The following is a 72089-nucleotide window of genomic DNA, read 5'->3' as shown; positions in this document are numbered from 1 at the left end:
CTAGAACTTTGTAGGTACGTTCTAAGCAAACCTTCACGAGACTTCACTCGTCCACTAGGGACACTTAGTGGTTTAAAAGGCTTAGTGCATACGCTAAATGCATTCGAGAGACCAGCGACAGTGGTATAGGTAGGATTTCCTTAGTTTTGTTTTACTTGAGGAGAAGTAAAATTCAGGTTTGGGGGTATTTGATGAGTGCCAAATATTGTATATATTTATCCCTTTTTGTTGGCATTTAACTCATCTTTTGTGCAGTAATTCTACATTTTATCCCATATTCTGTATTTTCATTGTTTTCAAGAATAAATATTGTTCTTACTTAATTTTGCATTTTTAGGTAATAAATAAAGTCTGGATAACTTGCGGAGCGGAAAAGAGCTGAAGAGTGGTGAAAAGCCGGAAGAAATTACGCAAGGAAGCCGCAAAGAATGGAGCGCACGTCCAAAGGCTAGAAAGTGGGCTTAATAAGGAAGGGATTTGTTCTTAAAGAAGAAGTGGGCTCAACATATCCTAAGCCCAAACTTAATTCCCAAAACTAAACCCATTTTCCAAGCCCAGAACTCCAAAACCCAAACCCATTCTTTTGTAGCCGTCAGATTGGATCCATCTCATCATCCAATGGTCGCTTCATCATCGTGCATCGAAGTCTGAAGATCCTGCTAAACACTACAGCACCTAACTCCATCTGGAGCCTTCAGCTTAGTTGTATATCGCAATCCAACGGTCTCTCCAAGCTTCATCCCATCGCGCCGTTCATTTAAATCCAAATCTGGTCATCCGATGATTTCCCTCTCGCTGTGCATCAAACTCGCTACACTTGACTCACACCCTAGCACGAAGCACCTATACCCAACCAAACACTCCCTACATCCCAAAACACTCGAGTCTTCTCCACCCTATTTGCAGACCTACCACCACCACCATACCTCACCTGCTACCACCTCGCCACTGCCATCGCCACCATACCTCTGCCACAACCACCAAAAGCCATCATGGCTCTCACCAATCGAAACCCATCATCATCCTACCCTTCTACCTACCTATTTCACCATTCTCTCTTCCTTTTCAGAAACCCTAGAGGAGAGATTAGTGAAATATGTCGAGCTAGAAAGAGAAATTGAAGGCATGGGAAGGAGCAGAGAAGGGAGAAGAAGCATGGGTTGAAGACGGGCTCGTCTTATCACATTTGGTGAGTAAAAAAATCAAAACCCTAATTTTACTGTTAATTTGGGGATTTTTGGGATTGAGCTTGCATGTACAAATTGAAGGCATGGGTTGCATCAGGAGAAGAATAAGAGGCATGGGTCGACGTATGAGGGCTGTTATCAGTAGGTTAGGTGAGTCAATTTCACTTTTTGGTGAAACCCTAATTCTCTGATATTTTGGGGATTTTTAGGTTATTGCTTGCTTGTATAAATAGAAGGTGTTGGGTGTGAAATTGGCTCATGCTGGAATAGCCAGTGTCCAGAACTTTGATGTTCTGCATATATTCATGTTCTGTTTTGTGTAATGTTCCCTGTTGTTAATGTGATGTTCCCTGTTTTTGTGTAATGTTCCCTGTTTTAATATCCTGTTGTTGTTGTTGTTAATGTGATGTTTTTGTGTTGTTCCTGTTAATCATGTGTTGTTCCATCTGTTCTCTCATGTTCTCATTAGCTGAGGCTCAGATGAAGCTTTAGTGGACTGTTAGGTAGTGGAATGTTAGGTTAGAAGCCTTAGTGCACTGATTTGATTGAGCAATGGGAGAATTCAGTGCTCACTAGTGCTTGTGATTGATTGTACTGTCAAAAGACAGTCAATACTAGGAGCACATCAGTTGAGCAAGCTGTTTATCTTGCTATTCCCTTTTTGTATGCTTAGGATCTTAAGTTGGCCTTAACTGTCACTTAGTTCCATTAAGGATTCAACCTAGAACTATACTATCTGGCTAGGTCACAGGGTGGATTCATAACCCAGTTGTGTTGTTTCTCTGTTCTGTTATTCTTATTTGCTCACTGCCATTGCCCTTGGCTTAGGCCTTGGTTTATTACACTGTCATTTTATTGTCTTTGCTTCACTGTTTATCTCCATTGTTGTTTACTGTTTTGTGTGAATGTTAGGCTAAAGCCTGTGAAGCATTGGATTGATTGAGCAGTGGGGAGAAACTAGTGCTCACTAGTGACTGTGAGCAAGCTGGTTCTCTTCCCACTCTAGTAGTATGCCTAGGCTCACCTTCACCATTTCACCTTCACCATCTCCCCTGCCCTTGGCTTAGGCCTTGGTTCCATTGTTCTCTGCTTGTAGTTTCATTGTACTGTCACATTTACTTCACTATTACCTTGTGTTTATTGTTTTATCATCCATTGCCTCATTATTTCACTACTATCTTCATCACTTTCACAATCTTTTTTCACTGCTTTGTTTAGTGCATTGTTGTTTAGTTCTTTGTTGTTTAGTCATTGTCTTGTTTAATTTTCTTCATTGTCTTTGCCTTAGGCTAACTGCCTTTGAATTATTGCCTCACTGCCTTCTTCCTCTATCTTTGCTGTTTTGGCCTAGAGCCATTGTTGCTCACTGTTACCTGTCTCTCCTGGTCACTTCTTTTCTTCTTGACCAAAAACTCTCTAAGCCCACTGTCCATTGTTTGTACAAACTGAAGCCCAGTTCACTGAGGCAAAGACCCAGTTCAATCCAAAGATCAAGCCCAGTTCAATTCACATCAGAAACCAACTGAACCCAAGTTCAGCCCATCAAAACCACTGAAAGCCCAACTCATTCCAAGGGTATTCATAACCCATTAGCACTCAAAAGCCCATTGATTATTCATAGCCCAATAGCAATTTAGAGCCCAAAGTAGCTAAATACTCCAAACACACCCAGTCTCTGTGGATCGACCCGTACTTGCACGAGCTACAACCGACGACCGTGCACTTGCGGTATTACTGTAGGCCCGCGTTTCATTTCGCTTAATTTTCACGCATCTCCGGGCCCACCAAACATGCCTTGCGCGCCATACCTCAGCCCGAGCGTCCCACTTTTTGGCTTCGCTCTTAATTTTCTCGACCAGCTCTTTGATACGAGACTTTTGCCGTGCCCTTTCGTTTCGAAGTCATATCATCTCGGGGATGCCACCCACTGGAGATAGGGTGGGGAGGCTCAGACAGAACAACTAAGTAATATAGAGCAATTACGATGCACTGCGAGGGTAAAATAGGAAAAAGAACCAAACCTGTGAAAGCTGAAACTTGGCCGCGAGTTTGCTCTAACTCAGCGCGAACGGCAGCAAGCTCTGAACGAAGACCAGCCTCCGCTTCACCCAGCCTTTCTTTCTCTTTAAGGCTTTTCTCCAGTTCTTCTATTTCCACCTCAGCCGCAGACCATTCCTTTTCTCTGTGACGAAGCTTAGCCTCCAGCTTCAAATATTTCTCTTTAAAGAACTGATACAGCACATGGTTACAATGCTCACTCCTCATCATCTACACATAAAAACGGAAAACATTATTACACCGAAGGATTCAATCGTCACGAAGAGATATGTACGAAGACTTACCTCCAAGACACGCTGCTGAGGAAAACCATATTGGTACCCATCGGCTATGGCCATCATATCCGCGACAGAATTAGGAGGCTCCGATACGAGGGAAGCTTCGGGAACACTCAAGCTTTTCCCCCACATCTCAGATACCCGCGCCTTGGAAGATAGTTCCATCATCCGACGGGTATACTCATCAGAATCCTTTTCACCAGCAACCACCGGGGCAGGATGAGGGACAAACAGCAGACCCTTTTTCTTGAGCCAATCCATTATGGCGTCCTCACCCTCAAACGTTAGCGAATGAGGGAAATCCTCCGAAGGCGAGTCAACCACGGACTTCCCCTTTGCTGATATTGCCCCATCAGCACAAGTTTCGGCATCAACATGCGCATCATGATCATCCGCGCCCCCATCCTGAACAGCAACGTCTTCCTTACCAGAACCCCCGTGCACATCCCAATCATCATTGGGGAAAGCAGAGAGAAGTCTTCAGGAAAATCGAGAGCATCGTCAAAGAGTTCCCCTCCGTAATAAATCCTGTCAAAAGAGAACTCTTGAGAAATGGTTGGGAGAGTTTCCGCAGCTTCACCAGCAGGAACAGACATATCAGTAATAACACTGCCGTCAGCTACCGCGGCATTATTTCTCCCCTCATCACCATCACAACCCACATGAATATCCTCCTCGACATTGAGAGGGGAAGTATCAGTGCGTTCTTCCCCATCAGAAATCTCCTCATCCTCGGCAAACTCTTCGTTTACCGGACTGGTAACTTCTTCATGAACATCAGCCTCACCCGTCACAATGGTAGAAGACTGCTTCGGCCCAATCTTTTTCTTCTTCGTCACCTGCAAACCAACACGTTCCACAAAGAGTTATTTTTTCCTCGAACAGTTTGATTTTTAAAAGGAGGAGAGGCGCGGCCAGAATCTGCATACCTTGGCAGTAGTGGCACTCTTCGGTGGAAGTATAGCACCAGAACCTTCCTCCTCGTCTCCTTCAACGACGTCGAGGGCATAAGGAAAGTTCATGCCTTCGAAATTTAAACGCCAGGGACAGAAATCTCCATAACGAGCAGGAGAAAATTCACGTGGCCTGCTACTCTCAGAAGGACGCCAACCGCGCGGACCGGGTATCCACCGTACGCCCAAGGACCAACAATTTCAATAACAGTAGCGTGCCACTCATAATCATGGTCACGCTTGATCCTCTCACGTTCCGGAAAAATTTTCCGCTGACTAGACCCCTCGGTGCCTGGAACATACTTCAGTTTGGCATCGGTCACCTCACTTAACAGACGAATTTCGCCCCGAGGAGCAGCGAGATTCCGAAGGCTAACACTACACGGTTTACGGTTCCTACTATTGACGTAATCACCGAAGGAGTTGTTGAAGTTTTCAGGAGTATACCATTCCCTCTCCGTGGGATTTGGAATGTAACACGTCATCGTCGTCTCCCCCTTACTCCGCAGATAACACTCCCTCAGTGCACGGTGATAATTCCCCGATAATTGCGACACAGAACGACTGTGATTATTGGTGGAAGAGCCTTCACGACCAGCAAGCACATCGTAATAAAAGGAGTCACCAGACTTGTACAACGGCAGCATAAGACCCGCCTCGAAGGCTCCAACCGTAGTCAACAAGTGAAACTCATCAAACTGATACTTCGAGATGAGCTCATAAGTAATATCATCCTCAGGGGCATAGAAACGAACCTCGAAGGCTTGAAGCTCATGCTTTTCCTTGAAAACTTCAAGGTCAATATGTTTGAACGTAACTTTCTTCTTGTTGACTGAAACGCTGCGTATCACCGGGGCATCCTCATCCTCTTCCGCGGGATCGGATGAACCAATAAAAGCCTCGGAAGCTCTTCTTTTCAAAGAAGGATTCTTGGAAGACTCATCTCTCGGGACACCACCTTGGGTGTTCTTCCCTTTGAAAGAAAGTACTGGAGGTGGCGGCAGAGGGTGCTGCACGGGCACTACTGAATGCAGAGGAGGAACATCAAAGGCAACAGCACGAGGAGGTGTCTGCGTACACCTAACGTCATCACGAGGACGAGAAACCGCACGATCGGAAGCGTTTCGAGACCCGGAAGGATTTTTTGAGGGACCCTCTTTCCTAGAAGGAGAGGCCTTCGCCCCATAATAAAAAAATCTAATACCACGGGGATCCATTTGAGACTCTCTGCGCGGAGGGGATATCGGTAGACTAGAACCCGGAGTTTGATAAGGAAGCCGCGGACGGTCAGATATGGCTGCGAAGAGGTACAACATAAACAAGTTAGAAACAAACACAAGGACATCACCAAAGATCAAAAAACCACAAAATTAGCAGTCCATCTCAACATAGCACAGAAACCCTAAAACTAGCATACATGCTTGAAATTCCCAAAAACCCTAAAACCTTAAACTCAAAAGTCCAATCAATACAAGTAAAACAATGGCCTCCTCGATTTGAGACGAAGAACAGAAGCAAACTAGCATACAAGCATTAAAAGAGGTTCTTCATCACAAACAAGGGACGACAGCAGCAGAAATAGGAGGCTACGATACGATCAACAACAGAAAATTTACAATCAACACATCTTAAAACAACAGGAACAAAGAGAAGAAACCTTACCACCACAAACAGCAGCAGGAAGAGGACAACAATCAGAAACAAAGAAGAAGCGAGTGTGATTAATGTTAAGGCAGAGACAATTTAATGGTTGAAGAACAAAGAATGAAGACTGACAGGGAGAATGAAATTAATTTTCAAGGAGAATGAAATTAATTCTTCTTCTCTCCTTAATATACTCGAAAGAAAGAGAAGAAAATTAATGGAGGAATGGGAAATGATCCCATTAAATGAGCAGTTAATGCACGAATAAGAAACATGCCCAAGTATCTAGGAGAAGTTATTAGGAGAGAGGAAGTTATTATGTGCCCATTAAGTTATTTGGGACGTGACTTTGCCCAAATATGTAACGTCTGTTTTCTTATGCTCCCATTAAATGAGCAGTTTATGCTCCCACTAAACATTCAAGCCCGAAGAAAATGGGCAAATTGTGTGTACATATTTCATCATCAAACACGTGTATATAGGAAAATACGTGGAGAGCATGCAGGCAAAGTCATCAAAACACGATGACACACGCCCATAGCCAAGAAGCCTATCCCGGCGACGTAGGATCTTTTTCCGAACAAATCTAAGGGCAGAAGTTAAAAGATGCACCGAAAACACGATGTACTGCGGAGCACCAAATAACTCCCGAAGAGTTACTTTATCTCATCCCCAAAAGAAGCTAAGATCAACGGTGAAGAGAAATTTAACTGACATGGACGTGACAGGGGCAGAAGACACTTGTCTGACACGAGCAGGCGCCTCAACTACCCGCATTAAACACTCTGAGCAGCATACGTGTCGATCAACCCGTGGAACGGACGAGGATGCCTCTGCGTGATCAAGTAATGAAGGAAGACCTCCGCGTGATGGACACAAAACACAAGAAGATAAGGTTCCAACGGCCCTCAGAGATGGGTCCCACACTCTAACCCTATAAATACCCCCTCTCCACCAAGAGTGAGGGGATCGGAAAAAATCAGGGAGAGAAGGAGAGAGAAAGATTGCGAGTGTAAGGTAATCCTTTACAATATACAGACCTATGTAAACTCCAAAGTCGCTCGACTATCCCTGTAACCATCAAGTATATAGTGAAACAACAACCCCGTGGATGTAGGCCTTAGTGCTGAACCACGTAAATCCCTGTCTTATTTACATTTCAGCACTTTATATTCGCCTAACGCTCCTTGAGTTTTACTTCTATACTTCGTTTTCTTTATCTTCCCCTGCGTAAACGCCCCTCGCAATGTTATTAGATGAGGCTATGATAAACCCGAGGGTTTTGAGCTAAGGAATCAATGCAATCGTATTATCAATATGAGACGGTACCTAGAGTGCGAACATTGTTTGTAAACATATAGATACCTTCGTGATGTACGTGTTCACACATGTCCTTGTTGTTCGTTTATTCAAGGTGTTAAGCAACAACAAGTACAATAGTGCAACACACAGAGTGGTGAGACCAACTGGAGAAAGAAGTCGACACTCTATTGTATCATTCTATTATTTGGGTGGAGATACATGGGTTTAACCGTTACCTCAATTTACATCAGAAATTGGAGAGAAACCAAAATACAGAGGGTTCTACTACAAAGACTACTCTGCGTTAAGAAATTTAAAGGTTTCTAGACCCGAGGACCTTACTCATATTACTCACTATGCTATACCCGAATAATTACTCGGTGAAAGATTTGAGAAGATACCCAAAGAGAAGCAAATAAGAAGAATAAAAACACGACCCATAGGATTCAATTATTGAAGAACCTGGCTAGTTTATATTTATATCTTTTATAATTGGTTAGTGTTTCCATTTTCTTTAATTATCTCTCAGTGTGGGCCTAAGCGTGTCAGGTGAGGATTATTATCAAACGAATTTTAAACAAATACTGTATGTTTAGTGTTTAGCCCATCGGAATTGGCATAATATTGGCTTCGGCAAACATACTATTCTTATGTCTATTTTCTAAAGATCACCAAGGTGGTGAGTAATTAAAGTCATATTCTATTTACTTATTTTGCCAATTTTTTTAAAAAAAATGACATACCTAATCAACCATACGTCTTATTTGTTTGAAAATATTTTTTTCATATATTGTTTCATTTATTTATTTTTAACTCAGAAATGTATTACAAAAGGAAAAAAATAAAATAAAATTAAAGACGGATCAATGAGTATGTCTCTAAACAACAAACATTTTAAAAACCAAGTGAATACTAATGGGAATAATAGTCCCACATAGCTTAAACTCCTAGCATGACTATCTTATATAAGCACGTGATCCTCTCCACTCATTGCCAATTGGTTTTGAGTTGGATGTTCACATGTTAATAAATACAACATGAACGGGTTTTCAGACAAACCAAGACTCTTGAATCATGGGTGGTAAAATGTAGATGATGTGAAGACTTTATTCGGGTCACGATACATATCTTGATCATTAGAGATCCTTTTTTAATCGGAGTTAGTTGAAATCTGGGAATTTTCCATTGATCATCAGGCACTATAACCAACTTAGTCAATGTCAAATCCTTAAACTCCAACTTTCCAATCAACATGAACTTCAATATCTCATGCCCATCATCAACACTATCGTCTGTAAGATGAGTTCCTAATTCACTGGAATCCATTATCTTAGATTCAGGCACAAAGCAACCTGAAGTTTCGAAAATCCCTTTCGTTTTGTACTAACAACAACGTCACACTGGAGATCTTTTTTCTTATCAAAAACAAATTTGGCCAGCGAGAGAAATTTAAGATCAAATCATCGGAAACTAAGTTAGTTGACGGATATTAGGTTTCGAAACAAATGTGGTAACTATAATGCAGTTCTTCTGCTTAGGCGTGATACTGGTTTCCTGATGATAAAATCAAATATGTAACAACTTGTTAAGGAGGTTCTCAAGAAGTCTTCCTCTTCTAGATATGGCGCCTAGACTTGTTAGTCGATCCATGTTAAGAAGGTTGTGGGTAAAAAATACCGCAAACTTGTTTAGTATGTGAAGAAACTCCTTAAGTGTCATGCGAATACGATCGCATACAACATGTTCGAAATGTTCGAAAATCCTTTTCGTTTTGTACTAACAGCAACGTCACACTGGAGATCTTTTTTCTTATCAAAAACAAATTTGGCCATCGAGAGAAATTTAAGATCAAATCATCGGAAACTAAGTTAGTTGACGGATATTAGGTCTCGAAACAAATGTGGTAATTATAATGCAGTTCTTCTGCTTAGGTGTAATACTGGTTTCCTGATGATAAAATCAAATCTGTAACAACTTGTTAAGGAGGTTCTCAAGCAGTCTTTCTCTTCTAGATATGGCGCCTAGACTTGTTAGTCGATCCATGTTAAGAAGGTTGTGGGTAAAAAATACCGCACACTTGTTTAGTATGTGAAGAAACTCCTTAAGTGTCATGTGAATACGATCGCATACAACATGTTCGAAATGATGAACCAGATGACGTCATCTAATCACGAGTAAAGTGTGAAGATATGTGCGACAGTAAAGAAACCGTGCGGCAATGCTAAATCCCTATGCCCCGGTGACGCATGTCAGATCCGAAATAAAGGGCTTTATTAGTTGTCCTCCGCTATGTAAACTCCTATATAAGGAGTCGAGCGCCTTTTGTAAAGGAGAGAGATCTTTTCAGAGAGAGATATTTTCATAGAAAGATCTTTTCAGAGAGCTTAGACAAGAAATTTAGGAGAGAGAAATATTATTTCCTTCCCAAGTTAGGGTTTTCTTATACCTTTGTACTTGTTCTAAGATTTTAATAAAAGTTCTTGAGATTATTATGATGATTTCTTAGATTGTTCTATAGATTTTACTAGGGTGTAGTTGTGAGATTTCTCAGAACTACATTTTGGCGCTAGAAATCAGCTCGGAATGATATACCATGTTGGTGAATTTCTTTACAAACAAGATTAAAAAAAGTTGAGAGTTTTGAAAATTTAGATCTAAAAGTTTCAACCAAAGATTTTATCTCAGAAAAACAATTTTCTTAGTAAAGATTTCAATTCCTTTGAAAGTACCTTTTCCTTCTTCAAGAGAAAACATCACTCACAGATAAACAAATAGTGAGACCAGCATCTACGGAAGAACAAGCGGTAGGAATTAGGAGGAGCAGAAGAATCTATGGAAGAAGAAGAAGCGAAGTTGTTGAATCATCAAGGATGGGAGAAAGAAACAATCGAGGAAATCAAGTCCAAACTCAGCCTCAACGGGAGCCAGTGCAGAATAACACCATCGACTACGATAGAATGGATGAAAGAAGTAACGAACCTAGAAAAGTTCAAGAACAGATCCAACAAAAGAACAATTGCAGAAGAAAGATAAATGTTAAAACACGAAGAGAACAAATGGAAGCAGTAAGAATCATTAAACCAACAGAGGGAAGTAGGAGTTTACAGTGTAACTCAATAACAAAAACGGCTATCAATGATTTTCATGCAGGAATCACAGGAAAAATACACAAGCGTGACTTTGAAGGAAGGAAAATCATGACGGTGGAAAAACTATCTCCCTTGAAGGAATGGAAAAAGCAGAAGATAACATTCGCAACAGATGAGATACCAGAAGAAAATATAAGGCGAACAGATCCCCTTGTGGTTACAGTAGTTGCAGAGCGAAAAAAAAAAAGAAAAGAAAGCGCGAAAACATCAGAAGAATGAGCGATAAATATAACCTTGGTATACACGGGTAGCTCGGTGGATATCTTATTTTATAAAGCAATCAATGGTATGAGATACGAAGATGCATATATGACGCTCTCAATATACAACATTCATGGTTTTAACAAAACGACAACAAAACCAAAAGGCGAGATAACCATGCGAATATTATTGGGAGAAATAAAAACGCAAATAACTCTATGCGTAGTTGATGTAGAATCACCATACAATATTCTATTGGGACGACCATGGGTACATGCGATAAAAGGAGTAGCGTCAACTCTTCATCAATGTGTGCGTTTCTCAATACCAAGTGGAATAGGTGAAATCAAAGGAGATAATAGGAGTGCGAAAGTCTGCAATCAAATAGATGTAAAGAATTACGAAGGACGCAAAAAGAAGCGAAAAAGATAGATGGAGAAAAGCAAGAGAATTAACGAAGGAAGAAGAACTAAGAATATTCATGATAAGAGCACAAGAAGGGAAAGGAATACCAAGCGAAATTCCAAAGAAAGAAGGAGAACCGACGCACAAGATAAAAGAACCAACACCGTTAGGAGAGCCAAAGGAGAATTTCACTGCAGCAGAACCAACAAAAGACATCAACGTGGGGACAGAGGAAGAACCAAAGATATTAAAGATTGCAACAAAGATGGACAAAGAAGAAGAATAAAGAACAATCAATCTCCTGCGGGAATATAAAGACGTCTTCGCATGGAGCATGGACGAAATGTCAGGCATAGATCCTAATGTCGCGTGTTATAAGCTAGACATAAATAAGAGCGCGAGTTCATTCAAACAAAGAATAAGGAAGATATCAACAACATATCATCCTCAAATAGAGAAAGGGTTGCAAAAAATGTTGGATGCAGGAATAATCATACCAGCAAAGTACCCAGAATGGATATCAAATATGGTGGTAGTGCCAAAGAAAAATAAAGGAATACGGATCTGCATTGACTTCAGTGACCTGAATAAAGCGTGCCCAATGGACAGATTTCCACTCCCAGATATACCACAAATGGTAGAGGTTGCATCAGGAAACGGAAGATTATCATTAATGGATGGATATTCAGGGTACAATCAGATACTATTGGCGGAAGAAGATCAAGAACACACGGCTTTCTTCGCGCCAAGAGGATTATATTGTTATACTCGAATTCCTTTTGGTTTAAAAAATGCAGGTCCGACATATCAAAGAATGGTAGAAAAGTTATTCGTGAAATGGGTACATACGACATTAGAAGTTTATGTAGATGACATGCTGGTAAAAAGCAAAAAGGCGAAAGACCATGTTGAAAATCTGAGAGAGATATTTGAACAGATGCGGAAATATAAAATGAAAATAAACCCGGCAAAATGTATCTTTGGAGTAGCATCAGGAAATATTTTAGATTACATTGTATCAAAGCAAGGAATAGAAGTTGATCCAGAAAAGGTGCAAGCGGTTCGTGATATGCCATCTCCGCAACTGTGAAAGACGTATAGAAATTAAATGGTCTACTAGCCTCATTAGGGCGGTTCATTTCGCGCTCATCTGACAAGTGCAAACACTTTTTCAACATCTTAAAGAAGGGGACCAAATTCGAATGGACAGAAGAGTGCGAGAAAGTACTTCAAAGTATTAAGAATTACTTGATGAATTTACCTATTTTGCAGAAAGTAGAACTAGGAGAAGAGCTACTAATATACCTAGCGTCAACACCGCACGCATTAAGTGTTGTATTACTTCGCTCGGATCAAGAGGTTGAAAATCCAATATACTACATAAGCAAAACCTACAATGCCGCTGAGAAGAACTAATCAAAGATTGAGAAGCTTATCCTTGCATTAGTTTACGCAACACAAAAACTCCGAATTTATTTTCAAGCCTACAAGATTAAAGTACTGACAAAAGTGCCGATTGAATCAGTAATGATGAATTCGAAAAGATCCGGAAGGATAAAAAGATGGAATTCTCAAGTAGGCCACTTTGGAATAATGTATGAAATATTATCTTCACCAAAATCACAAGTTATCGCAGATTTCTTGGCAGAATTTCTATTAGAAGAATACGAAAATGTGGAAGAGATGATGAAGATAGATGAAGAACAAGGGAATCCTAAGGACTTACTGACAGATCCTAACTCAAGTGTATGGGAATACTAGTGGATGGATCATCAAATGGAGAAGGAAACAGAATTGGAATAGTGTTCATCTCACCAAAAGGGGCAAGAATGGTTTACTCATTCAGGTTGGAATTCGCATCCACCAATAATGAAACAGAATATGAAGCAGTGGTGCATGCATTTCAACTAACAATTGAAATGAAGCTAGAAGACGTTAGAATAACCAGTGATTCACAATTGGTAATACGTCAAATAGAAGGAGTGTATAGTACAAATGAGCCATCTTTACAGAAGTACAAGAAACTCGTTGAAGAGCTGTCAGCAAAAATTCCAAGCATAAGTTGGAGACACACGGGCAGGATAGATAACCGATTCGCAAATGCAATGGCGTTCATTAGATCCAACCACAAGGTATATAAATATACATACTCTCTCTTCACCACCAATCAAAAAAGAAGAATAAAATGACGCAGACGTAATGATGGTGGATGACGCAGAAGAGGAGCATGCGGATAAAGACGCTAATTGGAGAACCCAACTCTATCTATATTTGGAAAAAGGAGAAGTCCCAAGGAACAGATTGGAGACGCATAAGTTAAAAAGTCGAGCGACAAATTATGAACTAAGAGAAGGTGTACTCTATCGAAGATCCTATCTTGGACCATCACTCAGATGTTTAATGCGAAAATAAGGAATAGAAATCTTAAAAGCAATACACTATGGGACGCGGGGAACCATAGTGGTGGAAGATCCTTAGCCCACGAAACAAAGATGCAAGGGTGTGACTGGCCTTACATGCATGAGGACGCGAAAGAGGTATCAAGACGGTGAGAAGAATGCCAACGTCACGGGAAAAGGATACATGCACCGGGAGCGAAAACTAAACTCATCAACAAGTGTGTGGCCGCTTGCAAAATGGAGGCTAGATATTGTAGGTCCATTAATACCAGGAACGGGGTAGAGGAGATACCTAATAGTTCCAACAGATTACTTTACAAAGTGGGCAGAGGTGAAAATAGTTCAACATATTCGAGACAGATATGTCTTCATTTTCATATTTGAAAACATCATTTGCAGATTTGGAATCCCCGTACAATTAGTCTCTGATAATGGAAAGCAATTTGAGGGGGAAAACATAGAAATGCTTCATATTTGAAAACATCATTTCTCTTTTCTACACGTCCCTGGAACCCATCTCTTTACGCGTCTTAGTTGTTTCTACTCTTCCAAACTCTCTCTAAGATATAGTCGAATCTCTGGGAAGATATTCTTTCCATTTACCAATCAATCCCACGAGTAAACTCGGCTAAAACTCCTCCAAACCAATGTAACAGAGACCCGAGAAACTCATGTCCCTGTTTTGAGTCATCTCGATGATTCAACCAAATTCGATCAAAACAAAATCCATTACCAACCCTGTTTGGTTAACTTGAGTCCATCCCAACACAAATCCGAGATTGACTCTCGTGTAAACCCCTCCAAAATATGAACCTTAATTTTGTTCCCAACTGCCAAATATTTCCCGCCAATTTTCTGTTCAAATAGGGAAGAACAGGGATGCCCCCTAACCAGAGTAGGGGTGCCTTTAGCAGATGCCTTAAGGGGTGTCCTGAGGGAGCCCCTTATGCAAACCGGGAGTCCGAATAGCAAGTGTCCACCGGGTGCTTTCCGACAACTTTTCGAGCCAATTTTTTCCAAAAATGTTTATTGGCCAAAAATACCTACAAATAAATAAAACACCATAATAAGTACAAAAATGAGCCCTAACAATATATATAATCGAGACAAATCGGACACAAAAATGTGTCTATCAAATACCCCCAAACCTATTATTTTCTAGTCCTCGAGCAAAAATAAAATAGAAATAAAATTCTAACTCATTGTCGCAGGCATCGTCGATTGCATTTAGCATATGCAATAATCCTTCAAACCCCTAGGTGTTTCTAGTGGCGGAGTGTTGTCTCCGGAGGGCTTACCAGAGGTATACCAACAAAATATTTATACTCCAGACCCTAGCTATCTACACAGAACCTTGGAAGGCACTAAAGAATCTCCTTGGTTGGCATACTTATTGACTACAGGAGGAAGTACCCTGATGCGAAATTCCAATTATTGTACACGAGTTTGCACTCTAGCATACTAAAATTCATACATAAGTGACAGAGCTCTACTCATATAGTCGCACTATGGACATCAATATCCGGAGTCAAAACTAATCACATGGATAGATCTAGAAGATGGATATAGAGAAAAACATAGATGATTTTGATGTTTACTAGGTGAACGGTGTTTCTCATATCTGTCTGAAGGCCTCCGCCAAAATGAACCTATCATAATGGACTGAGATACTAGTCTGACTAATATCAACACACTGGCATATACAAGGGAACCAGTGATTGATAATCCTAACTCTAGGTCAACACAACTGGCATATACAAGGGTTCCAGTGGTCGACTTTATTGAATTTATTCCAGTTGGTCTGATGGTCTGGTCTCAGTTTCTCTTCTCTTTTTTTTTCTTCTTTTTTTTTGTATCTCAACCACTCTAATTCACCCTAGCATTGGAAACAACTTGAATCGTGAGCCCCACCTAATCACTTAGAGAAACATAGTTTAAAAACAAAACAAAATAAAAACAAAAGTGAAAAGGACGCAACGAGATATGGTGAAACTATCATGTTATTTCTAACACCTGAGCTCTGTGGTTTTATGAATAGACTCTTTAGATGTTGACATCTAGTCAGATTGGTTCCTCAACTCCTACAACCAAAATGCTTCCATCCACTTAGATTGGTTAGTGACATCCTTAATAGGGATAAATTTCTAGGCTCTGGAGTTTATTTATTACAACGAAAAGGTAACAAAAAGTTCTACCCCACCCCCAAACTTAAATCTAACATTGTCCTCAATGTTTCTAATTAAAGAACAGTATCAAAAATATAAGTAACATGAGGAAATAGTAAAGAGAGAAGTCGGAAAGATAGTACTTGGGTGAAGTGTAACCAAAAACCTACAAAAATATTATACAACATACAAAATCGCCTAGATGGTCAATCAAGAATCGTTGAGTCCTTTTCACTTCTGTTTTTATTTTGTTTTGTTTTTAAACTATGTTTCTCTAAGTGATTAGGTGGGGCTCACGATTCAAGTTGTTTCCAATGCTAGGGTGAATTAGAGTGATTGAGATACAAAAAAAAAAGGAAAAAAAAAAAGGTAAACAGGGTCCTCCAGAGGGACCGACTCAACATCACCTGTAGGAAAAGGCTCTAAAAAAGGCTTCAATCGCTGACCGTTAACCTTCGAAGAACTACTACCATCTGGTGTCTCAATCTCAACAGCGCCATGAGGAAAAACAGTACGGACCACAAAAGGACCGGTCCACCGAGAGCGCAACTTCTCGGGGAATAGATGAAAACGAGAGTGATACAAAAGAACTTTTTGACCTGGAGAAAATGACTTTCGTAAAATATTCCTATCATGCACAAGTTTCATTTTATTCTTATACTCCTTAGCACTATTGTATGCATCTCTACGAATCTCGTCCAACTCATTGAGCTAGAGCTTTCTTTGAGCTCCTGCCTTGTCAAGTGAAAAGTTTAATTTCTTAATAGCCCAATTGGCTCGATGCTCTAACTCAACAGGAAGGTGACATGCCTTGCCAAATACTAAACTATAAGGTGACATTCCAATGGGTGTCTTAAATGCAGTACGGTAAGCCCATAAGGCATCAGTAAGCCTCGACGACCAGTCTTTCCTATTTGGATTAACTGTTTTTTCTAGAATACGTTTAATTTCCCTATTGGAAACCTCTACCTGACCACTAGTCTGTGGGTGATATGGGGTAGCTACTTTGTGGGTAATACCATATTGTTTCATTAAAAGTGCAAACGGTCTATTACAAAAGTGTGAACCTCCATCACTAATTATAGCTCGCGGCGTACCAAAACGTGTAAGTATATTCTCTTTCAAAAGCTGGATTACGACCCTGTGGTCATTCGTTTTACACGGAACCGCCTCAACCCACTTAGACACATAGTCTACAACGACAAGTATGTAAAGATAACCAAACGAAAAAGGAAATGGACCCATAAAATCAATGCCTCACACATCAAAGACCTCAATCACTAAAATAGGGTTCAAAGGCATCATATTTCTACGGTAAATGGTTCCTAACTTCTGGAAACGCTCACAAGAAACACAATGACTATGGTAATCTTTAAACAATGAAGGCCAGTAAAATCCACACTGCAAAATCTTAGCAGCAGTCTTCTTAGCACTAAAATGACCCCCACACGCATGTTCATGACAAAAGGAGATAATACTAGACTGGTCACTCTCAGATACACATCTCCTAATAATCTGGTCCGGACAATACTTAAACAGATAAGGATCGTCCCAAAAGAAATGCTTAACCTCGGCTAAAAACCTAGAACGATCTTGCTTACCCCAATATTGAGGCATTCGACCAGTAACAAGATAATTCACTATATTTGCATACCAAGGTGATTGGGAAACAGAGAACAATTGTTCATCAGGAAAACTATCCCTTATAGGAAGGGAATTATTAGGGGAACTAACAACTAGCCTAGACAAGTGGTCTGCTACTACATTCTCTGCACCCTTTTTGTCTCTAATGTCTAGACAAAATTCTTGTAACAAAAGGATCCATCTAATCAATCTAGGTTTGGTATCCTTCTTAGACAAAAGGTATTTCAAAGCAGCATGATCAGTATAGATTACGATCTTAGAACCTAATAAATAGGATCTAAACTTATCCAAGGCAAACATGATAGCTAGCAATTCCTTCTCGGTAGTTGTATACTTCATATGAGCATCATTCAGAGTTTTTCTAGCATAGTAAATCACATGGAGTAATTTGTTTTCTCGATGACCTAGCACAACGCCTATAGCATAATCTGAAGCATCACACATAATTTCAAAGGGTAGGTTCCAGTTAGGTGCCTTGACTATCGGGGCAGTAGTGAGTAAAGTTTTAAGCTTATCAAAAGACTTTAAGCAAGCATCATCAAATACAAACTTAACATCTTTTGCAAGCAAATTGCAAAGAGGTCTAGAAATAAAGCTAAAATCCTTAATGAATCGATGGTAAAAACATGCATGCCCTAAGAATGACCTAATATCTTTTACGGTTTTTGGGACCTGTAAAGTATTAATAAGGTCAACTTTGGCTTTGTCTACCTCTATACGCTTTGAAAAAAACGATGTGCCCTAAGGCGATTCCTGATTCAACCATGAAATGGCATTTTTCCCAATTAAGCACTAAATTCTTTTCCTTACACCAAGTCAACACTAATGTCAAATGATGCAAGAACTCATCAAAAGATGAACCAAACACTGAAAAATCATCCATAAAGACCTCTAAAAACCGTTCTACCATATCAGAAAATATGCTCATCATACAACGCTGAAAAGTCGCAGGGGCATTACAAACCCGAAAGGCATGCGTCTATACGCAAAGGTACCAAAGGGACAGGTAAAAGTGGTTTTCTCTTGGTCTTCTGGGGCAATAACGATCTGATTATAACCGGAGTAGCCATCTAAGAAGCAATAGTGACTATGTCCAGCTAATCGCTCTAGCATTTGGTCGATAAAAGGAAGGGGAAAGTGATCCTTCCTTGTGACCTTGTTCAATTTCCTATAGTCAATACACACACGCCATCCCGTGGTCACTCGGGTTGGGATTAATTCATTATTATCATTCTGGACTACAGTGATACCTGATTTCTTGGGGACAACCTGAACAGGGCTGACCCACTTACTGTCTGAAATTGGGTAAATAATACCCGCATCTAACAACTTAAGCACCTCTTTTCGAACTACCTCTTTCATGTTAGGGTTCAGTCGACGTTGCATCTCCCTAGAAGGTTTGGAGTCTTCCTCTAAATGAATCTGATGCATACACACAGTAGGACTTATACCCTTAATGTCTGCTATAGTCCACCCTAAAGCTTCCTTATTGTCTTGAAGTACATTTACTAGCCTACTTTCCTGATCACTATCCAAATCGGAAGCTACAATCACAGGTAAAGTCTCAGATGGGCCTAAAAACACATACTTTAGAGTATCGGGTAGTGGTTTAAGGTCCAACTTTGGGGGCTCTTCTAAAGAAGGAATTAGGGTAGTCTCAGAAACTGGTAACGGTTCGAACCTAGCTTTCCATCTATCAGTGTCTAACACAGGGGTAGAATCTAATAGAGCATTCACCTGTTCAATAGTTATCGTCGTCAAAATCTAAACCAAAATGGGATAGACAACTTTCTAATGGGTCTTCAGACAAAATGTTTGGTAATGACTCTGAACTAAGGCTTCTATCATGTTCACCTCTTCAACACATGTGTCATCTAGCTCATGAGGTAGCTTACTGACATTAAAAATGTTTCTCCATAGTCATATTACCAAAAGATAAATTCATCACACCATTTCGACAGTTAATGATCGCATTAGACGTAGCTAAAAATGGGCGACCTAAAATCACAGGTATCTGGTTCTCTGGGTCAGGGACAGGTTGGGTATCTAGGACCACGAAATCCACTGGATAGATAAACTTGTCGACCTCAATAAGGACATCCTCAATAACACCTCGAGGAATTTTAACAGACCTATCAGCTAACTGCAGTGTTATCTGAGTAGGTTTCATTTCACCAAGTCCTAGCTGTAAGTACACATGGTACGGAAGTAGGTTCACACTGGCTCCTAAGTCAAGTAAAGCTTTTTCTACCCGGGTTTACCTATTGTACAAGCAATGGTAGGGGAACCTGGGTCTTTGTACTTTGGAGTTGTAGTGTTTTGAATAATTGAACTTACGTGACTAGCTAAAAAGGCTTTCTTATGGACGCTAAGTTTTCGCTTTCGCGTACACATATCCTTAAGGAACTTGGCATAAGCAGGAATTTGCCTAATTGCATCTAATAAAGGAAGGTTTATGGTAACTTGCTTAAAAACCTCCAATATGTCATTAAAGTTCGATTCCTTCTTTGTTGGTACTAATAGCTGAGGAAATGGGGCTCTAGGCAAGAATCAGACCTCTCAGGAACTGAGTTGGCATCATCAGAAATTTTATCAGTTTCCTTAGCTAGTGGTCCTGAGGGGTGAACTACAGTATGTTCACTATCGGGCATGGTTACCTGATTGTCTACTATTCTACCACTCCTAAGGGTTCTAATAGCATTCAATTGATTCGATGGTTTTGTACCTACTTCATGAACTCCTCTAGGATTGGGATTAGTCTGACTAGGGAACCTACCATTATCTCTCTCACTTAAGGTCTTAGCTATTTGGCCGACTTGAAGTTCTAACTTAGCAAGGCTCTGAGCATTAGTTTGAAAATTCTGCTTGGTTTCCTGTTGAAAACTAACATGGCTCTGTGCTAACATTTCCTGAGTTTTTGCTAACATCTTAATAGATTCCTCTAAGCTAGTCGTTTTATTTTCTGGGCCTGATGTATTCCTAGTGTAGCCAAAACCTGGGGGAGCATTAGAATTATTAGACTGACCCTGACTCTGGCCCTTAGACCATGAAAAGTTCGGATGGTTCCTCCAACCAGGATTATAGGTTTCTGAATATGGGTCAAACTTCTGACGATTATCAAACCTAGTGTTATTATATAGAGCATTGGCTTGCTCTTCATTATTCTGGCCTTCCCAAAAGGCTCCAATCTACCACTAGTGTTACCCACTTCTAAAGCTTCTAACCTTTTCGCTATAGCAGCAATTTTGGCATCTGATTCATAGCCTCCTTCTACCCTATTAACGTTTCCTCTGCTAAGAAGAATTGTTTTCTGGGGTCCCCTACTACTTTCCCATTGTTGGGTTTTTCGGCGACTTCATGCAAATATGTCATCGCGTCATCAACTGTTTGGTTCTCAAATCCACCAGTACACATAGATTCTACTGTGGTTGTGGTGGGATAATCTAAACCCTCATAAAGGATCTGAACTAACCTAACCTTCTCTAAACCATGATGAGGACATTGGGCTAATAAATCATTGAACCTTTCCAAATACCTATACAAAGTTTCTCCCTCCTGTTGAGAAAACGTGCAGATTTGCGTCCTAATAGACGATGTTTTGTGCCTAGGGAAAAACTTGTTCAAAAAGGCAGATGTAAGTTGTTCATACGTTTCGATTGACCCGGAAGCCAAACTATATAGCCACGATTTAGCTTTATCTTTCAGGGAAAAGGGGAATAACCTAAGTTTCAAAGCATCATCTAGGTTTCTAATCCTGAGGGTACTACAAATTTCCTCAAAGTCCCTAACATGGAAATAGGGGTTTTCATTTTCTTTCCCTAAAAAGATTGGGAGCAGCTGTAAGGTCCCAGGTTTAAGTTCATAAGTTGCTTCCGTCTCAGCTAACCTGATACATGAGGGACGAGTAGTCCTAGTTGGATTCAACAAAGCTTTCAAAGTTGCCATTTCTGGCGCTATCGGAGCAACATGGATTCTCTCCTCAGTCAAAGGACGTTCAAAAACAGACTCTTCAAAAGTCGGACTCTCTAGATTAAGGTAATCGAGACGCTTCGAACTACTAGGTTTCTCTTTAACAAATCTACCTAGTGCGTCTCTTTTACGTTCAGGCATACAATAGAATTTTCTAAATTGGAAGGGTAAGCAAACACAGATCAAGGCCGACTCAACCAAATCAAACCTATTGATTTCTAGCAAAAAAAGCATGATGGCTCCACTTAGATTGTTTCTAGACCAGCTTCTAATCCTTCGAACGGGAATTCGTTACAATTTAAGCAAACCCCTCTGGAATCAATCCGAGTTAACGTAAGTTGAATAGAGGCGAGGGAAGCTCGGTGGAGCTTTGATACCCAAGGCCTCACCGGTATTACAAGGCGGCGCAGTCACGCATTCAACTTACAGAAACCGTCAAGAACTTCGAAGTATGCTTAAAAGAGTAACCAATATTTTTCGAATGACTTTCCTGTTAAGCTCGTTACCCTATCGGTCTCGTTCTAGTCAAAATTTTAGGCTTAGGTTCGCGTAGGTTACGTGTTCCTAAAGCGGGCAAGAAGAGAACGGTGATGAAATCCGAACCCTTATCTTGTATGGCCAGGCCTTGCCCTTTACTAGAAAAATAAATGTTGTATTCAGTCCTCAACATATATGCATACGAAGGAGTCCAGTAACTCGCTGACAGGGGATTCGCGAGTGTTTAGAATCTTACCTCCCGTTCCAGACGGGGATGAATCGGTTGTAGTCGACTCGGGCCACTGACTCCGATGTCAAGTGTACGAACCCAAGGTGCAGAGACAATATCGTAATTGTCCTCCTTCTCTGCAAACAGTTTATATTTAAAGTACCCTTCCGTAGGGTAATAAAAAAATAATGTCCCAAAGTCCAAAAGTCCAAAAAGAAAAGAAAAATTACAAAAATAATAAACCCTAATACAGTTTTTTTTTCTAAAAGAAAATAAACAAACCCTAAACTAAAATTTCTTGTCTGTCTTCTTTTCTGTTCTTTTTGCTTTAATCTTTAGCTCCAAGTCTTTATGAAATCACCAAACTCTTTGGCTCAATTTTCTTTATGATCCAGAACCTGTAGACACAAGATAAATACCCAAAAACATAAAAAAGAACAAAAATAAAAAAAAAAATAAAATAAATAAATCTAAAACCCTAAAAACAAGTCCGCGTCGGCGGCGCCAAAAATTGATGTGATTTGTAGATAGTGGTAAAAAGTGTCGATTCTCAGACTTGTGAAGGATTTTAGACTTAAATTCAAAACTAAAATAAAACACTAAAATTATAGCAAACTCAAACAAAGATGATATCAATATTAAAAGAAACACTGAGGCTAAGATTCCACTATTTTCCAAGTTCAAAGTGATTAACCAATACTTATATTATGCAATTTTCTCGTTTAATTTGATTCTAAATATTGCAACAATAGATTTTCAAAAGTAATAATTGTAAATACCAAGTATGAAGCATCAAAGTCTTAAAACTAAGCATACTCCATCAAAAAATCACAATCACTCAAATAAAAATCATATTCAATAATAGTTCAAGGCAAATAATCATATAATTATTGTAAATAAAAAGATAAAATAGAATATACCACTTTTTGTTGGAAAAATAGCTTCCTCTATCGCCTCAGCAATGGGGTTTAGCTCCTCGTATTAACCACTTGCTTAAAATATTGGTTTATGGTTCAAAAGTTGATTAAAAGGAAGGAAGACAATAAAACAGACAGTTTGCAACGCTGTATTGGCGCTACAAAGAAGCTGTTACAAACGACGAACTGTTACAGAGACCTGTTGGTTACTGTAGCAGTGTTACAAATTGAGACGCCTAAGTGTTGAGATATTAAGACTGACAAAACGACTGTTTTGAATGGTGTTTGTTCTTCAGCTTCTTCTTCTTCTCCTGCTAGTGTAACTCGCTCTGCAACTCGACTGATTCTTCTCTGTTGGGTTCTAAACTTCTCCTAAGGTTGCGTCACCCTTTTTTTGACTTTTCCCAGCACTTTTATACTTCACATGACGATTAAATCCCGAGAAATCTTCCACTTCCCTCCACCAAAAGTCTCGGACTTTTGTTTCTATTTTCTACACGTCTCTGGAACCCATCCGTTTACGCGTCTCAGTTGTTTCTACTCTTCCAAACTCTCTCTAAGATATAGTCGAATCTCTGGGAAGATATTCTTTCCATTTACCAATCAATCCCACGAGCAAACTCGGCTAAAACTCCTCCAAACCAATGTAACAGAGACCCGAGAAACTCATGTCCCTGTTTTGAGTCATCTCGATGATTAAACCAAATTAGATCAAAATAAAATCCATTACCAACCCTGTTTGGTTAACTTGAGTCCAGCCCGACACAAATCCGAGATTGACTCTCGTGTAAACCCCTCCAAAATATGAACCCTAATTTTGTTCCCAACTTCCAAATATTTCCCGCCAATTTTCTGTTCAAATAGGGAAGAACAGGGATGCCCTCTAACCAGAGTAGGGGTTCCTTTAGCAGCTGCCTTAAGGGGTGTCCTGAGAGTGCCCCTTATCCAAACGTGGGGACCGAATAGCAAGTGTCCTCCGGGTGCTTTCCGACTTCGAGCCAATTTTTTCCAAAAATGTTTATTGGCCAAAAATACCTACTAATAAATAAAGCACCATAATAAGTACAAAAATGAGCCCTAACAATATATAGAATCGAGACAAATCGGACACAAAAATGTGTCTATCAGAGATTGCACTGCAACATATGAAGAATTACCACAAGAGACTAGCTAGAGAATATAACAAGCGCGTCAAAGAAAGATAATTCCAACCAGGAGAACTAATTTTAAGAGAAATACCACCTTATCGGGAAGGAGGAGATGGAAAACTAGAGAAGACATGGGATGGTCCTTATATAATAAAAAGAGTTGTTGGAAATGGGGCATATGAATTAATGGATCCTGAATGGCGTAACACGGGGCGAAGACTTGAGCACCCATGGAATAGAACTTATTTAAATAAGTATTATCCATGACTCATACAAAAAAGACGAGAATATTTAGAGAGCGAAATTAACGATACACAAAGACGGACAGGGTTGAACAAGTCATGCGGTCTTTGACTCTAACTAGTTATTACATCGAAGAATAAAGGAAGAAAGAAGATATCAGAATTGTACCAATCAAACGTATAAATGAAAATAAAAAATTATTCTTCTTTACATATATTACATATAAGAAAAAGGCAAAAATATGACCTTAACAAAAAAGGCATCAGAAGTAAAACCTCCAACAATGGAGGTTAGGCATCCAATTGTGGCGTGCACCCTAGTTCGCACAATAGCAAGAGGAAAAAATAAGACCTAACGCATGTCATAATTGGGGAAAACCTTGAAAAATTAGCATGACTCAGGAGAAAGCTACACCGACCCTAGATCCTGAGTCATGGAGATTTTGGGTGAAATTAAAAGCTCATCCAGTAGAGCTCCTTCGTTGAAAGACTAAGGTAAGAAGCTGTCTACTAAGGAGTGCAGAAACTCGATCAGGGCGCCGAGGTACACGGTTGAGTCAAGGGTGTCTGGGGCGTCTGGAGCGCACCTGGACGCTCTTGACAAGTCCTGACTATGATGCACTCGGTCCTCAAGAAACCCCACTTAGGGTGCGGTCTCGTAAACATAATCCATATCGGCAGAGGGATAAGAGGCCGCGAAAACAACTGATTGTTGCATCACTGGATGGGAAGAGCCCACCCTAACCCGGTAGGGCTAAGCTTCCTTGAAGGAGCAGTCAAGGGGAATATAAGGACGTCATTCTCTATTAGGGAGCTGAATTGTGTCAAAGACGTTAATATCATGAGTCTTTTACTCATGGTAGTAATAAGACTCGTCGTATTAATGCATAAATACATCCTGCAGAGGCAAAAATACAAGAAAAGATAAGGGAAGATCAATGGATCATTACTTGAAAGAGTAATGATGGCCTGTGATTTTGCCGCACAATAATAATTTAAGACAAAAATAAGGGTGAGGATGATAAGAACTCTAACTAGGGAGGCTCGGTAAAACCTCAATACAAAACCCTAAGATTATTTCAAACAATTTCTATTTTGCAGGAAAGGAAATCAAGAAGAAGCAATAAAGGATAGAAAAATACTTAAAGACTCAATAACGCACGGATATAATCGCATAAAAAAAATTAATATCTCTAAAAAAAGGAATAATAGAGGCAAGTATGGAAATTAACATGAGAAGAGTATTATCCTCCTTGTTAGAGACAACCTTACATAAAGATAGCAGAAATAGAAGTGTACTTAAAAAACACATATCCAAAAAAACATAGCCATACTCACAGAAGGTTAAAAGAAAAGAAAATCTAAACATCATTAGAAGGAGAATCTTGATTTGGTGCAGATGCTTCAACATCATCACAACTTGGATCTTTGGAAGGACCACCACTATATCCGTCCTTTTTAGGCTGATCTTCTTGAAGGAGAACTTCTTCGCATTCATCATCATCGCTCACATAATCATAATCACTATCGGGCTCAGGAATCTCTTCATCCTCATCCACATCAAGGGGTTTCACATTCACTGGAGGAAGTGAGTTATCAATGCAAACTTGGTTTACGAGAATTTGAGCCTTAACATGAGCTTCTCGAGCGGCACTATTCTTAGTGTTCTCCATGGAAACTTCCATTAAGTTTCCTAGGTACAAACACCTCCTATTTTCTATGTCTCAAGAAGAAGTAAGTGATATTTAGAGTTTCGTGCAATCTCTATGAGCTTTGGCCAGATCAGATCTCAACTTGGAGATGGTAGACTGATGCGACTTCTCAGACTCTGCAAAAAAGACATTTAATTATTACCAAGGCGATAATTTCGCAGCTACAAGATATGAACCATAAAAAGAGGGGTAAACTGAGGCATCCAGCTGGATGTGACTACCTTCCCTCGGAGAAATGAGGTATTGAGATAAAGCGAGACCACTGCTTTTCCAATTTTCCATATATCAAAATCATCACCAACTAAACCTTGGAGGCGGGATAGAAGCTTTTTTTCATCCTGAGAGTGGAGAAGATTTATCCTTCATAAGCATATCATGATATCCCTTTAGTTGTTTATGCTCTTCTCGAAGTTTATTCATCTTCACAGTCAAATTTATCTTACTTTGGATGATTTTCTCATTCTCCAAAGTTACTTTCTTCATAGACTCATCATGTTGATTTTTTAGCGTGCGAAAGGATTCCTCTTGGTTATCACAAATCTTCTGGAGAATAAGATATTGACGCACAAACATCGCCTCTTTATTTAAGAAAGACCGCTTCTCTGCAGCCAAGATTTGATTCTCATCTGATAAATTTTGATATCTTAAATCAGCACTATACAACATCCCAAAAAGATGGGATACTCGGGAATCTAGAAATTCATTCTGATTTACTAAACATAGATTCTCATGTTTTAGGTTATCTATCTGGTCAAGAGAATATGAATGATTGTCAATTAGTTGATCTATTTAATTCTGCAATTTTTCATTGTCCGCACGAGCATCTTCAGCAGAATATTGATAGTTGAATCTCTCCATAACACGCTTCTGATTTTAGTCTTAACATGCGCATGAAGAAACTCAAGACATGAATACAAGTACAAGTTTTATTTAAATGATTGAAAAAATAAAGATAAACTTACCTTTAAGCTCTTGATTCTTAGAGCGAAGATTTTCGGACGCAAGGGATTCAGCTTGAAGAGCAGCCTTCAACTTAACATTTTGACGGTGAAGCTCTTAGATAGTGTTGCTAGACTCAGAAAACCCCTCATCTTGGACTAAGCGACGACAAGAATTCTAAAAAAGGAAATAATTTAAGTGAAGATACGAAAAGACCAACAATTAGAACAGAGAGAGAGTTACGAACAAAAGGATACTTACCAGAAGATCAAAATCAAGATTAACACTTGAATCCAGTTGTGAGAAGATTTCGCTCCTAGCAGAACTATCTGGAGGAGAATCGCCTAATAGCTTAACAAGAGCATCACAAATGCGAACTTGGGAAGGATCGTTAACATATGAGCGAGCGATGTTAATAATTTTCAGAAGAGGCTTGGCATCAGAAGGAGAAGAAGAGACCACGGAATGAGAAGGAGAGATCATTATAACATCGCAGAGGAGTTGGTAGTAGTACCCTCCGAAATAGGTGTGATTGTATCTTCCACTGATGCGGTAAAATACGCTGAGGAAGGAAGGTTCACAAAAGTGGAAACAATGGAACCCACTACTGGTGCGACCATATTTTCAGAAGGAAAAATAATCGCATGATCAGCCAAAGTCACTTCCTTAGTAGCATAGATTTCCTTTGAGGACGCAGAAGCATCCAAAGAGGCTGAGGCAATGAAGTCTTGATAGGGTGCGTCAGTAGAGACCTCAGAACCCTTCTTCGTATAGCTGAATTTCGGCATGACAATAGAAGTGTTAATCGTGGGGACTTTGCGAACTATCTTAATCTTTTTCTTCTTCTTTCTACCAATCTCGCTCTCAGTATCTACAAAGAACAATGCAGATAAGAACACAACAATATTGTTTATAGGAAAGAGAGTATTTCTTACTGCTTTGTTATGCGAAGGCTTCCTCTTGCGAGACTCATCATCTTTGAAACTCGAAGAAGATTTAGGGTTTTGAACTGCAGTACGAACATTACCAGAAGAAGAATTCTTGCTGCAACAAAACCAGTATGAGAATATGAAGAACAGTAACAACACAGTTGCAAATCAACAATAGCAAATTGAAATTTCAAGGGAAAATACGAGAAATATCGAAAACAAAATATATTAACCTCGAATGAGAATCCATCAAGGTTAGAGAAGAATAGCACTGGGTAAATCTTTATGAAGAAAAAACGAAGACTTCGAGAAGATGAAGATTTGCAGAGAAGATGAAGATCGAACAAAGAAAGGAAAAGATTATCTCTCCCCACTCCAATCATTAAATAGATAACAGAAGCAACCGGTTAACTCAATATGTGCCGGTCAAAAGGGGGGAGAGTCAATACGTGTAGACGGTTAAGCCCAATTTACGGAAACATGTCGGTTGAGAAGAATACGAAAAGATGAATGAGTGCGGCAAAACAAATCAGAATTTCTCATACCGCTCTCTTTACCAAAAGAACGATATGAGAAGAGGAAAAATGTCGGTACAGAATACCGCACACTTGTTTAGTATGTGAAGGAACTCCTTAAGTGTTATGCGATTACGATAGCATACAACATGTTCGAAATGACGAACCAGATGACGTCACCTAATCACGAGTAAAGTGTGAAGATCTGTGCGACAGTAAAGAAACTGTGCGGCAATGCTAAATCTCTATGCCACAGTGACGCACGTCAGATTCGAAATAAGGGGCTTTATTAGCTGTCCTCCACTATGTAAACTCCTATATAATGAGCCGAGCGCCTTTTATAAAGGAGAGAGATCTTTTCAGAGAGCTTAGACAAAAAATTAGGAGAGAGAAAGATTATTTCCTTCCCAAATTAGGGTTTTCTCATACATTTTTACTTGTTCTAAGATTTTAATAAAAGTTCTTGAAATTATTATGATGATTTCTTAGATTGTTCTATAGATTTTACTAGGGGTGTAGTTGTGAGATTTCTCGCAACTACAAAGGTTCTCATGCCAGAATCTGCCTCCAGACGAAGATCTTGTTACAGAGGCCGAGCGTCTTTCTAGAGAAAAGCTGGAAATTCTGGAGAAAAGGCTGGAGCTAATCAACGTACCATGCTCTACTTATCGAAAAGTTTCAATGCTTGATCTTTCTACTATATAGTATATGGTGAAATTCGAATGTTTGGAGAAAAGAAAGCTAGCAGCACCAAAGTGGACAGCAGCTAGTTCAATCTTTTTATTTAATTGGTAATCTTGTTTTGATTGTGCGAGTTTTGATCTCTAATTGCATACCACATAGCAGCAACCGATACTGATATTAGACAGACCGTCCAGAAAAGAATTTACAAACTTCTCCCACTAACTTAAAAGAGTAGAATTTAAACTTTTTTGGTGGGCGAATGATGGACCGTACACAAACGCAGACCCATTGTTTAAGAAAAAAAAAAAAAAATTAAATCTTGTCCGTGAGAGAGCAGTTTTAGAGTAGTTTTTTATAAAGACCCAAGTTCACAATCTCATTCATGCTCAGTGCATGGAGACTGTATTCACACGAATCACACTCACTCGTGAAGGCAATACCGTGGATTTCTTTAAACTAATTAACGACCACTATCCTCTAGCAAACTTGCGGTGCTTAGGTTAAGACATACTAAGAGACGCTGGCATTAAGATGCAAGTTGAAGTGCAAGTGGGTGCACTTGCACCTCCTCTAGGTTTTGATTATAAATAAACTCAATATATGTGCATACGTACATTAATCTTCATATATTTGTCAGAGTGGCTGAAATCAATTGTTTAATTTCATTATCTTGAAACTAATCAATTGATTTAACTTCATATTTGCCAAGTATCAGCTGTCTATGCATAAGAGCAATGAACTTGCCACTAGTTGTTTCACCCACCCCCACCGAAAATAGCACTAATTTTTGAGTAATCGAGTAATTGTCCCATAATAATATAAGTATAAACATCACTGTTTTGGCAGCTTCTATATGTTTGACGAACTTGTGCATCACAACATGTGAATCCTTGTCCTTTTTGGGTAATGTTTAACATAAATTTGTTATCAACTTAGGTATACGCTTGTAATGATATTCTAGCATCTCTGTCAGGAGACAAACCTACTTATTATTTTATTCCATACTGGGAAGTTTTTGTTGTATCGAAGGTTTAAGTGTTAATCAAACAGAAAAGAGAACAACAAACAAATATTAAATAGAATGAATAACAACACACATATCAATGGTATAAAACTAAGCTTGGTGTTAATGGTACGAAGTCCCTTGGGCCTCTTCGGTGTAATCGGCGCTATAAATATTGAATGTACGCACAACCTACTTTACGTGTTGTCAATTGATTTTGAATTGGATGTTCACTGCGATTTACAGATCAGAACCTCAAAATTCAGTAGGAAACTAATCTTCTTTGGATTAAAAGAAATCGCAGTGCATGAACTGTATACAATTGGGTATCATTGTTCAATTTACCAAAAGGGGCTAGACAATTACGAAAATCATATAGATGCTTGCTATAATGAGTAACTAACCACCATGCAGATCAAAGAGCTAATAAGCGAACCAAAAAGATTTCAAAGAAATTCAAACTCAAAGAGCCACAGATCAAGAGGACTACAATGTTCCGAAAACACTGTCCCCATAAGCTAATACATTATCCAAAATTCTGCACATTTCATCTCTAACATCAATAAGATGATCTTTATAATAATTGGTTGCACAATGAAACTAGCTTCTTTAGAAGATCTTAATATGTGACTGGAATGCATGTTGGTTAACACTTAACAGGAAGAAAATCATTTTCTGGCCTGGATGAACTTTAAACCTTTTTGGTGCCAAATTATTGAGTTCGGTACCAAAATAAAAAGAAAAAATTCCACAATAAAATGGAATTCATACGGGTTATAAAAGAAAATAACTTACGCAATTACAATTATCCATTATTACACAAACAATTTATACTTCTAAAGTGGCTCAACACATTTAGCCCTTTAGAATGATAAACTTCTAAATATTCTTTTATTGTGATATCTCTATATAGTGGACGATCATAATCAGTATCATCATCATTTTCACTAGAAATCAGTTCTTTAAGGGACTATAAAGCCTTGTGCATGTCTTGGAACCACTGAAAAATGATGCTACTGAAATTCTTGGTCCAGTAAGATTTGCCACAACTCTATGTTCAGCGCTCTTGAACCTTTCATTGCTGATCACCTAAGTACAGATGCATATATACAGTTGATTGTATTAAGTTTAATGAACTTCCGAGTTTAATGCATATATATACAGTCCAGTGAAATTTGCCACTGTACAGATGCATATATACAGTTTAATGTACATACCTGCAGTAAATCCCCGATATTTACTAATAGAGCTCCAGGCACCGGAGTGACACCAACCCAGCAATTGTGATGAAGGAACTGAAGGCCACCAATGTCGTCTTGGAGAAGGATAGTGAAAAACGTAGGATCAGAGTGCTTACCACCACCTAGAGTTAGTTCTGGCTCTGGGCATGCTGGATAGTAATGGCCAATATTAACCATGTTTTTGGTACAATCTAAGCCTTTAAGGTGTTGAGGATGGAGCCTTAGACCCTCAGATAATAACTCGATAAGAATATCCCCCCAGACAAATAAGGTGTCTCGTGTACACAAGCATAATATCTCTGGATAGTATGCATGAAAAAGAAATAATTATCAACAAAACAATGAAAATTAATTTCGCAAAAACAGATTAATGAAACGAGAAAAAACGATATTGTTTGCATGAAAGACAACGAGATTGGTTACCTGGATGTTTCTGGCAGATCTTCAGGGTCGATAGGATCTGGAGAGAGCATTCGGCAGACCAGGCTGTCCTTCCATTCAGCATATCTTGCTTTATGAAAATGAAAATGAGTGTTAAAATAAACCACTGTTTTGTTTGGATCTCTTGAGTAGAGAGGCTTCTTGGCTTCTACATCTTGTTCATGAAATCTTTTTACACCTTCCATCATTTCGTCCATCACAGTCCTTGGAATCCCATGATTTATCAATTGAAAGAAACCCCATGTCTCTGAAGCATGTCGAATTTCACTGACGATCTCCTTATGTCGTTGTTGATCATAATCATCATTGATTCTGTTCATTGGTAAAACCCCTTTGAGGTCTATCACTGGAGTGTGAATCTTACTATTTTCTTTAATATCACCGTTACTAGGCATGAACAAACTCTCATCCTTGGCAAGCTCATCCTGGGGACGAACAAATATCCTTGGAATTTTCGAGAGTGCTCCAGCATCAACTACTCCTTTAACACCAGCTTTTGCATCATCGAATGCCTTCATTTCTTTCCTATGATCGCAACTGACTGAATCCCTTCCAGCAAGGAACTCTCCGCCATGGTTTATCTCTTCCATGAATGGGAATATTTGGATAGAAAGATTGGGAGAATGGGGAGTTGGATTGTCAGCGATCAGGCTACTTCTGGATAGCAAGTTAGGACATTCTACTATTAATCCTCTACAATTGCAAGAAATGAAAACTATTAATCGATTAAACTATAATATTGGATTATACAATCACCATTCATTATTATTAGTTCTTGTTTTAGCAACTTGTACGTTCGACAAGCTTGTACGTACGTCACTCCATGTGAACCTTTTACCGAAAAATTTAGATTTCACGATTTTTTAGTCCCACTTGCATGTTTTTGTTAAGGTTTTAAATAAACTTTTACTTAACTGGGGGATCAACGATGTTTTTACTTTATTTATTGTTCTTCTTTGGGTCTTGGCTTTTAGTCCCACTTCCATGTTTTTGTTAAGGTTTTAAATAAACTTTTACTTAATTGGGATCCTCCATGTACTTTATTTATTGTTCTTCTTTGGAATTCTCTTGAGTAAGATTGTGAAATCGTAAATCGTAATGTGGATCATTTTCGTATTTTAAGGAATCGAATCGTATAATGAATCGTTCACGGTTACTTTTACATATATCTTGAAAATTGATAATATGATTATATTTCTGTAAATAACACTATTTTTTACAGGATGTATAAGTAATTTTCAAATAAAATTAGTACAAAAAAAAATAGATGCAGTTACGAACAAATAAAAAAAATCTGGGTGCAGTGGCTCAGTACTCAACTACTGCTGAGCTATCCTAGGTGCAGCCGCGTATGCAATTATAAATTTAATTATTTTTATCACACATTTGTATTCGATGGGGTCCATAAACAGAAGATATCTACGTAAACATGGGATCCATAAGCAATAAAATAACACATTAGTTATTGTTCGTCGAAATCTAGCTAGTTGATGGGGTCCATGGGGAAAAGTATGGGGGACGATTATTAGCACCTTGTTTTATGGGTCAACTGATTGAAAAAGTCAAAATCGCATATTTATAATGGAATAAATACGATTCTTATGTGGATACGATTCAAGGTTCCGATGTGAAGCGAATTAGAAATTTTTGGAGCGAATCGTGCGATTTTTAAAACCATGCTCTCAAGAAAAACTAAAAAAAAAAAAGAAACGCCTCTCACAAACCCAGCTCCTGCACGTCTCCTGAGGGCGGGCCCCACTGGGAGTGTGACGGACCGGAAAATTACGCCTTTGGCGCATTGCCCCGCAGGCCGTAACTCCCACGGTGCGTCATGATGAACCTACGATCCGGGCTTCAAAGCTAGGAAAATGCACACCCATCTTCCCTTGCAAGCATGCTCGTGGAGCATGTGCGGCTAACTTAGCTTCCACACCGTTCCAGAACTTACCCTTGTCCGCTAAAGAATCTAGGGTTCAGGGCCATAAGGCCAAGGCTGATGCATATTGCATCCATCACTAGCTCGTCTCTACGTAGGGAATTCATCACTGAATTTCCTATCTAGCTGAGAAACCGTCATACCGCCGAGTCTTGTCCAGGCGTGAGCCTTGGACTTTGGCATAGGCCTCACCAAGCCCTTTTCATTCCCTATCTTATCTCGTTTACCAACTCTACGTAGCCTGATAGGAAGCATGAGCATCCACTTGATGGCATGCAACTAAGCCTCATCAAGTATGACCGCAATCATATCTTGCTTCGAACTACCGAGCCAGATGATATGAGAGGCCAAAATATCGCAATCATCTCACAATTAGATGATATGAGCGACAAAGTGCTGGACCGGTAATGATGCAACTCATTGCGGCTGCCTACGTACCCTTCCCTACTCTAAAGGGATCAAGCACATACCGTAGTTCATATACGAAGGGACGGAAGCTTAACAAACTCGTTTGCAAGGCCCGTAGCCTAGCAAAAATGTTAATAGCCTGGCCCGTAGGCCATTCCGTCAAGAAGCACAATGATTATGCATCATCGAGTCCGCGACATGGCATGGTGATGCCTAAGCATCAAATGCCCTCTTCGCAAGGCTACGCAGCTATAAATGAGCCTTAGGCATCATGTATACTCTTCCTGCTAAGCTATGAAGCTTACTTGGTGCATAGTCCGCATATGCACCTTCAACCAAGTACCCCTCACTATATATGTCTTAATGGAATTTCGACAAGTATGTTTAGGGGACCAAAATGACATGCCCGCTTCATTGTTCATCGCAATGATTTTGTTACTTCGCAATGATTGTGTTAATTCGCAATGATTGTGTTACTTCGCAATGATTGTGTTAATTCGCAATGATTGCGCACAATAATTGAGCAACACTCCTTTCGCCAACCCTCTCTGGCTGATGCACAATGATTGTGCACCACTCGTTCTGCCAGCTGTCTATGTCCTGATGCACAATGATTATGCAATATTGGCTCTAGGCCAATAACTTTCGTAATGCGCAATGATTACGCTGCAAGCTCAAGGCCACCTACCCAACTGGCCTAATGCATCATGATGATGCAACATTGACACGTGGCCAAATGCCAAACATGATGCGCCATTTTGGAGAGACATTTGCCTTAAGCCAATCTACCACGTACCACGCAACAGAAGCTTTAGATGAAGCTTCATCTCAGGACATGGCGCATCTTTTAGCATGCGCCATGCTAAAACCACAGGGTCTTACACTCTTCACCTCTTTAAAGAATTTTGTCCCCGAAATTCAAAACCAAAATCTATTGTGGACAATCTCTTTGGTTTGGATTTCCTGAGCAAAAGTATCATACCAGATGCTCAGAAATCACGGGTTTCTTCAAGTTATCGTGAACAACAATTTAGACCTTATGAGCAACCTTCCCATACCGCCGCCTGCCCAGGAATCCAAAAGTGCCCACAAGAATACCAAGAATCGCAATTGACCAGTGCCAAGAGGATATCTCGACCAGATATCCTAGATGGGATCCCATACTACCACCCAGGAATCCCTGAGGTTTACAAGTTTAAAGATGTCATCGAAATGATAATATTTTAGCACAGTACTGTGTGGAACAATTTCCAGTTGTCCACTGTCCCTGACGGTCATCCAGGTTGCCACTCGTAAGTAGTATGCTAGTCGAGCCTGACAACGCACACCCTTGACCAGTTGCCAACGTGTGGGGATGATCAGTCCCATTGTCTACCCACCGTGCCAGACGGTCTTCCGTATATCCACTCGTAAGTGGTGTGCCACTTAGTCCAGGCAAACTCACAGTAGTTGAACAAGCTCAACTCGATTCCCATAGTAACTGGCTATGCAGTTACAAACTCTTTCTGCGCAAACGTTGACCAACACTCCAACTTCAAGTTTCCATTAAGAAAAATACTCTCCAATGAGTCCACTCTGCACAAGTCCCTAGAGTTTTCTCGGAACTTGCTCCGATATCAACTGTGACGGACCGGAAAATTACGCCTTTGGCGCGTTGCCCCGCAAGCCGTAACTCCCTCTGTGCGCCATGATGAAGCTACGATCCGGGCCTAAAATCTAGGCAAATGCACGCCTATCTGCCCTTGCAAGCATGCTCGTGGAGCATGATGCGGCTAACCTAACTTCCACACCGTTCCAAAACTTACCCTTGTCCGCTAAAGGGTCTAGGACCATAAGGCCAAGGCTGATGCATATTGCATGCCTCACTAGCTCGCCTCTACATAGGGAATTCATCACTGAATTTCCTATCTAGATGAGAAACCGTCATACCGTCGAGTCTTGTCCAGGCGTGATCCTTCGACTTTGGTATAGGCCGCACCAAACCCTATCCAGTCCCTACCTTATCTCGTTTACCAAATCTACGTAGCTTGATATGAAGCATGAGCATCCACTTGCTGGCATGCAACTAAGCCTCATCAAGTATGGCCGCAATCATCTCTTGCGTCAAGATACCGAGCCAGATGATATGAGAGGCCAGAATATCGCAATCATCTCACAATTAGATGATATGAGCGACAAAGTGCTGGACCGGCAATGATGCAACTCATTGCGGCTGCCTACGTACCCTTCCCTACTCTAAAGGGATCAAGCACAGACCTTAATTCATCCACTAGGGGACAGAAGCTTAATCAACTCGTTTGCAAGGTCCCATAGCCTAGCAAAAATGGTAATAGCCTGGTCCATAGGCCATTCCGTCAAGATGCACAATGATTATGCATCATCGGGTCCGCGTCATGGCATGGTGATGCCTAAGCATCAAATTCCTTCTTCAAAAGGCTACGCAGCTAAAATGATCCTTAGGAATCATTTATATTCTTCCGGCTAAGCTATGAAGCTTACTTGGTGCATAGTCCACATATGCACCTTCAACCAAGTACTCCTCCCTATATATGTCTTAATGGAATTTATATAAGTATGTTTAGGGGACCAAAATGACATGCCTGCTTCACTGTTCATCGAAATGATTGAGTTACTTCGCAATGATTGTTCACAATGATTGAGCAACACTCCTTTGGCCAGCCCTCTCTGGCTGATGCACAATGGTTGTGCACCACTCGTTCTGCCAGCCCTCTATGTCTTGATGCACAATGATTGTGCAATATTGGCTCTAGGCCAATAACTTTCGTAATGTGCAATGATTACGCTGCAAGCTCAAGGCCACCTACCCAACTGGCCTAATGCATCATGATGATGCAACATTGACCCTTGAACAAATTCCAAACATAATGCGCCATTTTTGCGCGACATTTTCCTTAAGCCAATATACCGCGTACCACTCAACAGAAGCTTTAGATGAAGCTTCATCTCAGGCAATGGCGCATCTTTTAGCATGCGCCATGCTAAAAACACAGGGTGTTACAGGGACCCACTAATAAAATAAAATAAAAATGTTAGAGGCGGTTTTGTTTTAGTTTTTCTCCCACGGTTCATATAGAACCACTGTTTTTCCCTGGCCTTTGTACAGACGTAGTGGAGTTTGACACTTTGACTCCTTAGTGCAAGCCAACAAGTAGATGCATATCTTCCAAAGACTTTTATTCTAATATTTTCACTAAGCAAATGCCAATCACACCAAGTTTTGAAGACTTACAAATGCCTTCAATTTCTGTGTCTGATGCAATTGCTTTAGAAAAACCTTTTTCTGAGGATGAAGTCAGGCAAGTGATCATGCATTTTGGCACTAACAAGACCCTTGGTCTTGATGGTTTTACAATGGAATTATTCAAGGTCTATTGGGAGATTATAAAACATGATTTAATGTTAGTCATCAAGGAATTTGAATCTCTTCTTTTTTGGACTGGGGACTAAATTGTACCAAGTTAAAGTTGATCCCAAAATGCAATGGAGATGTTTCTCTCATCAACTTTTGACCAATAAGTTTCATTGGAGGGGTTTATAAAATTATTTCTAAACTCCTAGATGAAAGTTTAAAGTTGGTTCTTCCTTCTATTGTTTCTGATTTTCAAGGTGCTTTTGTACATGAGAGACAGATTAATGATGGCATTCTAATAGCTTCAGAGTTAATTGATTCAAGAAAAAGAAAAAAGAAATCTGGCATTGTTTGTAAAGTTGATTTTGAGAAGGCTTTTGACAACATCAGTTGGAATTGCATTGACTTGGTGCTTCAGAGGTTTGGTTTTGGCATCATCTGGAGAAGATGGATAAAATGGTGATATTTCATTTGCAAGATTCTCTATTCTTCTAAACATTGAGGCCACTGACATGTTCAGGAGTCAAAAAGGGATCAGGCAGGGTGATCCTATCTCACTATTTTTGTTTATTATGATTGTTGAGATCCTTTCTCTGATGATTAAAAGGTCCGCTGCTGACAATTTACTTACCGGATTCAAAGTTTCTCCTACTGGCATTGTTATTAATCGTCTACAATTTGCAGAGGTTTTAATAGTCTTTTTAGATGACTCCGAAGAACAAGTAAGTAACCTAAAGAACATTCTTTTTTCTTTTGAACTAATCTCTGGTTTAAGAGTGAATTTCAGAAAGAGTGTTATTGTTGGAATTCTATGTGTTGCTGCTTTTGGTTGTGCTCTAACTACATTTCCATTTAACTATTTGGGAATCCCATTGGGAAGTAAATCAAATTGTAGAGTTGTTTGGGACATCATCATTCAGAGAATACAACAAAAGCTTAGCACTTGGAATAGGAGATACTTTTCAAAGGGTCAAAGATTGATAATGGTAAATAGTGTTACTGCAAGCTTTTTTATCTATTACTTAACCATGTTTCAAATGCCTGTGTCAGTTATGAAATAAATTGAAAGAATTATGCACAACTTTTTGTGGGGTTCTTCTAATAAACTACGAAGAGAAGTCGGGTATCTTGGGCTACAGCTACACTATCAAAGAAAAGAGGTGGCATAGGCATTAAGAATGGATTTGGAGATATGGTAAGGAATCTAAGGCATTGTGGATAAAAATCATTTGGGAGAAATTTGGAGGTAATGTTAATTCTTTTCTTCGAAATACTTATTCGAAGTTAGTAGGATATAGTATTTGGGATGGTATTTTGAATGCAAGAGAATATGTCAGACAAAATACTCTTTTCACTGTCAATAATGGGAACAATTGAGTTTTTGGAAGGATAGATGATTGGGTATCAATTCTATGCAACAATCTTTTCCAGCTATCTATAAGCTTTCTAAGAAGAAAAATGCCTTTGTCAGTGCATTGGTTTCTCCAGATGGTCCATGAGATTTTGGTTTTAAAAGAAATCCTAATGAGATTGAATTGGAAGAGATTGTTTTGCTTCTCATCAACTAGGTGATATTTCTACTAGAATTGATTCTTCAGAACTAGAGGATACAAGGAAATGTGAACTGGATACAGAATTCGCCGTAGCTATTGTGTACTCCTCTTTGGATATTGATGGCTTTCTCTCTTTCCCACATAAACAGCTATGGAATTCAAAAGTGCCTCTGAAGATCTCTTTTCTTGTTTGGAAATTTTGTTATAATGGTGCTCCAACATTATATTTGATGATGAGGGATGGGAAGACCAATTCTAATGTTTGTCTACTATGTGGATCTAAAGTTGAAACAAATAGCCACTTGTTCTTACATTGCAGTGAGACTTAAAAATTGTGGAATTATTTTATTGATAGTTTTGGGTAAGCTTAGGTTTTCTCGGACTTACTTAAATCCAACATATGGGAGTGGTCCAAGAAGAAAAGTAAGAAGATGATCAAAATAATTTGGGATATTTTACCTTTTGGGATATGGTGGTGTTTGAGGGTGAAAACAGTTTCTGCTGATTTCGGTAATTTCGAGTGTGTGGGTGAGAAACGAGTCTAAACCCTAAACAATGTGCTGCAAGGGAGTACTTTGATTCGAGAGATCAATTTTTACAAATCCGGATTAAACCAAGAAATGGTCGTTCCATACTTTCTTCGGTCACAAAGTGAAGGAGAAGGGTTGGTCTAGGGAGTGAAGCGAAGAGAGTGTTGAGACCAGAATATTTGATTCGGGAAAAGTAATTGTTTGACGATTTGTAACAGAAAGTGGAAAGCTAACAGATGGGAAAGCTAACAAGTGATTTGTGAGTGTTGTATTATCCTGACCAAAACTTGTATTTGGTGGAAATAGGTGAGACCTATTTATACAAGTTGCAACGAAACGTACCATGTCCTCGTAAGAATTTGAAACGGTTGAGTAAATGGAAGAAAGCGGTAACGGGTAACGCCTGGAATTGATGTTTCCATAATAAAGGGAACGTTTCACCATTACTTCTTGTATTTACTAACTGCCTCACTCTTATGACACTTTCTTGTAACGGGCGTAGTGTACACCGCACGCTGTAAACCGCCAGACCAATAACCTGATGAGCATCTCCCAGTTTGTGACATGTTTTTATGTCTCGAGTGTTTTCGTGGAAAATGTGTAGCATGTTGATATTGTTTGGAAAGTTAAGATTGAGAGGCTTTTCGGTTCGGTGGTGAATTTTGACGGCCGAGATTTCGCATCTCGAGAGAAATGTTAGTCGTTGATTGTGGTTACCTTCCGTTGGTAGCCAGTGGCGGGGCCACGGTGCTGGCATGGCTTGCGCATGCTCTTGGCGTGGATAATTATGGTTTGGTGCCATGACCAAATAATTGGCATAGCTAAGTATGTGTCGTGGGCAAAGACTTGGCAGCGTAGTCAAAGGTTGCCACAAGTCGTTTGATGGCAATTTTGTACGGCTAAGATCTGCATCTCAGGAGGAAGGATAGTTGTTGATTGTTGCAACCTTTCGTTTGGCAACCAGCGTCATGGCCGGCATGGCTTTGGCGTGGCCAAATTAGGGCTTTGGCATCGTGTCCAAGAGTTAGCACCGTAGCCAAGAGATTTCCACAAGTCGTTTGGTGGCAAGTTTGTACGGCTAAGACCGTTGATTGTTGCAACCTTCCAATTGGCAGCCAGCGGCATGGAGGCATGGCCGGCATGGCTTTGGCGGGGCCAAATTATGGTTTTTGCACCGTGGCCAAGAGTTGGCACTGTAGCCAAGATATTTCCACAAGTCATTTGGTGGTAAGTTTGTACGGCTGAGATCTGCATCTCGGGAGGAAGGACAGCCGTTGATTGTTGCAACCTTCCGTTTGGAAGCCAGCGGCATGGAGGCATGGCCGGCATGGCTTTGGCGTGGCCAAATTAGGATTTTGGCACCGTGGCCAAGAGTTGGCACCATAGCCAAGAGATTGCCACAAGTCGTTTGGTAGCAAGTTTGTACGGCTGAAATCTGCATCTCCGGAGAAGGACAGACGTTGATTGTTGCAACATTCCGTTTGGCATCCAGCGGCATGGAGGCATGGCTGGCATGGCTTTGGCGTGGCCAAATTAGGGCTTTGGCATCGTGGCCATATTAGGCTTTTGGCACCGTATCCAAGAGATTGCCACAAGTCGTTTGGTGGCAAGTTTGTACGGCTGAGATCTGCATCTCAGAAGGAAGGATAGCCGTTGATTGTTGCAACCTTCCGTTTGGCAGCCAGCGGCATGGTTGCATGGCCTGCATGGCTTTGGCGTGAAGTGAAGCCGCTGGCAGTGTGCGGCCTGGAAGGGAGTCGCTTGCGGATTGGAAGTGAATCGCTTGCGGCTTGGATGGGATCCGTTGGCAGCGTGCGGCTTTGTCTAAATTAGGGTTTAACATGCCGAAACCTTAATTAGCGCCCTTTACTAGAATCGTTGTATAATTCTCGTACGGACTCGGATTTTGACGGTCCGCCCCTCCATTCTGATCAGAAAAGAATTATCTATCTCCCTTCGAGGGAATATTTAGGTTTTGGGCTCGTTTAGGGGGTGAAAACATCCCGACAGTAAAACTCAATAAGAATTCAGGAGGAATGACGGCATGGCCAAAGTTAGGTTTTGGTGGCACAAACCAAAGAATTTGGCGTTGTGGCAAAAAAAGTCGTCACATGTATTTTAGTTCGGTGGCGGGCTTGGACGGCTGAGATTTGCATCTCAGGAGGAAGGGTAGCCGTTGATTCTGGCTACCTTCCATTTGGCAGCCAGCGACATGGAGGCGTGGCTGGCATGGCTTTGGCATGTTTTAGACGCATCCAAATTAGGGTTTTGGCATAAACCGTGGAATTTGGCATTGGGCCAGAAGTTGCCATGCGTTTGGTGGCGAACTTGTACGGCCAAGATTTGCATCTTAGAGGGAAGGGTAGACGTTGATTGTTGCAACCCTCTGTTTGGCAGCCAGCGACATGGAGGGATGGCCAGCATGGCTTTGGCATGTTTTAGGCGCGGCCAAATTAGAGTTTTGGCATAGACCGTGGAATTTGGCATTGGGGCAGAAGTTGTCACGCGTTTGGTGGCGAACTTGTACGGCTGAGATTTGCATCTCAGGGGAAGGGTGGTCGTTGATTGTTGCAACCCTCCGTTTTGGCAGCCAGCAGCATGGAGGCATGGCCAGCATAGCTTTGGCATGCCGTTGGCACGACGGTGCGGCTGGCATGATTGGGTCTTTGGCGCGTGAGGTGTGGATGGCATGACGTTGGCACGGTGGTGCGGCTGGCGTAGTTGGCATGCCTTTGGCGCGGGGGTGTGGCTGGCATGGTTGGTATGTCGTTGGTGCGGAGGTGCGGCTGGCATGGTTGGCATGCCTTTGGCGCGGAGGTGTGGCTGGCATGTCGTTGGCACGGTGGTGCGGCTGGCATGGTTGGCATGCATTTGGCGCGATGATACGGCTGGCATGGTTGGCATGCCTTTGGCGCGGAGATGTGGCTGGAATAGCATGCCATTGGCACATGTGGTTCGGCTGGCATGCCTTTGGCGCAGAGATGTGGCTGGCATGGCATGTCATTGGCACGGTGGTGCGGCTGGCATGGTTGGCATGCCATTAGCGCGGAGATGTGGTTGGTCTGGCATGCCATTGCACGGTGGTGCGGCTGGCATGGTTTGCATGCCTTTGGCGCGGAGATATGACTATTAGGATTCAGTGTGTCGAAACACTAGTTTAAAATATGTGGCACGCGTGATTGGCACGTTTGGTTAGATGCCAGTCAGTACCGAGGGCTCTGCCGTGGAGCATGGCATATAAAAAAGGTACCCCGGTAATTTTACGCAGACATGTTGAATGGTTCAATAAATGTGCTAGTGGCGACATTATTACTCAAGTGTGACGTCACTGTCTGACTAAGATTTTACGACTTTAACCCTAAGCTAAAAACAACCATCAACATTAAGTCCACTGCTTAGTTCGGAACAGGGGCATTGTTGGGAGGTAAGCATAAGATGGTGACAGACAAGGACAAAATCGAATGGGTACATTAATTAGATACCCCTAATTTTCATGACCAATAAATATACCCCTGGTACATAATAAATATACCCCTCGCCTTATCACTTAACAATAGATTACATTAATACCCTTTATCATATAATTTTTTTCATATTCTTCTTTCATGTAAAAAATTAATAACTTTCTTTCATTCCACCACCATCATTCTACCACCAGTCTACCATCGCCACCTCCAACTCCACCAGCGCCGCCTCCACCACCACCACCGCCACAAGTCCACCATCGGTCCACCACAACCACCACCATCGCCCCGCCACCAGTCCTCTACAACCACCACTACCATTTTACCACCACCACCACTACCGGCGGCGCCGCCACCACCACCACCGCCTCCGATGGTGTCCACAACCGAAGTTGATCCCAAAAGAAAATAAGAATATGGTGTCAACAACTGAAGTTGATCCCAAAAACAAAAATAAGAAGAAAAACAATATAGTGTCAACAATCAGAGTTAATCTCAAAACAAAAATCAGAAAATAAGGAAAAGAATTAATATGATGTCAACAATCAAATTTGATCCCAAAATAAAAATCTGAAAAAGTAAAAATTAAAAAAAATGGCGTCAATAACCGTAATTGATCCCAAAGATTAAAACTTTAGAAAATGTTCAGATTATGTATGGTGTCAATAACCAAAGTTGATCCCAAAATCTGGTGGCAACAACCAAAGTTGATCCCAAAAAATATTCAGAAGATGTTCAGATTATATATGGTGTCAACAACCAGACTTGATACCTAAATATGGTGTCAACAACCAAAGTTGATCCCAAAATCTGGTGTCAACAACTAAAGTTGATCCCAAAATTAAAAAGTTAGAAGATGTCCCGATTTTATACGGTGCCAACAACCAAAGTTGATCCCCAAATCTAGTGTCAACAACCAAAATTGATCCCAAAATCTAGTGTCAATAACCAAAGTTGATCCCAAAAATTGATGTACTAAAATTAGTGAATCTTACGTGAATTGAACACGCATCTTCTGACGTGGAGTCAAGTGTGTTTCCATTACACTACAAGTTTGTCAAATATAGCTACTTCAATGTTTGTGCAGTTCAATTCACACTATTCAAGCAAATGAAATTGTTAAATCTAGAAATACAACATTATTCACAAACGTAGAAGCTGTAAAACTATCAAATGTGATTATGATGTCAATTTTGTAGAAACAAGTGCATTGTGAGTGATAAATGGAGAGCCCAAAAAATATAGATAAAGGTAGCATGCAGTGTCATTTTCTATTACCGAATTTCAAATCATAAACTATGTTATTACTGTACATGAAATTAAACATTGCTTTGCCGTGAAATCAATTAATTTAATTTTTTTTTCTGCAAGTTCTCACTGACACAAGCTTTCAACCCAGGTTGCGCAAATAATCAAGTACCCAACAGTTGAACCTAAAAGTCAACGAACCTAAAATTCACCAACGCCACCATTTGCAGTCTCTAACATTTTCTTCACCAATTATACTGCATAAACGTTGTAGGCAAGAGTGAGGAGGTGTGACTTTATCTCCTCGAGTACAATCTGTATACTAGATCCTACCATTCATTGTAAAAAGCTAATATAATTCTTTCTCCAATTTATTAAAATCCCAAGCAACTTGTTATTATCATCTAGGATCCTCTAAATTGATAAAAATCTAACAAACTATGGTGGAAACATACCTTAATTAAAAGACGATCTTTCATGAGTTTAAGATCTTGACATCCTCACTCTCTAAAATACCAACGATATCATCTTCCTTCAATACAAGACGACTTGCTCTATTAAGCTAAACTTTAGTTCTCTTCAGTTCTCGCATGTTGGGAGTATAAAATTTGAGCACTAGTCTGCCAACAAATGAGATTATAATTGTCAACGCCCACTCGAGATCATATAAACGCAGAAAAATAATTTTTAATGTCAACTGGAGATTGTATATACTGATAAATTTATGGATGTTGACCCTATAGCCTCATAGTTGTAAAAAGTGACATAGTAAACAAACAGAATCCATTATGTTCTTTCATGAATCCCATAATTAAGTAATGACAATGTTTGCCTTTAAAAAATTGAATACTTACAACTACACAACCACATCAAAATCTACATCCGAATCTCCATTATTTTCCATTCCCTTCCCCATCGCCTGTGATTTTCGCCAGGAAATTGTCATGCAGACATCACAAGCTAAACATTGCCATGTTGAAGAAGATGCACCAATAAATACAAATTTATCAGTAACCAAAAAAATCAACCTCAACAAAAGAACAAACATAACTCAAAAATTTTCAAACCTGTTTTAATTTCAAATCAGATTCAGTAACTTCAACAGTTGACGGAGTAGTAATACACCAATCTATCATTCCAACCTCACCATTACCAACAACAATCAGTCAATCACACCCAATCTCCACCGCCGCCACCACAACAACCGGAACCACCACAATCTCCATCATCAATTTCATTACTTTAACCTCACTGCAAACAACATTTAACCTCTCCATTTCCAATTTCATCATTTCAACAAAACCAACACAATTTCCATTATCAATTTTGTCATTTCAGCTTCTTTCCATCTCCATTATGACCACCAGCAGCAGAAACTTATATAAGAGAAAGACGATAATCAATTTAAATTCGTTTAAAATTCTATTATTGATCACGAATTTCATCGTCTCTTCCCAATCGATGCAGATAATTAAGATCCAACATAGTTATCATCGATTTAAGGTTCTTCAAGCCAAATCCAATTGATATCGAGATGAATTCAATAATTTTGATGCTCAAGATTAGGTTTTGGGATTTAGTTTCTGGTTGATTCACCACTGGATTTAAGTTTTGAAGTTGAAAATCGATCTAAATCGATTCTTTAGGAGGTGGTGGTGCCGCTGGTGGTGGATTTGGTGGAGGTGGTACTGGAACTGGTGGTGGGATTAGTGATGGTGGTGCTGGAGCGGAGGTTGCGACGATGAAGATGGTGGTGATGGGATCTGATTAGTTTTCGTTTTTACGACAATAAGAAACAAAATAGAGTATTTAGATACAGAAGGTTAATTAAGGAATTCTGAAATTTAATAGTTTCGTGGAGGGTATAATTATTGATCAATAAGGACATTTATGTATCGCTTGAGAGTGAGGGGCATTTATAATATTTCCACAAATTGAAACGGCAAGTTATGAAAAAATGGTCAGGAAGATCCGGCTAACCTTTTTCGAGAGGTAAGAAGAATTCGCGATTCTTGTGCTGGTGGCTTTGCGTAGATTCTGCTCGTGGTGCTGCTAGCTAGGGCGCGGAGTGGTAGAGGTGGGAACTGTCTTCGGTCCAGGTGGAAACTGGCTTCAATCCGCGGAATGGTGGAAACTGGTTTCAGTCCCGTGGAAGGATGACGACTGGCTTCAGTTCCGTGGAAGGATGACGACTGGCTTCAGATCCGTGGAAGGATGGGAACTGATTTCGGAACTTCGGCTACCAGACGGTGGTGATGGCGCCTGGAAACTTTGTCCAAATTAGGGTTTGGCATACCGAAACCCTAATTAGCGCTCCTTACTAAAATCGTTATAGAATTCTCGTACGAGCTCGTATTTTTACGGTCTGCCCCTCTATTCTAAACAGAAAAGAATTTCCTATCTCCCATCGCGAGAATATTTAGGCTTTGAGCTCGTTTAGGAGGTGAAAATAGTCCGACAGCAAAACTCAAGAAGAATTCAAGAGGGATGTTGCAGGCCCGAGGTGGCATAGTCGCGCTCAGTCATCTATTCCCGTTCATGGAGCAAGAAGGAATCTTTATTTTGTTCAAATTCTAGAAACTCCGTCCGAGTGAAAAGAGGTATCGACCCTCTTCTGTTTTCTGTTGCTCGTCTGGATCCGTGCTTTCTTCTGCAGTGTCTCTCCAGTGGATTCCTAAATTTGCCGAACTTCATTGCATTCTTGGGATGGACGAATGAAATATATGCTCGGCAACAATCATGCCAGAGTTAATCTTGGGGATTGTGGTTGTGTTTTCGGTCCATTCTTGACTTTAGGTTGTTCAGTGTCTGGACTTTCTGATCGCGATGATGATATGATGTGGATGATTGTATGGTAGAAATCTTCCGAAGCCATATGGTGAAACAGATGAGTTGGGAGACATTATGTTGCCGATGTGATGCTATCAAGTCTTCAAGGACTTTGTTCCAAGAGACATCCTTCGAACCAGCTTCTGAATCTTGGACTATTGCATGGAATGGGATGCGGTGAGCAGTCCCCAGTTATATTTTTGTTAGATCTGATGGCATGGCCGAATATTTGAATGTATCTTTGTGGCGTGCTTTTGGAGTCTTCGATTGACATGTACGGCTTCATGTTGATAAATTCCTGCGGCTCGTAAAACTTCGGCAGTGATGATGTTGAAATCAAAAATAACCAGGTTGAGGGGAGTGAAAGCGTCCCATGATGGTAGTCCCCATGTGTAGCCTATTTTCATTGCATCGCCTTGAATCCATGTCCACGGGATTTGATACAAGCTTATTGTACTCTTCTGGATGTGACGCTGGGATGCTCAGGATATCACATGGACGAAATATTCTGGATAGCGAAGAGGTAGGAATGAGAGAGTTATGTTTTTTTATCGTTGCTCCCTTTGTTTCTTCAAGAAAATGTTTCAGTCGCGCGTCTCTGGAGTTATCTCATGAGTCTTTGATGGTCGTCGGGATGGACTACGATGAGCAGTCCCCAGTCACATTTTTCTTTAATTTCTGAAGTTGTTTTCCTCTGAGCAGGCTTGGGATCCACTGCGGCCACGTAAAGTGTTGAAGACGTCTTCTAGACAGAGAGGTGATGATATGCTTGCGCTACACCCTTGAAGAGTAGATGACCTTGTTGTGGCTATGGCCTTTGGTTGACTGTGTCTTCTGAGCTTTGACAGTGAAGTGATTCCGTATAGATCCTAAGTCCCCAAGTATGGTTTACATGTTTCCATCTTTGTAGTGATTGTTGTTGCGGTGAAGCTCTGGCTGGTATCAACAAATGAGCGGCAACAGTTCTTGGTAGCAGATGTAATTGATAGACGCATTTATGTGTCTAATATAACCCAATTGTATATTGTGTTAGTACCCATTTTTGTACTTATTATGGCTTTTTATGTCCCTGTAGGTATTTCTGGAGAAATAAGCTTTTGCGGCGAAATTGGCTAAAAAAGTGGTTTTTGCGCTCGTGGGAGAAAATTACTATACGGACTCTCACTTTGGATAAGGGGTAACCTAATTACTAATGGGTGACCCATTTCCAAGCAGCTGCTAAAGGGACACCAGAACTGGATAAGGGGAGATCATCTTCATAGTTTCAAACTAAAAAAAATGGCGGGAAAATGCATGCAAGAACTGGCAGATTTTGTGTTCGATCTTGGAGCTGTTTTAGAGCGATTCAATGGGTGTATTTGGTATGTATGGACTCTACAAGACATAAGGGGCCTGTTTAAATCGTCTAGACCCAGCCAATTGGGGTGGATAAGTCGGAAAAATCACACGAAGTCCAAACAGGGACACGTACTTTCTGTTGAAGTTTCAAAGATTTTTTGAGAGAGTTTTGGGCGAGTCTCACGCTGGATAGACTCTCTATAGTATTATTCAAGTCCTGGGAGAGTCTTGGGGAAAGTTTATAGCTAACAACGCGTACAGGGAGATGACAGGAGAGATATTCTCTCAACAGCGCAGAGAAGAGAGAAGAAGAAGAAGTCGGATTCACTCGAGATTTTTGGGGGTTTGATAGCTATATAAGTGTTGTTTCGAGTCATAAGAAGGGTTAGAAAAGTTTAGAGAGAAAGAGGAGAGAGTTCAGAGCCGAAACGAGGAAGATACCATTGATTGTTGCTGCTGCTGCTGCGAGGAGGAAGAACGTGAAGAACAGACTCTCCAAAGCCGTCGTTTATCAACAGTGACATCGACTGTCACTTGTGGGTCGTAGTTCTTCAACGACAACAGCACTTAAGATTTGTCGTTGATTCTGGACGCCTTCTGTGGGTCGCAAAATTCTGTTTTACATCATTTTCTTGTCTTTCTCTTCATTGTAAAACACTTTTGAGCATCAATGAAATATTTTGAGAGGTTTTCCAACATTATGAGCAGCTAAATTCTTGGTGATTGAGGCAATGGAGGATCTATTCACTCATGATTGATTGGTAAATTCTTTTTATAATTTCTTAATTATTTATTTTATTTAATTCACTTGGATCAATAAAAAAAGAGATAAAAATGGTTTTCTTAATTAGTTGTGAATCAGTTTGATGTTTTATGCTTAGAATTAATTCTTTGATAAATCATGCTTAAGGATTACAATTTAATATTTGGACACCTTATAGATTAATAAGTGATTTAATGGAAAAAGAGCTAGATAATAATTATGAAATATTTTTGTAACCAATCAACTTGAAGTAATAGAGAATCCGGAGCCTTAGTCCATTTTAAATCTTGACATCACTCTTTGAAAATTAATTTGCTTTATTTTTATTAAATCAAAAAAAAAAAAGGTTACCTTCACAAGTTCGAAAAGAACCCCTTTTACCACTATCTACAATCACTATTTGAAAACTATCAAATTTTTGGCGCCGCTGCCGGGGAACTGCGCTCTCGGTGGACCGGTCCTTTTGTGGTCCGTACTGTTTTTCCTCATGGAGCTGTTGAAATCGAGACACTGGATGGTAGTAGTTCTTCAAAGGTTAACGGTCAGCGATTGAAGCCCTTTTTAGAGCCTTTTCCTACAAGTGATGTTGAGGAGGTCCCTCTGGAGGACCCTGTTTACCATTGATTGACCATCGAGGTGATTTGTATGTTGTATAATTTCTATATTCAGTTTTTGGTTTCACTTCACTCAGGTACTATCTTTCCGAACTCTCTCTTTACTATTTCCTCATGTTACTTATATTCTTGGTACTGTTCTTTCATGAGAAACATTGAGGACAATGTTAGATTTAAGTTTGGGGGTGGGGGAAACTTTTTGTTAGCTTTTAGTTGCAATAAATAAATAAACTCCAGAGCCTAGAAATTTTTGCCTATTGAGGATTGCACTAACTAATCTAAGTGGATGGAAGCATTTTGATTGTAGGAGTTTGAGGAACCAATCTGATTAGATGGAAACATCTAAAGAGTCTATTCATAAAAGCACAGAGCTCAGGTGTTAGAAATAACATGATAGTTTCACCATATCTCGTTGAGTCCTTTTCACTTCTATTTTTATTTTATTTTGTTTTTAAACTATGTTTCTCTAAGTAATAGGTGGGGCCCGCGATTCAAGTTGTTACCAATGCTAGGGTGAATTAGAGTGATTGAGATACCATAAAAAAAAAAAAAAAAAAAAAAAAAAAAAAAAAAAAAAAAAAAAAAAAAAAAAAAAAAAAAAAAAAAAAAAAAAAAAAAAAAAAAAAAAAAAAAAAAAAAAAAAAAAAAAAAAAAAAAAAAAAAAAAAGAAATTGAGACCAGACCATTTGACCAAAAGGAATAAATTCAATAAAGTCGACCACTGGTACCCTTGTATATGCCAGTTGTGTTGACCTAGAGTTAGGTTATCGACTACTGGTACCCTTGTATATGCCAGTGTGTTGATATTAGTCAGACTAGTATCTCAATCCATTAGGATAGGTTCATTTTGGCGGAGGCCTTCAGACAGATATGGGAAACGCCGTTCACTTAGTAAACATCAAAACCATCTATGTTTTTCTATATCCATCTTCTTGATCTATCCATGTGATTAGTTTTGACTCCGAATAAGATGTCCATAGTGCAACTATCTGAGTAGAGCTCTGTCACTTTATATGAATTTTAGTATGCTTGAGTGAAAACTCGTGTACAGCAATTGGAATTTCGCATCAGGGTACTTCTTCCTGTAGTCAATAAGTATGCCAACCAAGGAGATTCTTTAGTGCCTTCCAAGGTTCTGCGTAGATAGCTAAGGTCTGGAGTAAAGGTTTTGTGGGTATACCTCTTGTAAGCCCACCCGAGACTATAACTCGGCCACTAGCCCAATCGACGATGCCTGCGACAGTGAGTTAGGATTTTATTTTGTAGTTTTGATTTGCTCGGGACTAGCAAATAATAAGTTTGGGGGTATTTGATAGACGCATTTATGTGTCTAATATAACCCAATTGTATATTGTGTTAGTACCCATTTTTGTACTTATTATGGCTTTTTATGTCCCTGTAGGTATTTCTGGAGAAATAAGCTTTTGCGGCGAAATTGGCTAAAAAAGTGGTTTTTGCGCTCGTGGGAGAAAATTACTATACGGACTCTCACTTTGGATAAGGGGTAACCTAATTACTAAGGGGTGACCCATTTCCAAGCAGCTGCTAAAGGGACACCAGAACTGGATAAGGGGAGATCATCTTCATAGTTTCAAACTAAAAAAAATGGCGGGAAAATGCATGCAAGAACTGGCAGATTTTGTGTTCGATCTTGGAGCTGTTTTAGAGCGATTCAATGGGTGTATTTGGTATGTATGGACTCTACAAGACATAAGGGGCCTGTTTAAATCGTCTAGACCCAGCCAATTGGGCTGGATAAGTCGGAAAAATCACACGAAGTCCAAACAGGGACACGTACTTTCTGTTGAAGTTTCAAAGATTTTTTGAGAGAGTTTTGGGCGAGTCTCACGCTGGATAGACTCTCTATAGTATTATTCAAGTCCTGGGAGAGTCTTGGGGAAAGTTTATAGCTAACAAACGCGTACAGGGAGATGACAGGAGAGATATTCTCTCAACAGCGCAGAGAAGAGAGAAGAAAGAAGAAGTCGGATTCACTCGAGATTTTTGGGAGTTTGATAGCTATATAAGTGTTGTTTCGAGTCATAAGAAGGGTTAGAAAAGTTTAGAGAGAAAGAGGAGAGAGTTCAGAGCCGAAACGAGGAAGATACCATTGATTGTTGTTGCTGCTGCTGCGAGGAGGAAGAACGTGAAGAACAGACTCTCCAAAGCCGTCGTTTATCAACAGTGACATCGACTGTCACTTGTGGGTCGTAGTTCTTCAACGACAACAGCACTTAAGATTTGTCGTTGATTCTGGACGCCTTCTGTGGGTCGCAAAATTCTGTTTTACATCATTTTCTTGTCTTTCTCTTCATTGTAAAACACTTTTGAGCATCAATGAAATATTTTGAGAGGTTTTCCAACATTATGAGCAGCTAAATTCTTGGTGATTGAGGCAATGGAGGATCTATTCACTCATGATTGATTGGTAAATTCTTTTTATAATTTCTTAATTATTTATTTTATTTAATTCACTTGGATCAATAAAAAAAGAGATAAAATGGTTTTCTTAATTAGTTGTGAATCAGTTTGATGTTTTATGCTTAGAATTAATTCTTTGATAAATCATGCTTAAGGATTACAATTTAATATTTGGACACCTTATAGATTAATAAGTGATTTAATGGAAAAAGAGCTAGATAATAATTATGAAATATTTTTGTAACCAATCAACTTGAAGTAATAGAGAATCCGGAGCCTTAGTCCATTTTAAATCTTGACATCACTCTTTGAAAATTAATTTGCTTTATTTTTATTAAATCAAAAAAAAAAAGGTTACCTTCACAAGTTCGAAAAGAACCCCTTTTACCACTATCTACAATCACTATTTGAAAACTATCAGTAATCAGAAGAGACTACATTGTGGTGGGAACAAAGTAGGTTGGCTGGAATTGTATGGGCATCCATGGAAGTAAAAGCATTGGCTGGATGTGTAAGCGAGCAAACTGTCCATGATCACAAGTTTTGGCGGAATGGATCAAAAGGTGGACATGACTACGAAGATTGGATGGTTGTATTCATGATCCCTGACATGGGGAGTGTGGTGGCATGACCCTTTGCAGGAAGGATTGGCGGCTACGGTACGATCCTTGGAAGGAGGGAGCGGCGTTGAAGCGGCTTCGGCTCTTGGAGAGGACGTTGAAACTTAAGGACCCAAACGCTGAAGCTTCGGCTTCGGATCCTGGAGCAGCTTATGGAGAGAACGCTGAAGCGGAGCGGCTGCTGGAGAGAACGTTGAAGCGGAGACGCTGCTGGAGGACGTTGAAACGGAGAGGCTGCGTCAATCAGTGTGCTGTCAAACTGGACACCCTTCAAGCGAACAATAGTTAGGAGTCCCCAGTTACATCTATCAATCGTGCTTTCCAGGAGAGATTAGGGTTTGGGAACGACTTCTCTGGCTGGAAACAGCTGCTTTCCTGATGCAGTGCGGTTGAGGGATGTAAATATGTCTTGACGCTGCTCCTTGGGGAAACATAGAATCTCATATAAGTGTTTTATCATAGACAGCACGATTTTGTGGGCGAAGTCCCCGGAAATCATGCAGCTCCTGACAGGAAGAGAGTCTTTGTGAACTCAGGAGGGTTGCTGATTTTCTTTGCCTCGATTTTGGAGAAGTCGTTCATGATCTTCACGTGTGATGAAATTGGATTGCTGACTCCCTTATACTTGGAGTTCAAGAGCAACGCGAGCCTCTTCGTCTATAAACGCACGTCCTGTTGAAGTGCCTGCCCCGGATGTTAAAAGTATTCCTTGCCATCTCCATCTGGGTTTGACGTTACTCTTGTTGTGGACGCTCTGTTAGTGTCTTGAGGAAAATATGTATCTCTTTCTGAGTTGTAGCCATGTCTGTCTGAGCCTTACGAGATCCTTTCATCTTTCCATCAAATCAAAAGTGGTAAAAGGAGGTCGGCTTCTTCTGGCTCCTCCAATCTCTCGTCCTGATGATGGAGTAGCTGTCACACTTGAAGAAATGTTGGGGGTGGCGGAAGCGGCTCTGGCTCTGGTGATCGGAGGTGTAACTCCTGAAGGGACATTTTCTGTGTCGTTGGTATTGACAGGTGGCGTATTAATATCACTTTGTTATGAGGCATGAAGAATCTGTGATCCTTGCATTCGCGGCTTTGCCTAAATTTGGTTTGGCCATTGAGTGTTGGCGTCAGTGCTGCAACTTTGGCTACTGATCGGTAGAGGTGGCACTGCAACTTGTTCCGTGAGACGGTGCTCTGGTTGGCTATGGAAAGGGGGATGACGCTGCCCCGGCCGGCTAAGGAATGGCCCATAGCGCTGCTGGCTAGGACGCGAGTTGTCGGCGCTGGAAGGACGCAAGATGTTAGCGCTGGAAAAGATGCAAGATATCGGCGCTAGAAGGACGCAAGCTATTAGCGCTGGAAAAGATGCAAGCTGCCGACTCTGGAAGGACGCAAGATGTTAGCGCTCGTATTATTGGCTTTGTTTCTCTGTATTGGTGCTAGCGGCAGAGTGCTAGCAATAAATCAGGCGGACATATTCCAGGTACGTATCTCTGTGTTTCTTCTTTCTGTTTGCTCTTATGTTGTTGGTGTAAACCCTAGCCATAGGCATGTCCGCCATAGTTTTATGGGAGACGCCTTCCTGACCGCGAGAAGTCCCCAGTCATTCCTTTTCGTGTGATAACTGGTAACTGAGTCGTTTGGTGACTGAGCCATTGATACCCGAGCGGATCGTTTGCTTTCATCATCTTAGAAGTCCCTAGTCACCCCTTGTCGTGTGATAACTGGTAACTGAGCCATTTGGTGACTGAGCCATTGATCCCTGAGCATATCGTTTACTTTAACCATCTTAGAAGTCCCCAGTCACCCCTTGTCGTGTGATAACTGGTAACTGAGTCGTTTGATGACTGAGCCATTGATCCCCGAACGGATCATTTGCTTTCACCATCTTAGAATCTGGGTTGAAGAATGACATCGGAATTTGGAAATTGATATTGTAACCGAGAGATTAATCTCCCACTGTGGTCTCCAATTGTTTAAGGGTGAAAACAGTTTCTGCTGATTTTGGTAATTTCGAGTGTGTGGGTGAGAAACGAGTCTAAACCCTAAACAATGTACTACAAGGGAGTACTTTGATTCGAGAGATCAATCTGTACAAATCCGGCCTAAACCAAGAAATGGTCATTCCAGACTTGTTTCGGTCACAAAGTGAAGGAGAAGGGTTGGTCTAGGGAGGGAAGCGAAGAGAGTGTTGAGACCAGAATAGTTGATTCGGGAAGAGTAGTTGTGTGACGACTTGTATCAGAAAGTGGAAAGCTAACAAGTGATTCCTGAGTGTTGTATTCTCCTGACCAAAACTTGTCTTTGGTGTAAATAGGTGAGACCTATTTACACAAGTCGCAACGAAACGTACCCTGGCCTCGTAAGAAGTTGAAACGGTTGAGTAAATGGAAGAAAGCAGTAACGGGTAACGCCTGGAATTGATGTTTCCATAATGAAGGGAACGTTTCACCATTACTTTTTGTATTTACTAACCGCCTCACTCTTATGTCACTTTCTTGCAACGGGCGTAGTGTACGCCGCACGTTGTAAACCGCCAGACCAATACCCTAATGAGCATCCCCCAGTTTGTGACATCTTTTGATGTCTCGAGTGTTTTCGTGGAAAAAGTGTAGCATGTTGCTATTGTTTGGCAAGTTAAGATTGAGAGGCTTGCCGGTTCGGTGGTGACTTTCGACGGCCGAGATTTCATATCTCGAGAGGAATGTTAGCCGTTGATTGTGGTTACCTTACGTTGGTAGCCAGTGGTGTGGCCACGGTGCTGGCATGGCTTGCGCATGCTCTTGGCGTGGCTAATTAGGGTTTGGTGTCGTGACCAAAGAATCGGCATAGCTAAGTATGTGTCGTGGTCAAAGAGTTGGCAGCGTAGCCAAAGGTTGCCACAAGTTGTTTAGTGGAAAGTTTATACGGCTAAGATCTGCATCTCATGAGGAAGGATAGTCGTTGATTGTTGCAACCTTCCGTTTGCCATCCAGCGGCATTGAGGCATGTCCGGCATGGCGTTGGCATGGAAAAATTAGGGCTTTGGCACCGTGGCCAAGAGTTAGCACCGTAGCCAAGAGATTGCCACAAGTCGTTCGGTGGCAAGTTTTTACGGCTAAGATATGCATCTCAGTAGGAAGGATAGCCGTTGATTTTTGCAACATTTACGTTTGGCATCCAGCGGCATAGAGGCATGTACGGCATGGCTTTGGCGTGGCCAAATTAGGGTTTTGGCACCGTGGCCAAGAGTTGGCACCGTAACCAAGAGATTGCCACAAGTCGTTTGGTGGCAAGTTTGTATGGATGATATCTGCATCTCGGGAGGAAGGACAACCGTTGATTGTTGCATCCTCCTGTTTACCAGCCAGCGGCATGGAGGCATGGCTGGCATGGATTTGGCACCGTGGCCAAGACTTGGCACCGTAGCCAAGGGATTGCCACAAGTCGTTTGGTGGCAAGTTTGTACAGCTTATATCTGCATCTCAGGAGGAAGGATAGTTGTTGATTGTTGCAACCTTCCGTTTGGCAGCCAGCGGCATGGTTGCATGGCCAGCATGGCTTTGGCGTGAAGTGGAGTCGTTGGCAGTGTGCCGCTTGGAAGAGAGTCACTTGCGGCTTGGAAGGGAATCGCTTGCGTCTTGGAAGGGAACCGCTGGCAGCGTGCGTCTTTGTCTAAATTAGGGTTTGACATGCCGAAACCTTAATTAGCGCCCTTTACTAGAATCACTGTAGAATTCCCGTACGGACTCGGATTTTGACGGTACTCCCCTCCATTCTGATCGGAAAAGAATTCTCTATCTCCATATGAGGGAATATTTAGGTTTTCGGCTTGTTTCGGTGGTGAAAACAGCCCGACAGTAAAACTCAGGAAGAATTCAGGAGGGATGGCGGCATGGCCAAATTTAGGTTTTGATGGCACAAGCCAAAGAATTTGGCGTTGTGGCCAAAAAAGTCGTCACAAGTCTTTTAGTTCGGTGGCGGACCTGGACGGTTGAGATTTGCATCTCAGGAGGAAGGGTAGCCGGTGATTGTGGCTACCTTCCTTTTGGCATCCAGTGTCATGGAAGCGTGGCCGACATGGCGTTGGCATGTTATAGGCGCGGCCAAATTAGGGTTTTGGCATAAACCGTGAAATTTGGCATTGGGCCAGAAGTTGTCACGCGTTTGGTGGCGAACTTGTACGGCTGAGATCTGCATCTTAGAGGGAAGGGTAGCCGTTGATTTTTTCAACCCTCCGTTTGGCAGCCAGCGGCATGGAGGAATGGCCGGCATGGCTTTGGAATGTTTTAGGCGCGTCCAAATTAGGGTTTTGGCATAAACCGTGGAATTTGGCATTGGGCCAGAAGTTGCCACGCGTTTGGTGACGAACTTGTACGGCTGAGATTTGCATCTCAGACGGAAGGGTGACCGTTGATTGTTGCAACCCTCCGTTTTGGTAGCCAGCGGCATGGAGGCATGGCCAGCATGGCTTTGGCATGCCATTGGCACGGCGGTGCAGCTGGCATGGTTAGTCCTTTGGCGCGTGAGGTGTGGCTGGCATGCCGTTGGCACGGTGGTGCGACTGGCATAGTTTGCATGCCTTTGGCGCGGAGGTGTAGTTGGCATGTCGTTGGCACGGTGGTGCGGCTGGCATGGTTGGCATGTCTTTGGCGCGGAGGTGTGGCTGGCATGATTGGCATGTCTTTGGCACGGTGGTTCGGCTGGCATGGTTGGCATGCCTTTGGCGCAGAGATGTGGCTGGCATGGCATGCCATTGGCACGGTGGTGCCGCTGGCATGGTTGGCATGCATTTGGCACGGAGATATGGCTATTAGGGTTTAGCGTGTCGAAACCCTAGTTTAAAATATGTGGCATGCGTGATTGGCACGTTTGGCTAGCATGCGCGACTGGCATGTGTAGAGATGATGCCAGTCAGTACCGAGGGCTCCGCGGTGGAGCATGGCATATAAAAAAGGTACCCCTGTAATTTTACGCGGACATGTTGAATGGATCAATAAATGTGCTAGTGGTGACATTATTACTCAACTGTGACGTTACTGTCTGACTAAGATTTTATGATTTTAACCCTAAGCTAAAAACCACCATCAACAGGTGGACAATTTGGAATAAGAGAAATGCAAGACTGTTTTGTAATAGGAGAACACACTTGAATCAGTTAATAATCTCAGTCAAGTGCACTTCGTTTAATCACAAAATTGGTTAAAAAGACCAAAATCAACAATTCCTGGATGAAAAGGACATTCAGGTTTTGATATTGTTTAAATGGACAAAAATGTAAAAATAGCCAGGATATAAACAGTTTCATCCTACCCATTTTCAAATACTTTTTCTTATTTTCAATTTACATCAGGATGCATCCAGTTTCATCCTTGCTATTTTGTAAGTTTAAGTCAGGATGAATCCAGTTTCATTGTTGCTATTTTTTTGGAGTCAATTTCCCCCGTACTAATTTTACTCGTCCATTTGAACCATGTATTAAAAATATTTGGACAAATGACTCATTTTCCGTTGTTTAATTAATTGCGCTAGACGTACTAATATTTTTGAGAGATACTCTTTCAGTACTTTGATATTAATAAATGATGTCATTGAGAACAGATATTTGTATTTGTTTATTAGGTGTCATTACTTGATGACTTCGTAAGTCTATAATGAATTTACCCTTCTGTTGTCAAGAAAAAAAATATAGGGGAACTTATTTCTAGCCCTTTTCTTACTTTTTTTACATGAGTACCCACCATTACATTCATAATATTAGGAATCCATAACTATACTAGTTTACTAATTTAACCTTTACTAATTTACTAATTTAGTTTATATTTAATTACAGAAAGAAAAAAAAAATTAATACGGGCGGTGAAAATGGTCAAAGTAGCAAGGATTTAGGAAAATTCCTCAAATCATGCAATTCTTGTTTATCACGCCGTCATTTTCTCTCTTCTTTTGTTCTTTAGAAGACATTAACATCATTCGATTTTTTTAGAGCAAAACACAAACAGATGTGGTAAGTTCTTTGATTTTCACACTTCACTTTTTTCACACTTCAATGCGCATCTAGTATTCAATCTCGTCATTTAGACTTTTCACACTTCTCCTTATTGATCACTTGATGCGTATTGCTAATAAAAAAAATCAGATGATACTCTTAGTAATCATATTATTCATCTTAATGATGATGCAACTCGTTTGGTAAAGGATATGAGAGTGCATTTTTGAATATCCAAATCATCTTAGTGATTTTTTTTTTATATAATCCTGATCATAATCCTAACATGTTATTCGTTTAGCCAAAATCACCTCATGCATGTTGTTTTCTCTTAGTTTGAATGATCGGGTTAGTTGTTTGAATGTTGTTTTCACTTAGAGTCACCGTTTGAATGATTGGGTTAGTTTATGTCATACATGAAATTCTTAGTTTTCACATGAAATCCTAATTATCGCATGAAAGTTTTAGTTTTCACATGAATTCCTAATTATCACAGTATTATAATTTCTTTATTCTTGTTTAATGGAATTATGATTTATGACTAAAACAGTAAATTGTTTGTTGCATATAGTAGTAACAGGATGAAAAAAACACGTGACAAAGATATTTTACTTATTATGATATATGCAAATATCATATTTTGTGCTAGTGAAAATTCTAGGTTGTTTCTTTTCTGGACTTCACAAGGATGGTTTGATTTAAAGTAATGATGTGCTAATTTCTTCATTCACATATTGTTATTTTGGTACAGACTAATATCAAAATTTTATATCCCCGAAAATGACATTTTCCGTTTGGTTGATTATTTTTTAGAGTCCATAAGGTTGTTCAGAGCTAATTTTGGAAGTATCAATGACGATTCTCCTAGACTTGAGAAATAAGAGGATATGGTTTAATGAGAAACAGTTAGAATCTATACGATCATGTCCATTTTCAAATCTGTGAATGGAAAATTACAATTCTCACACATATAATTTTAAGAAAATCGTAATTATCACTACTTAGTTTTTGAACAGGTGAAATTATCACAACATACGAAACATAATGGATGCTATTTACTTTTTCGAAAAAACAGCTTTTCGTGAAAACGGATGATGCATCTGGTTTATCATGAGTATACCAGATGGGGTGCAAGAGTTGTTCATACCGATATTTTCATCGAAAGTCTCACATTGGACATTGCTGCATTTCAACTTTGGAGATCATCATTAGAGACGCTATAATTCCTTTAAAACTAGTAGTGCAATAGAGGAATGCCGTGGAAATGTGGAACTGATGATACTTACGTCCAATATTTCAATCAAGCAAAGACAATAAAAATTGCGAGCTCTAATCTCAGTGATTGATCAACCTGAATGTATACAACAAAAGAAGTCAGATTGTCTACTTTTCGTGGCATATTTCAGCATATGAAAAGGAAGAGGATAAAGATGGCAGTAAAGTTGGTAACAGATAAGGAACATAGCAATGTTTGTGGACTATCAAATGTTATTCGTTAGTACTTAAAACGTTGCAGTGAACCTTATTTTGTGGGAGAATCTATTTTAAATTTGGATACTGCTTAAGTACTGAAATCTGGTTGATGCCATCAGTGTTAAACAGTATGAAAAAAATGTGATTGTCGGATATTTCACAGATTGATAATGATTTTCACTCTGATAATTGGTAATGCAGATTAAATGTCTTACCGGATTGACAATATCTCTAGCAACCTGTAATACTCAGGTTGCAACAGATTCCAACACAAAAAGCTTTGTATTTCCTTTTCTTTATCTCTTACATTTAAAAGGGTTATGGGCAGTTGGTTGCTGGACATTGTGGTTGTTCAGCAACCTTTACCGGCAAAAAATACACATGTCCATCCTAGTGATAAATACACTGAAGTCTAAAACTTGAACACCTAATCTCTCAAATACTGATTGGAGCACAAAATCAGTATCAACATACAGTTGATTGCATTGCCCATGCAAGACGAAACATATAGACCAGGGATTCATAACAGTCCACCGATCACAAACACTATTCTTCAATGTCTCAAAAGTACTCTTTTTCGTCACGTGGCAAGATAATGAATCTCCTTCAAAGAGAATAACGGCTTCAACACTCGCCTCCATGGACTGGTGAAAGATTAAAACTGAAAAATGTCAGCTAAAACATATAAAGGATTATCTATGAAAGATTTAGACTTCACGAAATGATGGAAACAACAATTATCACGACTAGGATAATTACAATTTTCAAAGATAATTTGAAAATTTTCACAAGAGTATAACCATAAAAGCCATCAAAAACAAAATAACAAAAACAAAAGCCAAAGTATATCATGATTAACGGACTAATTGATTCATTCGAACAGTATACTCCTTGCATGAAGAGATTCTAGGACTCATACAGAAACTATATGAATGAATCTGGGCTATAGATGGAGTGATTGATGCATCAAACCTAAAAAAACAATTACCTGATAGTCGAGAAGTGAAGATGAAGAAGATGAAGAAAATATGGTTGACCTGAATATGATTCTCCCATAAAAGTTTTTAGAAGAAAGAATACAAAACCCAAAATAGTAACAGCAGTGTCTGCCGTAATTATCGGTCTTGAAAGTCTGTTAAAAGGAAAACAAAATCTAAAGGGAATGTTGAGATTAAAAAGGAAACTGCCCACCAAAACCCACACAAAAAACGTCCACTGATTCACCACTATCTAAATCAACGATTTTATTAATTTTGCAAAATACCGTTAAATAAGTCCATCTTAAAATGTATAATTACAAATCAACTCTAAAACTAATATTCTTAGCGGTACGATGTGAATTTTGGGCTATACATATATACCTTCTTAATGATGGTTTTCTAAAAGAGAGAGGAACTAGACCAGGGTTATTTAGAAATTTCCACAAAAAAATATATATATATAGGTAAAGAGTACCGTTAGGGTGCTTTTTGCATCGTAATTTGGGAAATGCCTCTATGATACAATGAGATGCAGGAGTTTGAATGTCATAACGAGGAAAACCTACACAATTCAACAATATCTTCCATTCGACTTCAGTTTTTTCTTTTCCACCTCAAGTATTTGCCCTCATCACCATATCCAATATCATTATCAATCCTGTTTAATCAAATAAACCACTTTCTTCTAGTTGCAACACAATTTCTACAATGATAACATTTCCGTTTTTGTTGTTTGTTATTGCCTTGTAAAAGTTTTTCAAGATTCTTGTGCAGTCATCGTCACTCCAATCAGGCAATACAGACTGCATATACTTAAATATATCACTTCGTAAATGAGCATGCAAGTTTTTCGTATGCGGTCTACATCTCGTTGGTTACATTATAGTCATACATTGCATGGCACCATTCATACCCTTGCTGAATTCAGGATTAGCTAAAGCAAGATCCTAAACCCCGCAACCATGCATGAGCTCTCTCAAAAGGAATACCATTATCCAGAACACAATTGCGCAAGTAGTGCCATGGTTTTAATGATGTTGGACTAAATGAAACCAACGGTGACAGATTAAACTTAGAATCTTTTAGTAGCCATTTTGATGATCGAGTTAAACCGTAGACAATCTGACTAGTTTCTTGGTGAAATTGAGAAGTAAATAGGTTGTAACGTTCTGCGCGCATCTGTGCCTAATAGTAATCCAATCAAACCAAATCGCATCTTCTTTCATGGGTAAGCTCTAGGTGTACCTAATAGTACTAATCAAATTGCATCTTAATAAGTTAATGTTCTACAATGTGAGCATCTTCTTCAATAGGTTAGCTCTGGGTGTACCTAATAACAATAGCACTCTAATTAAATCGCATCTTCTTTATAAGTTAATGGGATATAATGTTTAAATTGTTTACAAGTATATAAGCTCTAGGTGTACCTAATAGTACTCTAATCAAACTGCACATGCTTATGTCCAATGACCATGATTTCATTTGTTTCTGTGACTTTCGGAGTGTTATCTGGGCATGGCTTTGGTTTTGACGGAGAAATGGAGCAAAGGCGAAGCAAAACGAGTAAGGTTTGAATTTGAACCTTACCAATGACAAGATTTTGGCAAGGCTTTTGTCTTTAATATTTTTGTATTTGATATTTTGGAGAGCTTAAAACTAAACTTAGAATTCAAAAAACATAATTCATTACTACTGAAACCATTATAAACATCAATATTCAATATTCAAAGTAGAAAGATCGAATAAAACTCGGTCAGGATAAATTGTAAACACTAAATAAAACTAAACAAAGATTCTTAGAGATGAAATCCTGAAGTCTTCTTAGTTTGGTGCAGGGAAGAAGATTTCAGCATTAGTCCTCTTGGAACGGAAATGCTTCTCAGCTTCAGGTGCAAGCTTGAAGGAAGCCTCGAGAACTTGAGGATTCAATGCCTTCCAGACTGATGTCCTTCCTGCTAAGTGGCAGAAAATTGGGTTTGGAGTACTGATGATGGAAAACCAATCCATACCTTCTTGATCAGCAATCTTTGAAACCACGAAAAACCTTGGGACAATGAACAAGTTACCAGCCTCGGCTCTTATTTCCAGCTTGCGCTTACCATCAACTCCGACAATCTGAGCACGGCCGCTTCCCCGAACGATATAGGTAACCTGATAAGCTGAATCACAGGAGAATCCAGGTGAGCACATTGATCCTGCATCGATTCTGACAAGATCAGCACCAAGTCCAACCTGTTCAACCAAGGGCAAGTTCTTGGTGTTGAGAACCACAACACGCCCTCCGTTCTTGATATCGACATCAAGGGGTGCTTCTAAGCAGTTCAAAGCCATTCCTTTTCTGTCTTCTTCACTAGGCTCGGGCATCTTGAAACCATCTTTCACCTTAATAATTCCGGTGCTCTTTTGGCTTCCAACAAGCTCCTTAACCTTGTCTTCTTCCAAATCCCAAGCTCGGCCAACAAACTCAGTAGTAAATCCAGTGAAGATACCATTAGCCCCAGTAAGAGCAAACTCAGTGAATTCACCGGCCTTGTGACCTTTTGAGGTATCCCCATGAACAGAATAACAAGCTCAGTGTCTTCTTTGTTGAACCACCAAGTAACTACACCAAAAGGTAAGGCAATGGCATCACCCTCTTTGACTGCAATTACCTTCTCCTTCTCAGCTTCATAACGGATGATACCAGCAGTACCGCTTCCTTGAAGAACATAAGCAACCTTGGCAGAATCAGAATAGCTAGGCATAGCTAAACCATTCTTCTGAAGAGCAATCTTTGAAGCTCCAATGTTACCTTCTTTAAGCATAAGAAGATCAGAAGGTGACCATGAGAAGTATGATCCACCTTCACCTCCATAAACAGACTTTGACGATTTGGGTGTCAGATCAATCTCCATTATTATTAAGAAATTCTAAGAACTCTGATGAATAAAAAAATCAAAAGGATAATTCGCTCTGCAAAAAGAAAAAGAGGAAGAATAGGTATGAGATTGTGAATAAAAAGATTGACCAGGGCTGTATTTATAGGCTTACAAAATTTTAAGAATCCTACTTGAAACAGGATAAACATTAAATCCGGAAAGGATAATTTTGAAATAACTAACTGAGCTAACAAATACTAATCCTTTTCTTTTTCAATAAAATTAACCTTTTAAGAGTCAAAAAAACAAAACAAAACAAAAAAATCCTAATCCAATTTGGATAAGCATAATAGAGTTATAGTAGGTTTCCTACGGTAGAAAAAGACTTGCACTGCCACAACAATTACTAAGATTCAGGGTTTATTTTAACTTGTTGAATTTCAGCTCACCTTGTATAATCATGTGCAGGGAAGCCCCACAACCAAAAGAATTAGTACAACATCCTTGAGCAATGGGCCGCGGCATAAAATCATTATTCAAGCTCAGGACCGTGGTTCATGCTTTGGAATTCTGAATGCAAGGAACTCAAGCTTAAACTTGACTCAGCTCGTACCATATGCTTGTTTGCTGAGCTAAGACAAGCAAACCTCAAGCTTGACATGGACACTTCTGGTTCAAACTTTACAGTATGAATGTCTAAATTGGAGATTTTCTAAACAAATATCAAAAGTATAATCTTAATGCCTAAAATCATCCATAACCATAAATACCTCAATAATGCACTCCACATAATCAGAAAAGGTACTGACCATATTGCAGTGACGAAACCACATGTCTATATTCAAAAGTACCGAAGGGAGATAACGTGCAATGTACGCACTCGGTGGTGTCAGGTCAACGTGCAGCTGGGGAAGGAGGGACACACAAATACTTTTTTGTACGGAGAGGAAGCAAACAGCAGGATTCAGCTGAGAGGGTCACATGAGAAGATTGTGGTTTAATCTTAGAGAGATGGAAAGTCAAGAGCTTTTAATTGAGATGTAAATTGCATAAAACCAAATATTATATGTTTGATTGTAATTTAAAATAAAACAATTGTTAAAAGATAACAACACAAAATTTATAGACCCAATTTGGTTGATTTGCAAATTAATGATATCTAACTAACCTAACAGAGACTAAACAACCAACTGAAACTGTACTCAAATTAGAAATACAGGTGGTTGCTAATAGGACGGCCAATGGTTCCAACCACTCGTAATTAGGGTTGATGAAGTTTTTTTTTTAATCATGAAATATTTCCTATCTTCAACTTCTAACTAGTGAAGACAAAATACAGTAATGTACAAAATATGTAATATGATTGAACACTGAACAATTATTAAAGACCAACCGTAACGTCGAGTTAAAAAGCTGTAAGGAAGGTAAGCAGTGCATTCAAGAAGACATTCAGACAATTAGCTTCATAAATTTGGATTGTTTATCTTTGGTATGTTTCCTAATAAGCCGAAACGGACTTGTTATCTAGCAGACAAGCAATGATGTTAGTAGTACTAAGCTTCCTCGCTACCAAGCATTCAAGTAAAATTACCATCATATAGGATGTCAACAATGGTGCATTGGGAGTGCACAACTACTATTGAGAATCTAAAACATTAAAGACAAACACCCCAATGATGCATTACTAGATAAAGCAGATTACTGTAGATCCCTTGAACAGAAGTGACTAAAATAATCAGATACAGAATTGTGTACGAGTCACATTTAAACTGCACCTGGGAAGAGTTATCAAACTTATAAGTAACCTATGTGGGACAAAAATCTATAACCGCCTTAACCTAAGAGATAGTATATTAGATAACACGGAAGCTCATGCATACCTAAATAACCACTTAGTCTAAGACTAATCATATTAGATGACAGTTTAAAAAAATTAACACACGTTAGAAATTAAAATTTGGCAATTCTTGTAGATTAGGAAAGACTGTACTGATTTGGTTAGCAATTGGTAATAATTGTATGTTAAGAGCACTGAGAACATAAGGTCGGGCCAGTGTTGGCTCAAACCAGGTCTAGTATAAGGTTTAGCCCTAAATGAAAAACAAGAAGATTACGACAGAAACATACAGTAAATTTATTCTTATGACAAAGTGAACCTATATATGACACTGTTGTCTTGATAGTGCGACAAGCTGTTCTCAGACTATCATGCAAGAGTTATGGAGTCAGAACTCTGGATTGAAATTCCACATTTCAAACAGAAGAAACAAAAAGCACAGCACATATAAAAAAACAAAAGTGAACTAGTTTAGCCATCAATAGATAAAAGGATGGATGATGAACTTCTGATTTTTAAGATTATATTTTCCTGGCCATGTTTTAACTGACAGAGTGCTTCTCAAGGCAAAATACTTCGATAGAATGTTTGAAGACGAATACCATTACAAAATTTCAAGGTGACCTGAGCCTCCGACTAACTTTGTTCTGATTGCCCATTGGGTTGACGAAATGGACTTGCATTTGAAAACTTCTTACTTCGCCAGTTCCTTGGAATCTGGCAATCGAGGTAAATGAAAAGTATGAAACAAGCACAAGAGCAGAAAAATATGATGTTTATAATATTTGTGGCAAATTATCAACCTAATTCATATATTTGTTCTTAGGATGGTGCCACTCTGTAAATAACATATTTCCAATAAATTATATGATGCGTGCGATTGAATAAAATAAACTCTACTAGGAGTAACAAGTCAGAAATAATGTCGTGGCTGTACATCACCATCTTACAGACCTGGAATAGTCATATTTCCGCCTTAGGGATTTCGAACAGCGCTAGTAGCTATCAGACAACAAGGAGCTTTGGCTTGGGCATAAACGGCAGACTTTGATGCGTCTTACTTGAAGTTACTTTTGAAAGATGTTATTAAATACTGTAGCAGTCCACTCTTCTTGTGCCTTTTTCACAGATTTTGGGCAGAGTAACCCCTAGAAAGTCGGTGCTGGCTGCTAGATTTCTAGTTCTCAGTGCTGGCTTCTAGATTTCTACTTTCTGCTAAACAAAAAACTTTAATTTTAATCTAAATATACCAGAGCCACTTAACCAGAAACTCATAGCAAAATGGATCATTGATCAACATAGAGGAAAAGATTAATTTAATAGTAAAAGAAACGGAAAGGAAAAAACTTACAAAATTTAAGCCAGAAAGAAGAGTTTGTTGCTATTGATTCTGTTAGTCGCTTCAGCTTCAGCATGGATGGAAAGCAGTAACTAAGAAAATCAGTCATTCACTCACAAGCTTATAACCATAAGATCACGCACAACCTCCACAATCCACTTATAAGATGAAATCATGTAACAGAAACTTGCAAAGATCTCAACCATGGCCACCGCGAAATTTGCAATAAATTGCTCCACTTGATAATGCATGTTGACCATGTAAAGTAATAATAGCCTGCACCACCCAAACAAACATATTCTAACAGAACGCTAAATCACTAACACAAACACTTGCAACGAGCAACTTCATTTACAAGGATACATGCATCCATCACATGTGAGTTTCCAAATGATTACTCTTTGCACTCTCAAGCACACCCTCTAAGGGGTTTGTTGAGACCGGAATACCTCATATGCAAAATTGAAGGCCACAATCTACCACTGTTCGACTACATTAGTTTACCAGGGACACGATCTTTCCTCATTATCCCTTTGGTGCAACCAGTAAACCTCTCCATCTGCATTTTTACCCAGCGAATAAAAATTATTGGTTTGCAACGAATAAGCAATCTCTCCTTTGTTTCCCCACTAAGTACCAGCCCCAAGAGTGTATACCTGGACTTGTCCTGGTTCTGCATGTTCCTGTGGTTCATATTAGATTCTAACCACCTTATACTCATTCGTCTCGTCGTTGTAACCAAATCCAAATACATTTCTCCCTTTCAAACATTTTGTCAGACACATTGGTAACTATATGTATTCTCTAGTAACCATGTTGAAACGAAACTACCATTCAAATCTGAAGAAGGAGAATAAAACATAGACAGACGAGTGATGAAGTACTCCCATGTCTTGGATACTAATATCTTCAGGAAGAACTTTCTCCATAGATTGATGATCTTTCTTTTTCGCGAAACGGCAAAGACTATTAAAAGACAGACTGCATCACGAAGACTGTGAAACAGCTGCAGTGATATGCAAACAAGCTGGTTACAACTTACAAGTTTGCAGCTTGCCAATCTCTGAGAACCATCTCTAAGGAAATGTTCTCAAAAACTTTCGAACTAAAAGACTAATTCATAAAGCAATCCTTTTACACAATCTGTAAGTCTGCCGATTCCACACCTTCCACTTTGTTTACCTTTCTTCATTCTCCACTCCCACAGAGAACCTCCGATTCTTGAAATTCCCATTGAACATTGAACCTAGCAAGAAAATGAAGAATTTTTTAGTACCAGGAATTATCTGATTTACCTAGATGGTAATGAAATTCACCGTAAATAGGGTTCTATCTCGGGATTTTCGGCTCTATTAACATAGCATGGTTGTGAATTAGGTTACCATAGGGATATCTAGAGACTGTCTAGCTGACTTATTCATTTATTTTTCTCAAATTACCCCAAACAGAATCTTCAAAGTTCAACATTTACATTAAACCAAAATGGTTAGGAAATAGAACAATTTTAACAATTAATTTTCAGATTATTTTCCAAGTTATCAAACTGAAAAAATAAATCATGAACAAACAAGAAATGATGATGAGTTATGTAACAAAGACAGAAATTCACTCACATTCTCACTTGCTTTTAACACTAACACCTTCTTTGCCAGCAATAACAACAGCTGTGGCCATATCGAGAAACAATCCATGTCCAACGACACATTGGAACAACGAAATCTCTTTACGAGCTGCTAATCCATCTCTGATTGGTGTCTTGAAATCTCTTCTGATTGACATTGATGATGGGGTTGATGATGAGAGGATTGCAGAGAGGATGTGTGAGATTGGAGAGATAAGTTAGCAGGTTGAGAGAAAACTGGAGAGTTCTTGGGATTTTCAAGTGAGTCTTAAAAGAAGAAGAGGTATTTGAGCCCGAAATCCGAATATTTCAACCCGAAAAGGTAACAATGCCGAACGGCCCGAACTGCATAATAGAGGCACTCGGAGTGGCATCCGCATTGATTGATCTGTGAATAAGTCGAAAATCCGTAAGAACAAAAGAAAAATGCAGCGTGTCATCTCTGTTTCCTTGATAGCACGCATGGTGATATAGAGAATAATTGGTAGACGTGTTTGGAAAAATATAAGATACCTTCTTCTCCTAACCCTTGCTCTATTTTTGACAGTTAAAAATTAAGACAACCCGTTGTGTACAGGGGCGGAGCCAGGTTTTAGAAAATGCATGAGTGGGCAAGTTAGCAATTAACACATATTTAAGAGGATGCAAAATGGACTAAAATTCCTACATTTGGCTTAAATGATCAAAATTGGACTTGTGAGCCGGTTAGGCTAAGTGGGGCAATTGCACACCCATCCTCTCATGTGGCTCCACCCATGGTTGTGTGGATTGTGTTTATTTACATTGAAAAAGATATCCCTGTTATATTGGCATAAGATAAAAAGACATTCCTATTGAAAGTTTATTTACACTGTAACAATTAGGTTAAGCATACATCTCTAGTGCTGGCTTCATAATCTCCAAAACTTCATGGTTTCTAAATTTTCATTTCAATATGGCTACTGCTCGCTTCACTGATATTGCTAGGGATCGCTTCACTCTAAAATAAGATGCTTCTCTTGTTCGATCATGGATATCAGTTACAAGCAATGAAAACTTCAATTTAGCCGATTTTTATTTTTGGGACAATATGTATCAAAGGTTTATAGCATTAACATGTAATAAGAATTCAAGAAGATTCAATATGAACCTTCAACGTTTGTTTTCCTTTATCAATAAGGATGTGAGGAAGTATGCGGAAATTTTGTGGATGATAAAGTGGGATCACCCTGGATTGTCCATCGACGAACTAGTGAGTATCTTACTAACTTGTTCTCAACAAATGTTGAATCCTTTAAACAACGACATCATGTTGACCATCTTTAATCTGCTTGTTTATCCAATTATTGGAATTGTACATCTGTATGACTGGAAAAACATTGGTATTATTGTGAAGATAAGGTTCTGAAAAAGTGGGAGTACAACAACCTCACCCAATATTTAGCTTAGCAATCTGTATGGACTAACTCCAATATACTTTTAAGATAATCAATTAGACAGTCAGACTCAATCATAATAAAAAGTATATCAAGAGTTATATCTTAATTTCTCGATTCAATACTTACTCAAGAAAATATATATCCGCGAGTCTAATTGAATACAAGAGAAATTAAATTGAACGGTACCAAAGACTGATGTTCAAGGATCAATCAATTTCAATCAACAACCAAAGGTTGGATTTACCAATTGATCGATTCAACGCACAACCTGTGATATTTCATTTATATAACAAAATATAATGCGTAAAATAAATAACACAGACACCAGAAGTTTTGTTAACGAGGAAACCGCAAATGCAGAAAAGCCCGGGACCTAGTCCAGATTGAACACACCCTATATTAAGCCGCTACAGACACTAGCCTAGTACATACTAACTTCGGTATGGACTGTAGTTTAACCCCAATTAATCTCACACTGATCCAAAGTACAGTTGCGCTCCTTACGTCTCTGATCCCAGCAGGATACTATGCACTTGATTCCCTTAACTGATCTCACCCACAACTAAGAGTTGCTACGACCCAAAGTCGAAGACTTTAATAAACAAATATGTATCACACAGAAAAGTCTACCAGAATAGATAAATTTGTCTCCTACAGAAATACCTACGAGTTTTGTTCCTTCTTTTGATAAATCAAGGTGAACATGAACCAATTGATATACCGGACTTATATTCCTGAAGAACAGCCTAGAAATATCAATCACCTCACAATAATCTTAATCGACTAGCGAAACAAGATATTGTGGAATCACAAACGATGAGACGAAGATGTTTGCGACTACTTTTATATCTTGCATATCGGAGAAATTAATATCAAGCCAATCTTATGATTGCACTCAATCACGATAGAAACATCAAGATCAGATCACACAACTACAAAGAAAATAGTTGAGTCTGGATTCACAATCCCAATGAAGTCTTCAAGTCGTTAACCTACAGGGTCTCGGTAGAAACCTAAGGTTAAAGGAGAATCGGCTCTAGATTATTCAACTAGTATCACACAGGAGGGTGTAGGGATTAGTTTTCCCAGTTGCCAGAGTTCTCCTTTATATAGTCTCCAAATTAGGGTTTGCAATCTAAGTTACCTTGGTAACAAAGCATTCAATATTCACCGTTAGATGAAAACCTGATTAGATTCAAGCTAAATATCTTTCAACTGTTAGATCGAACTTAACTTGTTATACACAAATGAAATGCACGTTCATTTAGGTTTGTGTAACGGTACCTAAATGTGTACACCTAGTTGGTTCAACAGTAGTTAACCAATGGTTAGCCATATGAGCACTTTCATATCAACCTTATTCATTTTCACCATAACTAGTTCAAATGACTCAAAAGAACTAGTTAGAGAGTTGTTCAATTTCTTAGATATCATAGAAGTATATAAGACACAATCAAAGCAAAAATGATTTTGATTCACTCGAATCAATTCATGAACATTATAGCCACGGTTTGCAAAGATTGCATTCCTTATAGTTTATATATGTCTTAGTTCAAGAATAAACCGTTTTTAGAAAATAACCCACTCAAGTATGCATACCGATACGCATACTTAAGTACCCGGATTAAGTTTGTTTTCAGTTCACGAACTCCAGCATAAATTCACGGGATGTGAACTTCCGG

The 72089-nt window shown here is 39.7% G+C and overlaps 1 protein-coding gene, 2 long non-coding RNA genes and 2 pseudogenes across 6 annotated transcripts; 1 reads left to right on the top strand and 4 right to left on the bottom strand.

The window, feature by feature from the left end:
- The first annotated feature begins 20869 nt into the window (after positions 1 to 20869).
- LOC113354608 lies at positions 20870 to 20969 on the top strand (annotated as a pseudogene).
- Positions 20970 to 30862: 9893 nt separating this feature from the next.
- Positions 30863 to 32517, bottom strand: LOC113353382 (1-aminocyclopropane-1-carboxylate oxidase homolog 1-like). 2 transcript variants are annotated; one of them, XM_026597003.1, is made up of 3 exons: positions 31814 to 32517; positions 31367 to 31689; positions 30863 to 31238 (listed from the first exon to the last, which is right to left on the bottom strand). In XM_026597003.1, the coding sequence occupies exons 1-3, from the start codon at positions 31893 to 31895 to the stop codon at positions 31104 to 31106; spliced, it is 540 nt and encodes a 179-aa protein (XP_026452788.1). In that variant the 5' UTR covers positions 31896 to 32517; the 3' UTR covers positions 30863 to 31103. The 2 variants fall into 2 exon arrangements, with proteins under 2 accessions (XP_026452788.1, XP_026452787.1); XM_026597002.1 differs by lacking the exon at positions 30863 to 31238 and having other exon boundaries at positions 31257 to 31689.
- Positions 32518 to 43451: 10934 nt separating this feature from the next.
- LOC113353381 lies at positions 43452 to 46143 on the bottom strand. Of its 2 annotated transcripts, none has more exons than XR_003361251.1 (4): positions 45408 to 46142; positions 45195 to 45300; positions 44796 to 44960; positions 43452 to 43521 (listed from the first exon to the last, which is right to left on the bottom strand). It is a non-coding gene; the product is annotated as an uncharacterized LOC113353381 (long non-coding RNA). The 2 variants fall into 2 exon arrangements; XR_003361252.1 differs by lacking the exon at positions 43452 to 43521 and adding an exon at positions 44458 to 44597 and having other exon boundaries at positions 45408 to 46143.
- A 16948-nt stretch (positions 46144 to 63091) lies between these two features.
- LOC113353380 lies at positions 63092 to 64936 on the bottom strand (annotated as a pseudogene).
- Positions 64937 to 65025: 89 nt separating this feature from the next.
- Positions 65026 to 69228, bottom strand: LOC113353379. Of its 2 annotated transcripts, XR_003361250.1 has the most exons (5): positions 68982 to 69228; positions 67381 to 68614; positions 66984 to 67241; positions 66632 to 66746; positions 65026 to 65160 (listed from the first exon to the last, which is right to left on the bottom strand). It is a non-coding gene; the product is annotated as an uncharacterized LOC113353379 (long non-coding RNA). The 2 variants fall into 2 exon arrangements; XR_003361249.1 differs by lacking the exon at positions 65026 to 65160 and having other exon boundaries at positions 66014 to 66746.
- Positions 69229 to 72089: the final 2861 nt, after the last annotated feature.

This window comes from Papaver somniferum, chromosome 2 (genome assembly GCF_003573695.1).
Source record: "Papaver somniferum cultivar HN1 chromosome 2, ASM357369v1, whole genome shotgun sequence".
Lineage (NCBI taxonomy): Eukaryota > Viridiplantae > Streptophyta > Magnoliopsida > Ranunculales > Papaveraceae > Papaver > Papaver somniferum.
The sequence above is the reverse complement of the archived record's forward strand: the minus strand, read 5'-3'. Positions and strand labels throughout refer to the sequence as shown.

Coding starts and splice junctions, on each gene's coding strand:
- LOC113353382 (XM_026597002.1), bottom strand. CDS start 32,421: ATGGAAGAGATAAACCATGGCGGAGAGTTCCTTGCTGGAAGGGATTCA. Junction 31,690..31,813: donor GATCTGCCAGAAACATCCAG/GTAACCAATCTC, acceptor CATACTATCCAG/AGATATTATGCTTGTGTACA.